At 41.0% G+C, this 72,089-nt stretch overlaps 2 protein-coding genes and 1 long non-coding RNA gene across 3 annotated transcripts; all 3 read left to right on the top strand.

Moving 5' to 3' along the window:
- Window positions 1-18,614: 18,614 nt before the first annotated feature.
- On the top strand, window positions 18,615-28,114 carry LOC131217089 (peroxidase 18-like). Its single transcript, XM_058211835.1, has 4 exons — window positions 18,615-18,974; window positions 22,489-22,668; window positions 23,620-23,785; window positions 27,204-28,114. The coding sequence occupies exons 1-4, from the start codon at window positions 18,630-18,632 to the stop codon at window positions 27,617-27,619; spliced, it is 1,107 nt and encodes a 368-aa protein (XP_058067818.1). The 5' UTR covers window positions 18,615-18,629; the 3' UTR covers window positions 27,620-28,114.
- Window positions 28,115-31,357: 3,243 nt separating this feature from the next.
- On the top strand, window positions 31,358-34,061 carry LOC131257554 (short-chain dehydrogenase reductase 3b-like). Its single transcript, XM_058258347.1, has 2 exons — window positions 31,358-31,482; window positions 33,177-34,061. Exons 1-2 carry the CDS (start codon window positions 31,454-31,456, stop codon window positions 33,982-33,984), a joined length of 837 nt encoding a protein of 278 aa, XP_058114330.1. The 5' UTR covers window positions 31,358-31,453; the 3' UTR covers window positions 33,985-34,061.
- A 13,114-nt stretch (window positions 34,062-47,175) lies between these two features.
- LOC131217088 (uncharacterized) lies at window positions 47,176-55,788 on the top strand. Its single transcript, XR_009157199.1, has 3 exons — window positions 47,176-47,616; window positions 48,109-48,185; window positions 55,329-55,788. It is a non-coding gene; the product is annotated as an uncharacterized LOC131217088 (long non-coding RNA).
- The last annotated feature ends 16,301 nt before the right edge of the window (window positions 55,789-72,089 follow it).

The following is a 72,089-nucleotide window of genomic DNA, read 5'->3' as shown; positions in this document are numbered from 1 at the left end:
ATTGGCGGAGCTATCTCATGGAGTTTATGAAGGCCGTAGGGTCCTTTTTGAAGCTCATGTAGATCCGCGACTATTTTACGAATTTCTCTTGTTGGAGCACCTGAAAGGGGCCGGTTGGTGTCCCTTGTTTGAGGGTGAATATCGCGCTAATGTGAGTACTGTACAAGCTTTTTATGCCCTCATTCAGGAACCGTCGCTAGAGCCTTTGCAGTTCAAGATCCCTTGCGGGAGAGATCGGGAGGCCACGATCAATGTCGCTTTGATATCCCGACTCCTGAATGTGCCACTTAGTGAGGTGCATGTCAGTGAGAAGAATCTAAGTAGTGAGCGCGAGAGGGATCGCCGCAGGCGGTTCCTGTGTGGTCGTCTGGTCGAATGGCAGCCTAAAAGAAGCCTTCTAGCTACCAACATGACGGACGACTTCTGCTTGCTTCACCACATGTGCACATTCAATGTTTATCAAAGGTGGAGCAACCGCAGCGAGTGTACGCGCCTGATGGTAGATTTCCTATATCAGGTGGGGTAAGGAGAGAGCTTTGTGTGCCATTGTACATCTTGCGTCAGATTGTCCTTATCGCTCGTTCGAATAGGAGGACCGAATCGCTCCCATTTGGCTGACTCATTTATAAGCTTGCACATGAGTTTGGCTTCAGGCTTGGGGCGGAAAAGCCGGTACCTGTTCGCTACATTAATGAGACGACCCTTAATCAGATGGACATTGGGCCTCGTCGACGACAGGCCTCAGAAAGTGAGGATGAGACTGAGAACGATGAGGAAGAGAGTTATGGCAAAGGTGGAGTAGAGATAGAAGAAGAAGAAGAGCAGGATGAGGAAGAAGTGGAGGCCCAGGACATGAGTGAGAGTTCTCCTCCTGCGGCACCAGAGTAGGGAGCAGATCAGGCCACTAGGGATGCCCAGATAGCTCAGCTTGAGGAAGGTCAGGCTGTTTTATGCCAGGATATTATGTATCTTCGAGGCCTCGTGAAGCATAAATTCAAAAAGATGTCTCGAACTCTGAAGTCTATCCTGTGTTATCTGTAAGATAAGGGTGCCCCACCTCCATCTCCTGATTCTGACGAGTAGTTGCAGTTGTAGTCGTCCTTTGCTCTGTTTGTTGTTTGTTATTGTGTGTAGCCGTTGTAGGCGTAGTAGTTTAGAAGTTGTTTGTTGTTTGAAGCCTTAGATGTTTTAGCTCACATGCTTTCTCTGTCGCGATCCATGTAATGCTGCACTTCTTATATTGCGATAATTTTGTTAAATGAAATGCATGTTGTTTATCTTTGAAGTTGTGATGTAAATGCTGTGTGGGTGGATTATGTGGATGTTGAATCTCACAGGTTGCATCCTCTTTTGAATGTAGGGTATACCTCCTAAGGGTTTGAAGACTTCGACCCGTCTCTTTTTGGGCGAGTCGCTTGTCGGGGTTTCTCCCCTAGGTGATAGCCAGACGGATCTGCAGTTGGGCCCGTCTCATTTTGGTGCTGGGCCAGACTCTCAGCCAGCTACTGGCCCCGCTGCTGGGCCGACTCCTGTGATTCCACCATGGCTCCTCCAGTCACGCCTTTGGTTCCTGAGCCAACCGTGCATCTGCGTCGACGCCATATGCATCTTCATCCACTCCGCCTCTTGATAGGTTTGAGCAGATGATGCTGTTGATGCAGCAGTACCAGCAGCAGCAGTAGCAGTTTCTGTCTTCCATGGCTGGCATCTTTACTCAGTCGATGGGGGCGACTCCACCTGCTTCACCTATGCACCCATCTGGGAATGCTAGTGCTAGCGGCACATTCGAGCGATTCCAGCGGCTACGACCTCCCACATTTGCGGGTTCTCATAGACCCGAGGAGGCCAAGTACTGGATTGACCGCATCTTTAAGATACTGAGACCGCTTCACTGTTCAGAGGTTGAGCAGGTCGAGCTTGCCTCCTTCATGTTTTAGAAGGAGGCCAGTTTATGGTGGGACAGTGTTCTCCGCACTGTTGCGAAGGGGTTTGTGTGGACGTGGTAGGCGTTTGAGGCACGCTTCCACGAGAAGTATTTTTCGGTCACTTACCGACACGAGAAGGAGAGTGAGTTCCTTCGCCTTCGTCAGGGAGGGATGTCGGTGACTGAGTATGAGAACCGGTTTACTAAGCTGGGTCGGTATGCTCCTTTGCTTCTAGGTGATCAGCCGATGCGGATGGGGCATTTTTCTGAGGGGTTGAGGCCTGAGATCCGATCGAAGATGTGCTGTGCTAACATATCTTCTTATGTGGAGTTGGTGAGCATGTCCCTGCGAGCTGAGTAGGACTGGGACAGGTCGTCCCGTATGCGAGCACGTATAGTTCCCAGACCACGACCTGACTTTCCGAGTGCACCATTTCTCGGCAAGAGGCTGTGGGCAGATTCTCCTCCTAGGCGTCCAGCGCCGCCCGCTAGGCAGGTGCGATCTGACTTTCGTTGTTCGTACTGTGGGAAGGTTGGGTATTCGGATCTCAATTGCTTTTCGCGAATGCGGGATATTGGATTTACTCCACCGCAGAGGATCAACCGTCCGATGCTTCAGGTTATATCACCTCTACTTCTTCGGTCAGCGTTAGCTCACCCATCCTTCAGACCTTCTGTGCCTCGCTTCAACCACCTTAGCGGCCCATGGTTTCTTCGCCGAATCGCTAGCAGCAGGCTCGAGTTCACGCGCTTTTAGCTGAAGCGCCTGTGGCTGACTTGGTACCGAGATCCTTTGAGGTTACAGCTTACATCCAAGGTATTCCCGTTTCTTTGTTGGTGGATACAGGGTCCACTACCTCTCTTATATCGTATGCGGCAGTTAGACGCTTAAGTTTGGGCACTGTTACTATGAAGGGAGTGACGCTCACTACCGCTACAGGGATCTCCTCTGATATGAACAAGCATTGTATGGGTTGTTTGATTGATCTAGGGAGCAGATCGATTCTTGTTGATCTTTTTGTCGCACCTCTATACCATTACGATGTTATTTGGGTATGGATTGGCATACGAAGATGCGAGCAGAGATTGATTATGAAGCTAGGTTGGTGATAATTCATGAACCTGAGGGCGAGATAGTTACTTTCCCAGTTCAGGTCAGTTACCCTTTTCGTCTTAGTTATTATACTTCTCTGTTGGAGAGTATTGCTGGTTCAGCGTTTGAAAGTATGCCAGAAGTTCGAGAGTTTGAAGATGTGTTTGAGTCAATTCCTGGATTACCCCCTTAGCGCGAGATTGATTTTACTATCGATCTCATGCCTGGTGCGACACCCATTTCTTTGCCCACCTATCACATGCCTTTGAGTGAAATGGAGGAATTGAGGAAGCAGATAGATGGCTTGTTGAATTTGGGTTTTATTCGACCTAGTGTGTCTCCTTGGGGAGCACCTGTTCTGTTTGTTAAGAAGAAGGATGGTTCTTTGCGATTATGTACAGATTATCGCAGGTTGAATCAGGTGACTGTGAAGAATAAGTATCCTTTGCCTAGGATCGATGATCTATTTGATCAGTTGAAGGGCGCACGGTACTTTTCGAAGGTTGATCTGCAGTCAGGGTATCATCAGTTGCGCGTCAAGAATGAGGATGTGCAGAAGACCGCTTTCAGGACTAGTTTCAGCCATTATGAGTTTCTTGTGATGTCGTTCGGTCTTACGAACGCATCGGCCGTGTTCATGGATCTGATGAACAGGGTGTTTCGGGCATTTTTGTTCCGATTCGTCATTGTCTTTATCAATGACATTTTGATATACTTTGCGAGTCAGGAAGAGCACAAGGAGCACTTAAGAGCGGTTTTGGATACTCTCAGGAAGAATCAGCTTTTTGTGCAGTTCAAGAAATGTGATTTCTGGAAGGAGGAAGTCAAGTTCCTAAGACATGTGGTGTCCAAGGAAGGGATAGCTGTCGACCTCGCTAAGGTAGCTGCAGTTCAGGACTGGAAGTATCCTGATTCGGTTACTGAGGTGAGAATCTTTCTAGGTCTAGCAGGCTACTATCGACGTTTCATACGCGACTTCTCGAAGATAGCCAGACCGTTGTCTCAGTTGACACGGAAAGACTTGAAGTTTGCTTGGAATGAGAAGGCAGAGATAGCTTTTCAGGAGTTGAAGGACAAGTTGACGTCCGCCCCTGTGCTAGTATTGCCAGAGCAAGGGGTTAGGTATACGATATATACTGACGCCTCTCGCGTTGGTCTAGGTTGTGTCCTTATGCAGAAAGACAGGGTGATTGCATATGCCTCGAGACAGTTGAGGAAACATGAAGAGAATTATCCTACACACGACCTGGAATTGGCAGCTGTTATTTTCGCATTAAAGCTCTGGAGACATTACCTCTATGGAGAGGAGTTCGAGCTCTTTTGCGACCACAAAAGCCTTAAGTATATTTTCACGCAGCGTGACTTAAATATGAGGCAACGCCGATAGATGAAAACATGGAAAGACTTTAAGTTCGATGTCTCTTACCATCCTGGCAAGGCGAACCTTGTGGTAGACGCGTTGAGTCGCAAGAAGGCTATAGAGTTTGCGGAGTTTGTGCGAGACTTTGAGCAGAAACTTACGGTGGAAGAGCCCTATGAGGTTATCGCACACATTCGTGTACAGCCCCTCATTGACGAGATGATCATTGCCGCTCAGGCAGATAATGAGCTTTTGGCGAAGATGAGAGAGTGGGTTGGTACAGATGAGGACTCCGAGTGGAGTGTTGGTTCAGATGGGAGCCTACGATTTCGTGGCCGGTTATGTGTCCCCGACATTCCTGACTTGAGACGGGAGGTTCTCGAGTCAGCCCATAATTCTAAGCTTGCGATGCATCCAGGTAGCACGAAGATGTATCAAGATATGAGAAGATCCTATTGGTGGGACAACATGAAGGTTCACATTGCTGAGTTTGTATCTCGTTGTCTAACGTGCCAGCAGGTTAAGACAGAGCATTGCCGACCTCTTGGACTGCTTCAGCCCATGCCCATAGCAGAATGGAAGTGGGACTTCATCTCTATGGATTTTATTTCAGGGCTACAGAGAACGAGGATGAGACATGACTCTATTTGGGTGATCGTCGACCAATTGACGAAGTCGGCTCATTTCTTACCGATCAGAGTCACAAACTCTGCAGACGAGTTGACTAGGTTGTACATCAAGGAGATTGTAAGTCTGCACGGAGTTCCCTTGGAGATTGTGTCTGACAGAGACACGCTATTCACATCTATCTTCTGGACTCGTATCCAGGAAGCGATGGGTGTGAAATTGAAGTTCAGCACCATGTTTCATCCGCAGATAGATGGGCAGACAGAACGTGTGAATCAGATTCTGGAAGACATGTTGCGAGCTTGTGTTTTGGATTTCAAGGACAGTTGGGATGATTGTCTCCCTTATGCAGAGTTCGTGTATAACAATAGCTTCCAGGCGAGTATCGGCATGGATCCCTATGAGGCGTTGTATGGTCGCCCGTGTAGAGCACCGTATTGCTGGGTAGAAGTTGGCGAGCGTAGTTTGATTGGCCCAGAGTTGGTGCAGGCGACTTCAGAGAAAGTTGACATTATTCGACGTCGACTTCTGACAGCTCAGAGCAGGCAGAAGAGTTACGCTGATACGAGGTGGCGACCGCTTGAGTTTGAGGTTAGAGACCATGTATTTCTTAAGGTTTCCCCTATGAAGGGAGTTCTGCGGTTTGGTAAGAAGGGAAAGCTCACGCCGAGATTTATTGGTCCATTTCAAATACTGGATCGAGTGGGAGCGGTAGCATACCACTTTGCCTTGTCTACACCTCTTGCGGGCGTGCATAACGTATTTCATGTTTCTATGCTAAAGAAGTACGTTCCTGATCCTTCGCATATTATCAGTTGGGAGTAGGTGCAGTTGAACGAGGATGCCACATATGTACTGCGACCGACGCGTATCCTAGACAGGAAGGAGCAGGTATTGCGTAGCAAGGTCATCCCTCTTGTGAAAGTACTATGGACGCATCATAGTGAAGAAGAGGTTACTTGGAAAACTGAAGCTGAGGTCAGAAAGAGCTACCCTCAGATCCTTGAGGAGTATGAGAAGGTACGAATTTCGAGGACAAATTTTTTTTTTAAGGGGGGTACATTGTATTGACCCGGAAAATTTCGTGCTAAGACCTGAGTACTACCTCAAATTCTTTAGAAGTTATATGTGGGTTCATTAGCGCTAAACTCGATTGCTTGTGAAATTATCATCAATCACTTTAAATTTGATCTACAGGACTCAAAACCTGTAGAATCGTTAGTGCTATGTTACTCTGAAATCTAAGATTCAACGCTAAATCTAGTTGCTCTCGAAAATTTTTAGAATCTTTGGATCAGACCTGGACCACGCGTCGAAAGTCCGATAGCGATGATCTTAGACAGTTATGGTCACCTTGTTGGGCTTGACCATCACCTCAGAAATCAAGTCTAGATGATGTCCTGAGTCAATTTAATTGAGGCCGGAGTACAGAGTGTGAGAATGGTGAGAATTAAAGATCATTTATGAATTCTGAGTTGTGTCGCTTGCGCGACGATTTTAAGCAATCTGATCATTGGATTCTTACCCAATTTCACCCTCGGATCAGGGTAGATGGCCCAGGCATGTCATAGTGCTTGTGGACCTGATCGAGTTTCGGTGACCGTTGAATGGAGATTGGTCCGCCACGGCTGATCTGTAAATCCGATCGGTACGAAAACTCAGTCTGACCTAGATCCATGGTCAGTGAGCTTAAGTCCGATCGCACGTGGAAAGAGGACCACCGGAAGTGCTCCGTTGGATCGAGAGAGGCCTGATTTTGTTATAACCTAAGTATACCTTGGCCCTAGGGCTATTTTCATCAATATTAGGCCCATATAAAGACCTTAAAACCCTCACTCTCTATTCCATACGAATTTTCTAAACCCTAGCTAAGAGAGAGAGAGGAAAAGAGAGAGTAAGTGAGAGAGAAGTTGGTGAATCCTCTTGAGATTCTTTCTTGTTTCCCAACATCCCTAAACCGTCACTTCTGAATCATTATTCCGACGATTCTAAGTTCATTCTTGGGTAAGTTAATCAAACCCTAATCTGTTTTAGAGCTTAGAATAGTCTATGTGTTGATGTAGCTCATTTCTATTCATGCCTTAGGTTATCTAGTCGCCGTTGACAAAGACTTATCGTCTGAATCAGTTCGTTGCGCTTTTTCTGGTTTAAGATGCGAACTATATTCGTATAGGTTATGGTTTTCAAGGCTTTCAATGTCAGATAATGATTTATTATTGTTGTGGGTGTAATTTCACATGCCAAATGCGATGTTTATATTGCGTTCCTGATATATATGAGTTATGTTGAGATTTGTGTATTCTATGTGTATGTAGAAAGTATCGTATACGTATAAAATACGAACATGTGTTTGCCATGATTATTTGTCGTGTACTTGTGCTAGTTGTATGTGTGTAAACTCCTTGGCAAAAGGAATTGTCCAAATGTGCATTATCACCAACATATGTCATATATGTTGGAATATGTAGTCTAAGTGTTTGTAGAAATGTTTGAATGGTCTAATGTGTAATATATTATCCTATTTACGGGCGTTGAGAAGAGATTCTTAACTCTCTTACTGGTGTGTATGATTTCCTACAGTCTATTTACACTCTTTGTTATTTAAGTTCAAGCACTACTTATGTTGAAATCCATGTTAAGTTGATATTCTTCAAATGCTCACATACTGTATGAGTTGAATTGTTGTTCCATTACTGTTCTAAATTGTTACTATGAATATCTGTGATAATTGAATCTGTTTGGGACTATGAGATAGTCCAGGAAATTGGTAATCGATCGTGAGCTCGTGGCCGAGGCTGCTTTCGCCACGTAGGACGTATTTGACGAACCCGAGTCGTATTAGGGTTGTCGGCAGTGGTTTGGCCACACGGAGTGTTTGCGCACTCTATGTCGTTCAACTCAACATGCGCTCGTACTAGTCGAGTTCGTCAAGTAACCCGATTGTCCCGATGTATGTTAACCATGTATGAACGCTATTGTTTGAATCTAGGGTACCAAACTTACTGATGAAATTCCGTTAACCGTTGTACCTTGATCCGCTAAGACTTATGAGCCGGACATGGTGGTATGGGATACCGTGGTCGAGCTGTCGGCCTACGCTGAGGTGACGAACCTCCCCATAGTGACTAGTGAGCACACCAGACTCGTGAGCCGATTATGGTGGTATGGGACACTATATTCGCGCTGTCGGTCTACATTGATTGGTGACGAGCCATTTGTAGTGACCTCGAGCATACCTTAATACTGCATTAAGGCGACGAGCCTTAGAGTAGTAGCTAAGGTATGATAGGCGTGCATTGATTGGTGAGGAGCCCTTTGCAACGACCTAGAACCATATTATCGTATGAGATGGCCTAGGACTGACGACCCTAGAATGGATCACTGTGTGGAAGTTGATATGAGGAAGGAACCTTAGCTTCCCAAATCCTGCTGTATGAAAAGGACTAATAACAACTTGGTAATCATGTTCATGCATCGCATTGCATGTGCATAGGAGTTGTTGGCAATGCGGGAGGTTGTCATGCGTAACGTAAGATGAAGACGCTGAGGGAGTGCAGGCGAGGACATGCATCATTTATACATACATCCTTGCATTAACAAGAGTACTTTAGACGTATTTAATTGTATTGCCTTATCATTACTGCTTGATTGAATTGATATCATGTTAACTTTTACTGTATAGTTCTACTGAGTTGATCACTCACTCCCACATTCTAGGAAGGTATTTCAACACCAACCAGACTCTGTCTTAGATGCAAATGATGACGCGACCCCTGAGGCAGAGCAGGAGTTCGAGGATGATGAGGACGCATTTTCTATTATGCAGTTCTCAGGCGAGTTCATGTGAGTCATGTCCTGATCGACGGGGATTCTGGGTTTTCTTTTGGGAATAGATGAATTTCATTTTGATACTTGTATTTTGAATATAAACACTTGTAATTATAACCTAGCAAGGCATACATATCACAGGGACTTACACATGTACACATATATTTCTTTAAGTCTTCCGCTTGCTTTTTTCACTTATCTCTGGATTATGTTGCAGTTTGGCTTACTCTATTCCATGTTTTATGCACTCATACAGACAACATACATCCATCATTAATTATATTGCATAAGTGACGTTTTGAAACTCGGGAGCTGAGTCATGCTTGACCCTCGAATTTCAGGGCGTTACACAAGACGAAAAGAGATCATGAATATAAAATGATCAAGTAAAGCGCCCTTGAATTATACAAAAGTTGGCGGGGTGTAGGAAAATTCTAAATCCCATAAATAGATTTCCCAAGATCTTATTTGCAAAGATATGGTCCTTACAACACTGTATCTATGTATAGCCACCCCACACACCAATCAGGAGCTGCCTCGAGCGTCTTTACGCTGAGCCGACCTTGAGGCTGCCTTGAGTGAACTTGGTTCGGTGAGATCCGGTCTCAGTTGTAATGCTTGTGTGGCACCCTCTCGTTGCCTATTTAAAGCAACTTATTATGAAGGTTTAAAAGGACTGAGAGAGCCATGGAGAGAGTACAGGAGACAGGAGGAGAGAAAGACAGAGGAGAGAGGAGAAACCCTGCCAGAGGGCTCGATCAAGGAAAGTGGGCCCCCGTTCAAATCTGCTCAATCGGCCACTGACCTTCATTAGTTTAGAAGCAGCATGTGCCCAACTCTCTATCCTCTCTGAAGTATTTTTTTCGCCAGATTTTTCTATCTAAAGTTAAAGCCAAATAAGTTATTGAAGTTAACGAGTAGGGTTGAGATTCAAGACATCTAGCCATCCCTTTTCTGTGTTTGATTTATCATTTTTCCTTTTATATCTCGAATTAAGTTGTATCCCATTCTGCACATTCCCTACACACCAACATATGCACCCACTCATACTTTTATTATGCTTTCATTTCTTCAATATTTCACCTACCTAAACCTTAAAAAGTCCACGAAGTATGGCTTAACTTTGTGTGCTTTTTTTACTTTGCTGTTGCTTGGTTTTTTTTTTTGCCTACCCTAACCCTAAGGCCTAGTGTAGTATTACTTAATTTTGTCATATTGAAAGTTAAATCAAATTCTTTAAAAAAAAAAAAAAAAAACATACAATTCTATAAAATAGATATTGTGCTCTGTACAAGTGAAAAAGGGTGCCTAACTCTTTTCTTTTCCGTAACCGAGGCTATTTATCCAAAATCTAAAGCTATAGACCAACCGTAGAAGTTATTTGAGTTGGGGAATCTTACAATTCTCCGACCATTAAGCAATTTTATGGTGTTTAGCTGATCATAAATACCAAGCATTTTTTTAGCTAGTAACAACTCTAAGTCAAACATATTTTTACCTCGGAGTCAATCCCACATCTAATCAAATCAAAGTAAAAAATGGATAGATAAAAATTCTTTAAGAAAAATGTGAGCATCATTCCACCATACAACTTCGTGCGCGGGAGGGCATTCACATACATGCATAACAGTCTGCCACGCAGTCAGGGATCTCACCCACTTCAGTGGATCCGGGGGTCCATCGAAGTGGTGCCCAAATTAAACACACTTGTGGGTCATAATGCTCTGTGAGTGTACACACAGCATGTTCATAATGCCCGGATCTCTGACACGTGTTCCACACCTATCGTGAGAGGCTCTGGTTGATCCAACGTCTCACCACCTTGGGGCCACATGTAGCAGTGCCCATAATAAGAATAATCCATAATCTTAGATGGTTATTATCTTAAATACGCTTCATTGATAATCCAAACATTTATTTTTTGACTGGAATGCAAGCTGACAGTGGGTGAGGTATTTCTAAAGGAAAAAAAGAAAGAAAGAAAAAATACCAGATTATATATTTCAACCATCTAAGTGTTGAAATAATAGATTTTAGGAATTTTTACCTTAAAATTCCTAAAAGAATTGGACTTTAACTAATGGTGCCGCTGGTAATGGATATTATGGGCAGTTGTTTATAAGAGGAAAAATTACATTACTGTCCTCCGATAACTTTCTGTTTACAGCAAAGTGGAAAAATGAAAGTTGTAAGGCCGGCGTGGTATGTGTGTTACATCCAACCTATCTAATAGATGCACGCCAACATTGTTATTAGATGAATATAAGATATGGTGGATTCAATTACAAAGTGGGCCAATCCATAGAAAAATAATGTAGCCCATTCCAAATATCTCAATTTAAGTGTGGTCCTTTTGATGATCTTAATTGACGTGATGTTTTCTTAGTGTTATCACCATAGTGTGGTGTGTACATTTAACGGGTTGGATGTTATACACATATCTTGTGGTCTCCACGAGTCTTGAGTTTCACTACTTTTTAAAGAAAAATAAAATTAAATGATGGCATTTTTATTTTTATTATTTTTATTTTTTTAAAATTTCATGCCTAAAAAAGTACCTCCATGTAATTTCTAATCGTGGAGGCATTATTTGGTAAAATATAAATTCCTCAAATATTTTATAGTAAAAATCTCTAGAAATTTTTATTTGTTTAATATGCACCATTAAAAGTAAGACCCGTCATATATATATATATATATATATATATATATATATGGGAAAAGGTACTATGCGCTCGACCTCACGATAAGCTCCCGTGAGGTCAAGCTGTGTGGGCCCCACCGTGATGCGTGTCGACCATCAACACCATGCATTTGATGGGTCCCCTCTAAATTATGGGATATCCTAAAAATCAGCCGTATACGGAACTCAGGTGGGCCATACCATCTAAAATCATGTGAAGACACCGTTAAAACATATAAAAGCACTTGGTGGGGCCCACCTGAGTTTAATTTTAATGCTGCTGAAACTTGGACTGAACCCTCATCCAAGTGGGACACACATAATGGATGGGCTGGATTTGCAAACCACATCTCGATAGACCCAAAAAACTGATTATGAATGTTTTAATGGTGCACGGCCCCTCCCCACTTCTGTATGTGGTATGACCCACACAAGTCACGGATTGACTTGATTTTTGAGACCTAGGCCTACGATGGAATGGTGCATCTGACTGATGGGGTAGATGTTCCAAACACATCACGGTGGGGCCCACACAGCTCGACCTCATGGGACGGACTCGTGAGGTCGAGCGCATAGTACCTTTTCCCTATATATATATATATATATATATATATATATATATATATATATATATATATATATATATATATATATATATATATATATAATATGGATTATTAGAAAATGACCAAGATTAAAAGGCTACACTCTTGAAATATCCTATTGCAATAGGATGGGATATAGTCAAGTAAACTACATATTCAAATATTTGAAGGAGGAGCTTTTTTTTTTTTTTCCTCATTTCTAAGGATAATTGAGAACACTGAAATTGCATGACTTGTCTACCATAGCACGTGCGAAAGCATAGCGGAGCTTAAAAATTACTATTAAGTTTTAGAATGAGGTGAATAAGACCACTTAAAATTTTCTCGATTAAAATCTAATTAACTAATTAAATTAATTTATCAATTAACACTTAGGCTTCCAAGCCAAAGTGGGTTTAATCACGTAAACTACAATAGATGCAACATTATAAGTAACTAGTTTATAAAAATAGTGATCTTGTGTGTGAGATGTAATTAATTAGATGCTTAACATTTAATCCATTCAAGCATTCATATGATTTAATTAATTAAACTCATAAGCATAAATAAAAATCTACACAAATAATAATCACAAACACAAGCATATATGGTGGTTTAGCTACTTGCTTACTCTACTTTTGGAAGACTCATTCTTCTCGAGTGTACTAGATTTCACTATCAGAGATTTTAAATATGATTCATTTTTAACCTTTACAATCTTATACAAGGACCTAGACACATGTACACTCTTGTGTCGAAAGAACACGTTTACACCCATGTCAATGGCTCCCACAGATACTAAGTTGGTTTTTTAATCGACTAACCAACAATTATTACTAATAGTCCTAATTCAAGGTCCTACATACACTCCCACCGGAGTCTCCTTATGTATACTAATACGTACATACTCGTGTCTAGTGAATGTAGTTGTAATTCAAAGTCCTACGTACATTCCAGCTGGAGGCTCTCATGGAGACTAATACGTACGCACCCATGTCCGGTGAATTCTACCTTACACAAGATCTTAGGTACTATACAAGAAACTATTCAAGTTCAGTTTACAAACTCTACACTCAATCTTACATAAGGAAAAAGTGTTGATGGATTCTACAATTGACAACTTTGCTTATTGGATTGAGCTTCGTTGATGCTCCTTACTTGAGATGCTTGATCGAAGTTCTCTCATGATTCAATCGGCTTTTCAATTGCTCCCTCATTCATTGATGCCAATGGTTCGACTCCACGATCAAACACTTTATATACGATACTCTAATGAGGTGACCAAGGTGATGAGAGAATGGTGGAATCTTGTTCACACCCCAAGTATAGGGTTGTGATGTAGTAATAAACTCGGTAAGACTGAGGTCGAATCCAAAGGGACTGAAACCTGTATGTAATCTGAAAATAATTCGAACTAGAACTAGACTAAGATGAAATCTAAATTAAATGAATATGAGGGAATAATGGTGAAATATTAATCTAAAACTTGTAAATTTAAAGGTGAAAAACTAGGGTGCCAAGGATCCACTTGTAGCAATTGGGACGCTACCTAGTAATGATTCAAGGACACAATTGGAATTAGAGTCATATCTTATCTAGTCGGTAAGAAGAGATTTGTCAGATCTCTGAACTTCTTATGGGTCTAATCATCAATAGATAAGAATGACGAAGATTTGGAAGTAATTCCGTCACCTAATCATGCCCAGGAGACTATGACAAATAACAACAATTTACCAATCTCACAGCCAATCATAAGAGAATTGTGAAAGTTAGGAAGGGTTCCATCACCCAATCATGCCCATGAGACGATGGTAAACAACATGGTTCCCAAGTTCACAATCTCAATACATAAAAAGAGAATATCTCAAGTTATCGTAGATCTATTGTAATTTGAGTCACAACAAACCATTAAAACTAAAAACATTCCTTATCATCGAACTAGCATCCGTGAGAGTTCAATAAACATAAATTAAAGCAAAGCTAGCACCCCAATCACGCTACAAGCTTCACCTATTAGCCCTATCTAAGAGACTTAGCTAACCATAGATCTGATTAACTAATTCTCAAAAGAAAAGGAAAAAACAAAAAGAAGAAAAGGAAGAAGGGAAACTTCAGATGAAGAAGCCGGCTCACGTCCTCGCCTCCACGGCGGCCCAGATGATGCTCCATGTCCGAAGGATGATTCTCACTCTTCCTTCTCTTTCTTTTTATAGCAGGGGACTGTTGGTGGAGGGTTGTCGGTGGAGAACCGACTCCATACGTACGCAGCCAGGTGGTGCGGAACTTCCGGTCGCGTGCAAAAGGATTCCGCACAGAGAAATCAGACTTGTAGCCCCTGTTTTTCTCACTTTTCGTCAAAAAAAATAACGTCACCTGGGACGTTTTTGAAAGAACTTTCTGATGGACGGTATGGATTAGCGTTTTGATCAACACCGAGATCATACAACAGATTGGAACGTCCGGTTCTTTCCAGTCTCTGTTACGTGCGTAACAGATACGGAAACTCTGATTCTGCGTTAACTGTGGGACCCACATGACATGGTGTTCGAAGAATCAGTTCTGTACATTGAAATACCCTCGAAAAACCAGTCGAGAATGGATGGTTTTGTATTGGATTCGGTGTGGCCCACGGGACTTGTGCTTCTACCGTTCGTCCTACGTTTGGACGGTTGAGATCTGATAACCGCTGTCTCTTAAAATTCCATCCTTTAGGTTTTGGTAAAACAGACCTTGGGGTTATAATGGACGGTCCGGATCGTACCTTTAGATCATCATGGTGGCCCACAACCGTCTGTCCGCAACTCCCTGTTCTGGGTTTTGCAGCAGAAGAAATGGGAAGGAGAGACCTTCCGTTTTCGGATTCTTGCGAGTTTGACCGACTCTCTTGGTTAGGTACAATGCCAGTGCACCTTTGTTCGTGCACGCTTATAATCCACTGTGGGGTCCACAGTGATGTTTATGACGAATCTGCATTGTCCATCCTTTTTTTTCCCCAGTTAAGGGGTTGAGACCAAAAGTGAAGCACATCCAGCTATCATGCGGGTCCCAAATCAGGGATATGGGGTCTGATCTGTCTGTTGGGCCATTTTTAGAGGGATCCAATGATTGAAATTTGACATGTACGGTTAATTTATGGACCCCAGGCTATGTATGAAGTTTCGATCTGAACAGATGGTGGAAACCCTGTGATCTTGCATTTTGGATGATTTTCAGGCCCGTTTAACGTGAGTGGCTTGATTTTTCCATCAATCTTGGTCCCTTGGCATCCCGTCTATTGCCTTGGTGATTCCTAAGTGTTAAATCTATGCTTTTAGCATCCTTTTCAGTCCAGGCTCCTAAATACACCTTGCATCACAAACACGATTAAATTAGGCCATTAAACAGTACAATGTTCGTAAATCCAAGCAATAATTGGGGTTTGGTACGCAATATTTGACTCTCAACAAATTTCCTACAATTAAAGGGATAATTGTTTTCCACGGGGGATTCATTATATATACATTTGGGTCTAATCTGCAGAAAAATATGGAGATCAAATTCATTTTCATAAACGATGTTGGAACTTTTATTAGAGTGATAAAGCTCAAGAAGAAGACTTAAATCTGATTGATTTATTAAATCTCATTGATTTAAAGGCATATAATGAAATATATGAGTGAGGAATCACCTAGGCTTATCTTGTTCAAAAAACTCATAAAAATGCCCAAATGCCTGAATGTCCTTTATATAGATTTCGGTTTGCAACGACTATAAAACGGCCAGATTAGCGGCTCTATTGATTGATCGAGCGATGCATTCAATCGATCGATCAAACTCCCATTCGATGGGATCGAAGGTCCTTCAATAGGATCAAGAAACTCCAAAAATTAGACAGATAGTCGTTGGACGTTTTTGGCTACTTTTGATCGATCAAGCCCTGAGCTTTGATCGATCGAGGCTTCGCTCGAGATCCATCGACAACATATCAATGGGATTGAGGATCCCTCAAAAACTGTTGTTTGGGCTCTTTATTTTATAGCAATTATGCACCTTTAAAAAGCCTAACTTATCATATTCATTAAGGATCTAAGACTTGGTTTAAATGAGTTAAATATTTTACCTATGGAATAAATCATACAAAGGTTGGTTGTTTTGGAATCTAAAGGATCTAAAGTTAAGTTTACCAAGACACTTCAGGATTTACCCATTCTCTTTAGCCTTGGTGCTTCAAGTTTTTGAGTCTTCGGTCTTCAATGTCTTTCTATGGAGGCTTAATTGACTCAAGAAACCCTAAATCACGTCATTAACAAAACATAGATAAAAACTTATCCTCTATCCTCTTATCTTCTTGTTTCTGACAATTGTTAACACCTCCCTTCTAATTTGAATTATAAACCTGATTTAGAAATTCCTTGTAGATTCCCCACGTTTATTAGCATTATGATGTTTGAAAAATGACCATTTTACCCCTATTTTTATAGGTAACTAGTTAAGGATGCTGTGGCCTACCTTAGTGCATGTATGTCATCCAACTTGTTTGATAGGGTCAATTGATCATGGAAACTAAAAACCGCAAAATCAGGGGTATCCAACCATCAGGTGGCCTACTCCATAGGTTCCACTTGAATGATTGCACAAGTCAGATCTTTCTTGGCATCCTACATTTTATTGTGGGAAAATTTTATTAGACGAGTTGGATGCCATTTATACATAACGGTGGGCTCCACGTATGGCAAAATGAACTCTAAAGATGAGGCTACATTTGTCATTTGGTGCAAATTCTTCTACAATTTATCGAAAGGGAGATGATTGGAATAATCTAAGATAGCGGGGAGTTGTTTACAATTCTTCCATTTTCTCTAACTACATGAGATGGTACAACGATTTATGACGTGGATGAACATCTTCATGCACATGAGATCCACCCCATCTGATCCGTGCGTCACCTTATGTTAGGCCTTGATCTTGAACATCAAATTGATGGAAATCTTAAGTGGGGTGTAACATAGGAAATAATGTAAAAACAACCTAGAGTCTCTAAATTCATGTGATGCAGTCCACTTGAGTTTAACAACTGCATGATTTTTTTTCAGAGTACCTTTGATGTAGAATGTGTCACAGGTACAATCCTAGTGTTGTTGGGCCAAAAGGTGGATCATAAATTTATCATAACTTTTGATTTGGGTATATGGGACGCATAACCTATCAATCTTTACTGAAACGGGCCGTCTGACGTGAACCAATTCACGAAGTGGGTCGCATCTGTCTGTTTCATCAGAAAATGCACGGTTTCAGCTCAAAAATGAATTTTTAGAGAAATTATTATTTTAAATAATTTCAATTTTTTAAATTTTTAGATGTTTAGATTTTATTCCTCTTTAGAAATAACTTGTAATTATGTTAGGACTTTTCTAATAAAAGTTTATTTGAAAATTTTATTTTTAGAAATTAAGCTTTAAAAGAGTTTTATTAAAATTATGATTTTTATTAGAGTTAAATTTTTACTAATTTTGATAATTATGAATTTTGATTTTTTTATTTATTATATTAATAATATAGATATGCATTGCAAACAATTATCCATTAATGAGAATTTGATTTCTGGGATTACGTTTATTTTCCATCTTTTTTGGTGGATTCCACAATTGGCCTCCTCATATGAGTGAATTGGATGCCATAAATAAGCAACAACCGTCCATACACAACTAAGGTTGGGCGTCCCATCTTTATTCGTGGCCTACCAAAGTTTTGGGCCAACCAGTTTTTGGTTTTCAAGGTGAACATGATGGATGGCGTTGATCTCATGCAAGTTCTCCTGCGATAGGTGGCATTGCCCCGTACGTGTGACTACGCATTGTCAGGCTAGCGTACGGTTCTTTTTCTAAAACCAATCCAAGGTGTGGTCCATCATATAAACAGTCTGGATCATTGAAAAATGACACCACATCGAAAGATAAACACATAAGGATGTACTCTAGCAAGACCCTGTCACTTAAATAAATGCAGCTTTTATGAGAAATAGGTTGGCTTGAGTGCTGAGCTGGTGGCACCATTAATTGTGGACGCGGTTTGGCTAGTGATGCTGCCACTGGCCAGGTGGCTAGTGGTCGGTGCGCTCTGTGGACCCACCATGCCGTCCATCCATTTTTACACATCATTTTAATACTTTATTACAGATAAAAGAAATCAGGTGGACCACACCATGGGAAAACAGTAGTGATTAAATGTCTACCATTAAAAACCTCTAGGGCCTACTGTAATGTTTATTTGACATCTAACCTGTAGATTAGGTCATACATACCTGGATGGAGGTAAAAATCAAATATCAGCTTGATCCAAAACTTTTGTAGCCCCAAGAGGTTTTTAATGGTGAGAGTTCAATAAACACTGTGTGGCCCACTTGAGATTTTTATTTACCTCAGTTTTTGATCCATATCTTAAAATTATCTGGAAAAATGGATGGACGGAATGGATGAGACACATACATCATGTTGGGGTCCACAGAGCTCCGAACCCTTGCCATTGGCTAGTTCATTGCACCCTTCTCTTTCATGGGAGGTAGAGAGAGATATAAACAAGACAATGTGAGGGAGGCAGAGAAAGAGACTCCATTCCATCAATCTCTCAACATCACATCTCTTTCAAATCTCATTCCTATGGTGTCCAAACAAGCCCCAACAAACCATCTTTGTAACCCGAGGAGATTTTCTCTCTTCGTTTTCCTTCTCTTAGTCCTACCTATTCCTACTACTTCCAATCTCTCCTTGGATTTCTACTCATATTCGTGCCCAGATCTTGAAATGCTAGTGAAAAATGCAGTGAGGTCTGAGTCGTCCTTCGATCCTACTCTCCCTGGCAAGCTGCTTCGATTACTCTTCCACGATTGCATGGTGGAGGTGAGAGAGAAATAGCTGGTATATGCACCGTCTTTGTGCCTAGCAGGCATAGTCTAAGAGCTCTGTGGGGCCCACTCTATTTTTTGTGTCACATCCATTCGGTCCATCAGGTGAATAACTTGAGATTAGATCCCGGGAGTAAAAATCATTCTGACCCACTGATTAGATAGGCCACACCATAGGGAATAATTGGGAGGGGATGCCAACCGTTGGTTTGTGTATGAGGCCTCTGATTGTTTTGTATATTCCATTGAACCTATTCATCGAGCGAGCCTCACAAGGATGGAGGGACACTTCAAAAAATGGGGGTGATACATAACACAGGTTGGCCACACCGTGTGATCTTAGAGGTTTTAAGCATGGGATTGCATTGTTCCCCATGATGTGGCCCATAGGGGTTTTAGATCACGATTATTATTAATGCATAAAGTGGAAATGAGAGGGCGCACCTGATGGATGGAGTGGATTTACCCCACACAATGCATTGGGCCCCACAGAACTTCTTTGTACCTGTTGCCTACAACGGTTGTTGTAAAGGGTTACGGTCCTTCGCTGAGCCCAGCCAACGGGCCTCAAGACCCGTTGTCCGGTTTCAACGAATCGCGGATCACGCGTGCCAACTTTATACATGTGTGAGATATCGGAGGGTTCAACATGCTGATGCCGTGACTAAATGGATTGGGCTGTTAAAAACATCAATCAATAGCCTAATTCAAAGTAGGTATGGCCCACCATATGAGTGCATTGGCCTGAATTTTGTTCTGGGGCATCTGCAGAGTGGGTCCTGCCTGATGAACGGCTTGGATGCCTTATGCATGTGCCACACCAACACATGTGAGCTGCATTTCTCTCTTGTTATACACCTTTTTCTCATTACAAATAGGGGTACAAGAACCGAGCTAGCTATGTTAGCTCTCTCGACTCAGACTCGAAAAAGCTTGATTCGACTTGGTTTGAAGCTGAGTTCGAGCCGAGTCGAGCTGATTTTTTGAGCTCGAAAATGAGTTCGAGCTAGCCTTAGCTCAACTCGACTTGGATCGAACTCGGATCGAACCAGTTCGATGACTCGGTTACTTTGATATTGATGTTGTTCACCAAGCATTTGATGAAATGACTCAACGAAGTGTGGTTGGTGGCAAGGAAGGTATGTATATGAAACAAATGCCTTTTTTTTTTTCTTGATTTTTATGTTACTTATAAGGTGTTTGATAAAATACTCGAACTGGCCCGAGCTGCTGACTGAATTGAGCCGGGCTGGCTAGTCAGGCTCGAGGACTGAGCCGAGCCAAGTTCGAGCTGAGGTCAGCTAGTGGCTGAGCTGAGTCGAGCTGAGGCTAACTCGACTTGGTTCAACTCGATGTACACCCCTAATTACAATGGTAAAAAACCTAAGCAAAAAATATAGAGAGTTCCTTATTTTCAATTTTTACAAATACCTTCCCTTTGTTTTGCAAATTGGTTGCAGACTCTCCCGGATATATATATATATATATATATATATATATATATATATATATATATATATATATATATATATATATATATATATATATATATATATATAACTTCCCGTGAAGTCGAGTTGTGTGGGCCCCACCGTGATGCGCGTTGAACATCAACACCGTGCATTTGATGGATCCCCTTTAGATTATGGGATATTCCAAAAATCAGCTGTATACGGAACTCAGGTGGGCCATACCATCTAAAATCATGTGAAGACATGCCTAAAACATATAAAATCACTTGGTGGGGCCTACCTAAAATTTTTATGCGTCTGAAACTTGGTTTGACCCTGCATGCAAGTGGGAAACACATAATGGATGGACTGAATTTGTGAACCACATCTCAGTGGACCCAACAAATGATTATGAATGTTTTAATGGGAGGGTAACCCCTCTCAAGTTTTGTATGTGGTGTAGCCCACCCAAGTCATGGATTGACTTGATTTTTAAGCTCGTGGCCCATCATGGAATGGTGCATCTGACTGATGGGGTAGATGTTCGGCACGCATCATGGTGGGGCCCACATAGCTCGACCTCGTGGGAAGTTCCCATGAGCTCGACCGCATAGAACCATTATATATATATATATATTATAGCCTCATCCACAACTTCTGTGATGGGCACGGAATCTGAACGGTCCATGGAATCTTTGCACACATGAGCACCTTTGGACACATGTCATGGGCACGGAATCTGAACGGTCCACGTGATGCGGCACCCCTTGAAACCTTATGAGTCTAACTTTCAGCCCGATACAAAACTCTAGTGGGCCATGACAAAAGGAAAAAATTTTCTCCGTTGATTTGCATTTCTCTTTGCTATGGCTCACTAGAGTTTTGGTTTAGTCTGGAAATTGGGCCCATGTAGTTTCAAGGGGTGCCGCATCACGTGGACCGTTTAGATTCCGTGGCCATGACACATGTACAAAGGTGATCACGGGTGCTCACCTAAGAAGGTGAGCAGGTGAGTATTCCTCACTCTATATAATAATAATAATAATAATAATAATAAGAGAGAACCCAGTGCACAAAACACATGAAATAAAAGAATGCTCGATTTACCATTTACCATGATGAGTGGTATAAATGGGTAATTATTTAATACCATAATATATTCATGAAAGCCACTCTTGTGATGTTGGCGGCTTCATTAAAATGGAGTAAAGAAAAGAGTTACGTGGAAGCAGTGGAGATCATCTTGATGTATCTGATCCATGCCCTCGTACCATTTTATTTACTCATCCATGAGCCAAAAAGTGAGGCAAATACAGGGCGCTTGTGAGCCACATCAGAGGTTATAGTGAGAATTGAATGCCTACTGTTGAAAACTTTTCAAAAGTAACAAAAGTTTTGGATCAAACTTATATTTGTGTTTTTAGTTTATCTATGTCTTTCTAATCCTGTTTGATAATAAATACACATCACTGTTGGCCCTACACAAATCTTTTTTTGAACGGTCTAGATCATTATCCCCCTTTTCTAATGGTGTGGCCCACTTGAGCTTACAATCTTGCTCATTTTTGGGCTAATGAGGTAGTAAAACTGGGATGCATAAATTTTAGGTGTGATAGTTCAATCCAATCCAATCTCATCTCAATTCTCGAGGCATATTTATTCCCCAATTTTTTTCTCCTTCCAAACAGTTATTAAAAGTAATCATTACCCATTTAAGCAGGCAAATTGACCTAAAGTGTAATTATTTAGGAGCTCCGAGAATGCTTGGGTGGAAATTACTCTCTAAAAAAATGGCATTTTTCATTAATTGGGAGTTAACATTTCAATGGTAAAGATTTTCCAAGAATCTATTTTCACATAAAAAAGAATCATACCCCTTCGATGAAAATGTCACTTCCTCCCCTTATATTTTTCAAGCTCTGAGACACGATTTACATCCCCTTATTTTACATACACCCTTTCATGGACGCATTAACTTGTATGGTGTGAAGAATTTAATATATAAATATCAGCTCGAATAAAGAAAAAAAAAGTGATAAAATATCTTCTTATTTACAGGGTTGTGATGGATCGGTGTTGATTGATGGAGATGGGACCGAAAGAAGCGATCCGGCCAACACATCCTTAGGTGGACTTGGGGTCGTTGGATCTATTAAAAAACTAATTGATGTGTTTTGCCCAGACACTGTTTCATGTGCTGATGTCCTTGTTTTAGTTGCTAGAGATGCTGTAGAAATGGTAAGCCTTTTTCCTTTTTGTTTTGGTTTCTTAGAAAAACAAACAAATTCCAAAATTCTCTTTTAACTTTGAGTGCACAAAAGCTATCCTTTTATCCATTTGAATATTTGCTAAAAAACCCAGGTGTATCAAGTTATTTGCAAAAAAACATCATTGTTTCGGGGCTTTTTTCATGACTATATCGCTGCTAATTTTCACTATTAGTAATTACATCATCGAAAAGATGTTTTTTGTAAGTATTTTTATCATGTAGATATTACTTAGAGATGTACAAGCTGCGTGGAGTTTTTAGGCATGCAAAATTGAGGTGGGCGTTTTCTAGTAATTTTTCCTTTGGAGATTTAACGAAGAGACCCTACGTTTTGGCACAATTACAGTTTCCCTCGTTTCAGTGTAATTCATTGGCTTTTCTGCATACAGTTAAAATGGTCCCCAAAGTTATATCAAGACACCATCATCGAATGTATTCATAACGGTTACTTTTTAAAGCTTTAAGCATAAAGAAACATGTTTTGATTGGACAATCTTAACCATCGGATTGATGAAGTATAAATGTGCAGTTGGAAAGGATATCTGCAACAGATAACCATCTAGATGGGTAGGATCTTCCAATCCAAATCGTCCTCTGAATAGTGATTCATCCAAGTTATGACCTACCAAATGGAAGGTTCAGATCATGGCCGTTTTGCAACGTGTTCAATTGGAGTGCAGATCAGCGGGGAAAGAAAATTGGGAAACAGGAAGGCTGAAATCCACATTGATTTGGACGATACTTAACCATCCAGTTGAAGGTTAGCACTTCAGATTCAACAGGGAAAAAAATCAGATGGTTAAGATTGTCCAATCAGTGTGGTTTTCTGATCACACTCCATCCTCAACAGGCCAATGAGATGGACGGTCTGGATTGACCTATTGATGAAGAAAGTAGTTGCATTTACTTATTTTATGTAGGCTGGAGGACCTGCGGTTGAAGTTCCAATGGGGAGGAGAGATGGGAGGGTCTCTTTGGTTTCAAACGTGCGAAGTAACATGGTTGACACGAGTTTCACCATTGATGAGATGATTCGACTCTTCGCCTCAAAAGGGTTATCTCTTGAAGATCTTGTTGCTCTCTCTGGTAAGAAGAGTCATTATCATTATCATGTTCTATGAATTATTACTTTGGGAATTTACATGTGGGGTCCAGTGGTTCCACTTTATGATGGACGACTGGATCTGATGAAGTCCACCATGAATTGAACGTGGCCCTAATATTTATCCTGATCGTGTGATCACAGCATTCGATATGGACCTGCGAAATGGACGGTAGGGATATTTTTAGTTTTTTACACTGACTGTCCATTTTGCAATGAAGTTAGTTGTACTGATGTGATTATCCAATCATGATTTTTTGGGTCATGTGGAATCTTCTTTTAATGGAATGGTGGGCAACACCTGTTTTATGTGTCCAAGCTCTTTGGGACCCACCATGTTGTGTATATGAAATCTACTTGGAGGATAAGGTGCACTCTTTGGTACTAGATCTTCAGGTAAAAATTCAACCAGAACCATAACTCAGGTGGTCCACACCACAGGGAACAACATGGATGAAACACACAAAAGTTTGTATGTTGGGTCATTATGGTGTGGGTATGTTTCATCAAAGCCTTTTTTTCATGTATAAATTACATGGCTAAAGAGAAGATACAAAAAAGCATCATAATCCAAAACTCAGGCAGGCCACCACGCATAAGCTTAGGGGTTCTGGGTGCAATTTACACCCATTAGTGTGGCCTATTTGAGGTTGTATGGACTGGAGTTTTTCTTGTGAACATAAGGGATATCACACACTGATCTATAGCTTAAGTGGTAGATTGAGTGAAGATAACCTCCTTTCAACACTCAGGTTTCAGTATCAATTTCCAAGTGGGGTGTGGCTAAAAACTATACCATATGTACTAACAAAGCTAATGATAATAATAATTAATAATAATAAAATAAGGGGTACCGCCCAATTGACAGAGTACATTTCACAAATCCCACATGGTGTCCCCCCAAAGAGCCTGGGTGTTTCATATGCTGTGTAAAATGAGTGTTGTAGATGATTTTGGTCCTTATCCAATCATCTTAGTCGAACATAGGTAGGTGGCGCAGAGAGGGACATGATCAGGTCGGTTACCATCTTCCTCAGGGGATAATTACTCCGAATCCACGGAGCTCTTTGGACTCCTTATAGACGCCCTCTATTCCTGCTAGACTTTGGGCACTGCTTCTGCAACTCAAAAGATCGAATAGTTATACCTGAAGTAAAATTTACTATTTATAGTAAAAACGAAACTCAATGAGACTTTTGACCATCTATTTGATGGAATCTCCCAAATCTGGCGTGGGCAACCCAACGAAGCAGATTCATTGGCCCAAGTAGGTCCTCTTACCCAAAAATCATATATCATTTCTACCTCCTATCGAGCCTTCTTTGGCCCATCTTTGCTCTACATCAGCGGGCCAACTTGGGAAGAAATAATCAATACAATTTTATTTTTTATTTAAAAGATGGGTCAAGTTAAGTGTTAACCCAAGCCCAACTCAAATCTTAAGAAGAGTCAGCCTAGGGATTGACCCAGTCCAAGATCCAATCTGAGTTAAACCAACTCAAGCTGAACCCAAGCCGTTGAAGTTTCAATCCTAACCCAACTTGGATTGGGTTGGGCTGAGTCTGGTTGAATTAGGTTAGTGGTACAATCTCAACACGGATGGTTAAAAAGACAGGCATTTTCAAATGACCAAAATACCCTTTTCTTAAGTGTAAAACCATTCACATGTCCTTTAATAATTCAAACTTTAAACCACTACAAATTAATGGTATGGAGAATTTTGCCCTAGATAGATATATGGGTTTTGATAGGGTTTAGTGGCAAGTTTCCACCACTAAATTGCATCCATATAATGATTTGATCCGTTCCATATATAAGTTATGGTCTTATAGCCATGCTTCATTCATGATCCTAACCTTTAATTTTTGGATTTGAATATGAGGCATTATATATTCATCATATTCAGTCACCCGTTTGACAAATGCTTCTTATGATCATGGCTTGGCTGCATAGAATCCAAAAGATGAATGTGCTAATGTAGAGTGGCTCGTGGACACTTTCATGGCAAAGATGGACCAGAGAAGGCCTGATTGGAGGCGGAAATGATCTAGACTATCAGAGCCTTAAAACAGTTGTATCTCACAAACTGAGATGAGTTTTTTAACAAATTATATATGATTTTGGGGTAGGAGAACCTACCAAAGCTAACTAACCTTGATATGCGTTTGCCCACGCCGAATTTGGGAGATTCCATTCAACAGTTAAAAGCCTCATTTAATTTCATTTTTACTATAAATAGTAAGTTTTAATTTGAGTTTAACTTTTGTTCCTTTGAGTTGTAGAAGTCATGCCCAACATGAAAATGGCTTTAAAAAGTTAGGAGAACAATGTGGTTGAGCTAAATTGGATGCTTATTATTTTTAGCCGAAAACTATGAAGTCTAGTAGAAATAGAGTTTGTCTATAAATAGTAGGCTTACTATTTATAGCAAGTCACATTTTTAGGGTGTTTGAGTTGGAGTTTAAGTCTAAAATTTCATTCTATGTTTGAGTTCCTTATTTAGAGTGTAATTTCATTTTATTTTTTTTTTCCGTCAATTAAGTTATTTCGAATTAATTAGCAATTATTCCCGCTTTTAACCCTCGTGGATTCAAGGAAGCTCTGTAAGGAGTTCATAGAGCTATGTTGATACGGAGTAGATATCCCCTTAGGAAAATGGTGATTGACCTCATCACGTCCCTCCCTATGTCAAATGCAGGGATGATCTTCTTTGCTAAGTGAAAGAAGCTTTTTTTTTTTTTTTTGCAAGTATCTCATGTAGCTTGTATTATTGTCGATATGCATTATTATCTTTGTTGGCTGTATTAGCCAGAACTATTCTTGGCTTTACAAAGCCTATAATTTAGACTCACTGGACACGTGAGAAGAGAAAGAAACTTTTGCTATATATTTTTTAAATTGCTTACAAGCTCACTGAGTTGATTCCAAACGGACTACAAGCACTTCTTATATAGACTTTTCCCACCAATGTGAAAAGACACAAATGCCCTCATTAACTACATTAATTCTATCAGTTTCAAACGTTTGGAAACCCACCAGCCACAACAAGTGGAAAATGTCGAAATAGCCGCAACGTGTGGCTGTTTCAAATGCCATGAAAACGGTAGCATCTGAACCGTCCATTTGGTTTGGACGTTTCAACAATCTTCACCATACATCTATATGTATTTCTATCAGTATTTGGTCTAAATGATCCCCATCAAGTAGCTTGCGATTTAAAATTAACATGTGAGATCCAAGCTGCTTTGGAGATGCGCTGGTCCAGTTCACTCATCAGGTGGGCCAGACACCATAAAAACAATGGACGGTTATAAGAAAAATCCACACTAGACCATGACCCTATTCATTTTCCGAATTCTGGTCGCCATTTTATTGAATGGCCTAAATCCTTACTTTGTGCAGGAGCTCATACAATTGGGTCTGCGCATTGTAGCGCATTTAGCGATCGATTCAAAGAGGATTCAAATGGGAAGCTGACCCCTATCGACAGATCACTGGACAAAGCTTATGCAGACCAGCTTACAAATCAATGCCCTGCTGATGCGAGCACGTCTATAACCGTTAGCAATGACCCTGAAACACCACAGGTGTTTGATAATCAGTTCTACAGGAATTTGTTAGCTGGTAAAGGGCTCTTTCAATCTGATTCGGTGTTGTTTACTGATGGAAGGACAAAAGAGATGGTTGAAGAGTTCTCTGAGAGCCAGGAGATCTTCTTCGAGAGGTGGGCAGCGTCCTTCATCAAGCTTACGACCGTTGGTGTGAAAACTGGCAATGAAGGGGAGATACGTCGAGTGTGCAATTTGACAAATGGGTAATTCTTGTATGTGTCTCGTACATAGCATTGTTTCATGTGCGATGTGTTTTTTTTTCATGGAGAATGACTCACAAACAACTTATTGCTGATGAGAAAATAGTGCAACTAGTTGAATGTAGGGCTGGTGTAGGATGGGGATCAAGCATGTTCCTAATGCGCATGGATCGGAAGAAATCCAAAGAGAAATCGACAAAAATTCAGCATAGTTTGACCAATCATCCTTTGTGGTTGACAGGTCGAAATTCTGTCTGAAATTTCAAATTGTGTATTGGCTGATTTCTGCCCGTTTAAACAGGTCAAGTTACTATTCCGGATTGCTTGTTGGGTGATTTTTGCCAGTTTAGACAGGTCAAAATAATATTCGACAGGTCGACAAGTCAAAAAATCATAGAATTTTCAGTTTAAATTTTTGAACAGTTATGAGTTGTTTCGACTTGTCGACTTGACCAGTCGACGACAAGTCGATAGATGACGAAAATTACACATTTTTTAGAAATACTTTTTTATTTGATTAGGACTCTTATTTACAATTTTAGGGTTTATTTAGGGTTATTTAAGGTATGGAAAACTCAATTTTGTAATCATTCATTCAATAAATTAATTCCTTAGAAATTTTCTTCTTTCTTTTCACGGATTCGAGAAAGCTTTTGTGGATTTAAAAGAGCCTTGTGAATTTAAGATAGTTACCGATCAAGGAAGACGGTGATCGACCTCATCACGTCCTCCCCCACGTCAAGTGCCCACCATTGTATACCTATTAAACCCATCTTTGAAAAGGGTCACCCCAAAATAAAAATGAGAGGCCCCATAAATTGATCACTACTCATCCAATCAGGGGGTTTTTGTAGCAAAGCATCCGTGACTTTGTCCACACCCGGATCCATAGCTCAACTGGCAGACTGAGTGGAGATATCTCATTTCAACGCTTAAGGTCTTGGTATCGATCCCTAGTGGGGTTGGCTAACATGGAGTGTGTGTACTGACGTGGGTGTGTGCCAACGAGCTAACCTTTTGAAAAAAATAATAATAAATAAATAAAAATCCATGACTTTGTCCCTTCAAAAATGGCATCCTCCACATGAACAAGGATAAATCATTTGATGTGAAAGAAACACCTTTAGAAGGGTCGAATCCCAGTGACTGGTTCCCCAATATTGGCCAGGAGTCAACCTTTGAATGCCTTCTTTACAATCTTTTAAATACATATTTACCGTAAATGCACTCTCACTTACAAAATATTAGTTGGAACCTTAGAGAAGGAAGGGATATAACGACAGAACATCAAGAGTGTAGATTTAAAAAACAAATCTACTAAACTTGGAAATCCACAATCTGTCCTTAATAATCGAGTAGTTACACTTAGCCACTGGACAACTGTCCAAAATACTCCAAATTTACTTGAGGCCTACTTGATGGGTGGATTGGATCTCGGGGCATCCATCATATAACTTACCATATGAGTTGGATGTCATACATACACCACAATGAGCTTACACCCAACTACATGCATGATTGTCTCATCTCTAACTAGTTTTGGCTATGAGACAATCTACTAAACTAATGGAATAAGTTTGGATCTTTGGTTGGTTTAGAGTGAGTAAGAACAAAGGAGACGTACAAAGCTGCGCTAATCATCATGGGATTAAACTTATGAGCCATTCTATTAAACTTTAGAAAAGTGATTGAGTAGAAGGCTAACACATAAGATGAAAGTTTCAACCAGTTCATTTGGTTTCATGCACGAGAGGTCTACCATTAAAGTTATTTTCCTATTGAGAAAATTGATAGAAAAATATGGGAAGAGAAGGAAGGATCTTTGCATCATCTTATTGACTTAATGAAATCATGTGATAGAATTCCTAGATAATTAATTTGATTAGAGTTGGGAAAGAAAGAAGTGTTAAGAGAATATTTTGACATAATTAATAATGCATACGAGGGAGCGGTAACAAATGTCAGGAACACTATTAGAGAGACAAGTAAGCTTACACCAAAGGTCAGTATTGAAACTATACTTTTTCACATTGATTATGGATGAGTTAACGAAGTACTTGCGGGAAGAGATCCCGTGATGTGATGACATAATTTCTATAGACAAAATGAGAGAGATCTTAAGCACAAAGTTAGATTTATGGAGGAATACTTTAAAATACAAAAGATTTAAAATTAGGCTAACTAAACAAAGCATATGGAGTCAATTAAAAAAAAAACTCTATTAGATGATTTTAGCTGCCTAATTAGCTGTCCTAAACTAATTGTTAATATGCATCCATCAAATGGCCTCTCTCTCTCTCTCTCTCTCTCTCTCTCTCTCTCTCTATGGTGCAATAAAAGGAAGTCCATTGATCATACCGTTAAGATTGTTTGATGACGATTTTTTTTTGGCCGACGCCCATCAATGATGGTAAGTGCTAATGCATGGTCTAGATCTCCACAAGGTGGGCTTCAGGTTAACATTTTCCTTACTGAGAAAAGACCCCAACCCATCTTAGAGGGCTTCTAAAGTTAGGACCCCGGCCCAATTCTGGCCGGCCAGTCACCGCATGAAGCCGAAGGGTTCAAAATAAAATCATAGGCCGGGCATACCCGCATCAGCATCACCGAATATCTTTTCTTGGCCTTAGCTACGACCCCCAGAAACGGAAGGGGATTGCCTGGTGGCATGACTCTGTGCGACCCACTCGTTATTTATATGTTTTATCCAATCCGTTCATCTGTATTTTCAAATCATTTTAGGGGAAAATGACAAAAATGAGGAAGATCCAATGCTCAAATGGACCACACCATAGGAAACAGTGGGGATAATGACACTCGCCGCTGAAACCTTAGTAGGGCCCACCGTGATGTTTATTTTCCATCCAACCTATTCATAAGGTCACATATATCTGGAAGAAGGGAAAACACAAATATCAGCTTGATCGGAAACTTCAGTGGCCTCCAAGAAGTTTTCCACGGTATGCATTCATTTCTCACTATTTCCTTTGTTGTGATCCACTTTGACTTTGGTTATGCCTCATTTTTATTCATCCATTAAAATAATCTATATAAAACGGATGGACGGCGTGGATAAAAGACAGTCATCACAGTGGGCCCCACAGAGCCTTGCCACCAGAGATGTCCCTGGTGGCGGGTGCTGCAGGCGGGCGCGGATTGGAGACTGACAAGGTCAGTAGCCAAATCGCTACTGAAGTGACGTCACCTATCTCTGTGGACCCCGCCATGATACGTGTGTTGTATCCATACCGTCCAACCATTTTTAGAGATCGTTTTATGTCATTACAAAAAGAATGATATAGATATAAATTCAAGTGGACCCACCATAGAAAATAGTGGGAACAGTGACATCCACCGTTCAAAACTTCTTAAGGGCCACTATAGTTTCTGATGAAGCTGATATTTTTTTTTCACTTCATCTATCTATATGTTAACTTATGAAAAGGATGGATCTCAAAAATACATCACTGTGGGCCCTATAAATGTTTCAACGGTGGGTGTGATGGCTCCCACGGTTTTCTGTGGTGGGTCCACTTGAATTTTGGATTATTTCATTCTGTTTTCAATGCCATAAAACGATCTCTAAAAATGGTTGGACGGTATAGATACAACACATGCATCGTGATGGGGTCCACAGAGCTTGGTGACGTCACTTCAGTAGCGATTTGGCCACTGACCTTTCAGTATCCAATCCGCACCCGCTGCAGGCGGACCGATTCCGAAGCGTTGAAACCGAGATGAATTGTCGGATTCACCTCGAAATCAGCGATGAGGAAACGAATCCCTCCCATCTATAAAGAAAACTCCACCACCACCTAAATCCATTAGACTAAGGAGTACGATGGCAACCTCCACCCTCACCGAGAACAGGTGATTTTTCCACTTTCTTGTAATGGTAAACACCCTTAGCTAAACTTCCTTGTGGATGAAACGTATCATCCCGTTGAGAAGTCTCAGCATGCCACCCTAGCTTTGATTCTTTAAGTGGTGGTGAGATCAAGTGAGGCCAACTTCTTATGGTGATAAGAATCACCCACAGTGAAATTATGCTATGGGTGTTTCAGCTGTACACGAGTCGAATTAGCTCGGTCAGCTTGCTTGACTTATCTGGGCTCGAAATTGGATTCGGACCGTGTCAAGCTGGTTTTTGGAGTTAGAAAAAATTTCGATTTGACTTCGATCTTGTCCGAGCTCAGCTTGACTCGGATCGAATGAGCGCGATGACTCTGGTTATTTTGATATCGATGATGCTCGCCAAGTGTTTAATGAAATGACTTAATGAAGTATTGTTTCGGGTGCATATATTTTCCGTGGGATCGGTTAGTGGTGAGGAAGGAATGTATACGAAATAAATTACTAAAAAACAAAAAACTTTTCATGGGTAAAATTGCCCTCAAATCATGATTTTAATATTGCCTACCGAGTATTTGATGAAATACCAGTAAACTTTTATTATTGTTTTGCATTATGTAAAAATTGAAGATGTACTCCGTGTGTTTGAGAAAATTTTGCACAAGCTCGAATTCTGACTGAGCCAAGCTGAGCTGGCCAATCAGGCTTGAAGACTGAGCCGAGCCAAGTTTGAGCTAAGGTTAGCTTCTAGCCGAGCCGACCAAGCTGTGCCAGGCTTGACGCGGTTCGATTCGTATACGGCTCATTTCTGACCGATTTGTTCAGACACATGGCTATACGAGTGGGATAGCTGTGTGCTGTTGGTGAATCCAAATAGTTCATCTAGTGGACCCTACAGATGGTGGCCCAGGTTACAGAAAGTCACACCTGTCGAATGATTTCTAGCAATCCGATCAATCGACATCTTCAATTTGAATGCAGGCCATCAGCCAAATTTTCATTATTTCCTCGTCTGTGTGAAGGCCACGCGATTTTCCCATCAGACAGGCTCTCCTACCGTGGACCATCTACAGTAAGGTCTGCCAGTTATGTGGTAACTGGCTCCATCAACCGCACAACCATCCACGTCTTTTCATTTCCATTCCAACCAACGGATGAGTAGACTCGGATCCGGTAGTCATCCTCCTGTATTGAAATCTCACTATTGGTCGGTGTTGTGGGCCGTACCATGATGTATGTGTTCTATCCAATCCGTCTATCCATTTTTCCAGATCATTTTATAGCATGAGTCCAAACCTGAGGAAGATCGAAATATCAGTGGACCACACCATAGGAAACAGTGTCAATTGAACGCCCATCATTAAAATTGTCATAAGGCCCACCTTAATGTTTATCTACCATCTAACCTGTTGATTACGTCACACATACCTGGATGAAGGGAAAACACAAATATCAGCTTGATCTAAAACTATTGTGGCCCCCCAGAAGTTTTTAATGGTGGACATTCAATCATCATTGTCTGCCGTGGTTCAGTCCATCTGAGATTTGGATCTGCCTCATTTTTGGACTCATGCCCTAAAATGAGCTGCAAAAATGGATGGACGGTAAGGATAAAACACATACATCACGGTGGGGCCCAAACGTAGGTACTAAAGGGGTCACTCGGGTCAGGAGTAGATATATAGCCATGAAAAATCATTTAAACTCTTCAGGTTAGAAGGCAAAGTAGCCATAATCACCGGCGGAGCGAGTGGAATCGGCGAAGCAACAGCACGACTCTTCGCAGAACATGGGGCCCTAGTTGTGATCGCGGACGTCCAAGATGAACTCGGCCACAAACTCACAACATCTATCGGCCTCAACCATGCCACGTACATGCACTGCGACGTCACTGATGAAGAACAGGTAAAAGCAACCGTCGATCATACCCTGGCCACGTACGGACGTCTGGACATCATGTTCAGCAACGCTGGCATCGGTGGCTCACGTGATTGCCGAAGCATACTCGATATGAACATGCCTTACTTCGACAAGATCTACGCCGTCAACGTGCGAGGCATGGCAGCAGCAATCAAGCATGCGGCCCGCGTAATGGTGGACCAGAACACGGGCGGAAGTATAATATGCACCGCGAGCGTGACTTCGATTCTAGGGGGGGTGGCAGTGCATGATTACACAATATCGAAGCATGCGGTCGTGGGGTTGGTGCGATCGACGGCTGCTGAGCTCGGGAAGTATGGGATTCGGGTTAATTGCATTTCGCCATTTGGGGTGGCGACGCCTATGTTGTGCAGTGCGTTTAGTAAGCTTGTTGCCGAAGGTAGTGGTTGTATTACTACGGATGTGGAACGGATTTGCGACTCTGTGTCTAATCTACATGGAGTGACACTGAAAGCGAGAGATATAGCTGATGCGGCGTTGTTCCTTGGATCGGATGCGTCGGCTTTCATTAGCGGGCATAATCTTGTTATCGACGGTGGATTTACTGTTGTTAATCATGCACTAAGGATCTACAAATAACTATGTTCTTAGTGTAATTGTCTTTTTTTATTACGAAACATCATCCTTTTTTGGAATAATTAGATAGAACCACCAAAAGAAGTTTGTTAAGATGCTTTTAATTGACAATCATGCATTAATATGCATTAATAGTCTTCTTTGCTTCTTCTTTTTTAAGAATAGGCTTGTTTGTTTAATAAATATGCATGATTTGATGTTTAGAGGGAATTTTAGGGAAGATTTTCTGAAGGAATTGGATTTTACCAAAGTAGTGCCTGTAGCAAGTGATATTGCTATTTTTTCCATATCAAAGTGGAAAATCGAAAGTTGTGGGGCCCATGTGGTATGTATCACATCCAATCCGTCTAATATATGCATGTTGAGATGTGGAGCCACATTTGGACAGGGCCACTCGACTTGACCAGTCGAAGCCCATGGTTGACCAGTCGAGGGTCCCCTTGACCAGTCGAGATTACACAGATTTGTTTGTGGATTTGATGCAAACTGCGTAAATTTGAGGCAGTTTCGCAAGGGTGCGAAAAGGAAGTTGCCTAAACTATAAATAGGGGTCCCTAGGGTTATTGTAGGGTTATGAGAAGTATTCTAAGGTGTATGCAAAGGGTTTTTTCTATACATTAAATGGGAAGAGGTTAGTATATTGCTTGTAATCTTGTTTTTCTTCATTGTGAAAGTTTGCACCCATGGTTTTTTTATCCTTGTTGGGATTTTTCTACGTATATCTTGTCTTGTGGTTTGTTTGGAATGCTTTGATTCTTTTATATTATACTTCTTTTTGTTTATTATTTGTAAGTGAGACCGGAGATTGGATCTCGCTTCACTGCGTTGTTGGCGTGCTGCGTAACAATGCACACCAATAATGCTATTAAACGAACCAAAAATTTAGCTAGTCTAATCATAAGGTGGGCCAATACATAAAAATAATATACATCATTCAAAATATCTCAATGCAAGTGTAGCTTATTAGATGATCTGATTAAGCTGATATTTTCTTCATGTTATCACCATGGTGCAGTGCGTTAGTTTAAGAGATTGGGTGTTAGACACATAATGATGTTGGTAAGAGTGTGAAAAAGTGAAGAGGAAGATCACCGTCTTTCTCAAGTAAGCAAAACTTTGAATTCACAATGTAATTTTTAAATACTCCACATGAAATAATAAGGGAAAACTCAAATATTTTATTAAATAATTACACCACTAATAAATAAAATAAAATATTAATTCAAAATTACCCACAATAGTAAAATTCTAATCATAGTTGAAATTATTCAAAATAGTAAAACTTATCTAAATCATAATTTATCAAAATTAGAAAGTTTAGATAAATGTTGTTAGATGATTCTTAATATGATTACAAGTAATTTATTAAAAAAGATATAAAAAAACACTTATCCTAAAAAAATAAAATAAAAATAAAAATAAAAAATACTATAAATAAGAAATTACTAAAAATAGTACTTTTATTTCTAAAATTTTGTTTTTAAATTAGAAGCATGTGTTTTCTAATGAAAAAGACAAATGCAACCCATTTTGCAAGTTGATGGATCCCAAATAACCTGTAAAGATTAATTGATAAGTCGTGTATTAAGTACGACTGGATCGGGATACGATACGACGAACTACTTCTACTTCTGTTTGGTCTTCTTATAGTTCAACCATGCCAGGATTGTATCCGTTCCACATCATACATCACATACCATGTGGGCTTACAAGTCTTGAATTTCATCAATTTTTTAAGAAAACGAATTAAATAAGGGCATTTTTATAATTTCAGGCCGTGGGTAAAATATACCCTTCTCAGGAATTTTGCGGTAAAACACTTATTTTTAAAAGCTAAGTGAGAGGCTGCATGCATTTCTTTCAATGTTCACTTTAATAATGGACCAGATGATCCTAACCATGTGGACCGTTCACATTCAACATGCACTAGTTGGACGATCATATATGTGCTCTGGATCACCTGATTAGTACAGTTTTGGCAATGTCCACCATCCACAATGGCCCCCCGGCTGGAACCGAACACATGCCATTTGTACGGTCGAAATTGAGGCAGGCCAAGTACCCATGGTGTTCATTAGGTTACCTTGTTAACCACAATTTCAATTGAATTTCTTAATCATTTTCTTTTCAACATCCATTTGATGGCCACAAATTGGATGGTGAGGATTGCTCAATCAGTATGACTTTTGGGCTACATTCAATCAATAAAGGAACCACAATTTGGGTGGCCTGGATCGATTTAGGTGTATAATTATAAGGTCCTGTGCCTCAGAAAATGTACAGCTTCTAACGTCACATAATTCCAGACATGTAGAGCCCATCTTTCCATGATCCAGACCGTTAATTCGACAAGACCACCGTGGATGAAGAATACATTTCAAAAATCTCCATGTATGAATTTCATGGGCTCTTAATCACCACCCTAGAAATAAACTGTTAATAGAACTATACAGGAACTGCCTGCAGAGAATGGCCAAAGGTTAAAACTTTTCTACGATATTCTAATCAGCGAGATAATTGGAGATCTCCGTATGAAAAAGGTTACATTCGATCAACGGTCGAGATCACCCATAAAATATGAGCCCCATGTACCAAGCCATACCATCTTTAAATGTGCAACAAAAAAAAAAAAAAAAAGGAATCCGAACTTTGCTATTTCTCGATGGACCGTCGAAGGATCTTCTTTCATGTAGTAGAGTATCTTTTTCGCCGCAAAGCATGTGATAAAAGGACCAGATTTGCTACCATACATCTCAGACAAATTGTAATATGATGCGTCGGGATTATATCCGTTGGATTTGGGCTTATTTTAATGAAAAAAACCGTTTGCCTGATAGGGTTCTATTGGATGGGGATGCCCAAAAAAATATAATAAAAGTAATCTTTAAATAGCATGATTGGACAAAAGTTATCACGACCGTCCATACTCAAGCAAAAGATCTGTTTTATTGAAGTATTGACATAATCTAATTCAAGAGCATCTATTTCTTATCCATCCAGCATAAAGTGGGACTGTTAATATAAACAATTCAGATCATAAGAAGATAATCCAAATTCAAATCTTAAAGTCCCAACGTATCTAGTTTCAACACGTCGGGATGCATTCTAGCAAACCTTAAAAAGAATTAGAAGCGAAGACAAAAGAAGAGAACGGACGACATCTTGCGTGGATGTGGGGCCCACCACGTGGTCGCATACCAACCGTCAATGGGCTGTCTGACCTTTTCGTCAATGGTTGCGGCGTTCACCTCTTTTTCGGAGATTCTGGTGATCATAACTCGGACTGCGAGCCCGGGTCTAATTCGATCAGACCCGAATCTCCTCAAACACCTGTTATACGCAGTGCGTAAAACACTCCAGATTTCTGGAGTCCACCATATTTTATATATAAATCCACTCCGTCCATCAGGCTTCATTCTCAATCCTAGAAATTAGTAAAATAAATCAGCCAGATCCAACCTTCGGATGGGCCACACTACAGGAAGCAATGTAGATGGGATGCCAATCGTAGGTTTGAGTGTAGAGCCACCATGGTGTGTTTCTTTCATCAAAGCCGCTAATCAGATTTAACTTACCAGGATGAATTTAATATACAAAAATCATCCTGATTGAAATTTAAATCGAGCCATAACGTCTGAACTTAAAAGTTTTAGAAGCAATTTTTCAAAGTTCCCATTTTTATGAGACATGGGAGCTTTTTATGTGGCTGATATTATTTTACGAACGTGTCAAATAAACTTTCTTACCTGATGGATGGATGGGATTTACATACAAAATATAAAATATGGTAGGACCCACTGAATTTAGGTGTTTAACACGCTGGGTATGGCATGGATTCCATGTAGGCTTGGTACATTCTTGCTATTAAATAAAGGGTTTTTTCGGCCGGACGCAGATTTCCTGCGAAAGCCTTCTAGAGGAAGTTTAGGATGCTCGGTGGGGCCCACTAAGATGGGTTTTATAAATCCATTCCGTACATCCGTTCTGCGAGATCATTTTAGGAGGTTCGACCAAAACTCAGGTGGATACAAAACTCAAGTGGGACACACTAGAGGGAAATTTGGGGAAAGAAATTCCCACCGTTGAAACCTTCCTGGGCTCTACCTTGATGTTTATATGCTATCCAAACCGTTTATAAGGTCATTTCCAATGGGATGAAGTTAAAATGCCAAAAGATACCCTGAAACAAAACTTTTATGGTCGTAAGAATGCTTCAATGGTTCTCACTGAATGCCTACTGTTTCCTCTAGTGTGGCTCACTTAGAGTTTTATATCCACCTAAATTTTGGTCGGACAACCTAAAATGATCTCGTAAAATGGATGGACAGAATGGATTTCTCGCAAACATCTTGGTGGATCCCACCATTATCCTTGCAGGAACTTCCTAAGAAAGTCTGTCGCGTGTTTTGGCCTAAATAGGCTGCCTACTGTGACTCTGTTGGTGGCAACAGTATTCATTCAAAACCCAAGTTTTCTAGCCATTAAACTTACAAAAATATACTATACTAGAGTTGCCCTTATATGGCCCGCCCTTGCCAAGGTAGGGGAGTTTCTAATTTTTTATTTTTAATGGATGAGCCTATTGAAAACAAGGATTTGGCTTTATCTAAATCATACAGTCATGAACTCATAAGTAGGGTTTCTTCTATTTTTTATTTAAAGTTTTCTATGGCTCATAACTATATTAACATTGTTTATTAATTTTGAACAGTTTCCTTTGATATAGTCCATTTGTAATGAGTTTGCCTTCAAACTTGAAAGGATGACATGAAATTGAAATCCCTTACATGTGGATGGGTTGGATTTACTTCACAACAACCCACTGGGCCCCACAAAAAATGTGAATGGGTTCAAAAGTACAAGGCCCTATTTGGCCATTTCCTTCTTCCTTGGGTTTTTTTTTTTTTTTTTCATGGAGGAGATGATGGTGCTTTTTACTTCCATTCTTTCTTCATTTATTCTTATTTTCTTGGTTTCCTTTATAATTATTTTTTGAGTTTTTTATTTGATATAAATGGTGGGACTTTGTAAAAAGGAAGAGGATGTGGAAGAATATTGTAATGGATGAATTTTTATAATGAAGAGATGTTGTAATGGATAAATTTTGTAATAGAAAAATGTTGTAATGCATTTATTTTATAATGTAAGAATGTTGTAATGGATGATGTGTAAACGTTGGAATTATTGAATGTTTTAATGGATGATCGTTGTAATGGATGAATTTTTTCAATGGAAAAGTATTGAGGTGGAAGTGTGTTGTAATGGATGAATGTTGTGTGGTGGATCATCGATATTTATTGTGGATCACCCAAATTCACTGTGTATCATCGATATTTTTACTGTGGATCGCCGATATTCAGTGTAGATCGTTGGTATTCATTGTGAATCATTAATTTAAAAGTAGACCGCTGATATTCACTGTGGATCATTGATATTAAGAGTAGACCATTGATATTTTCACTGTGGATCGCAAATATTCACTATAGATCGCGCAATTCCATGAAAACAGTTATAATTCCCTTGTTACATTTGGGTTATCCTGTGCTTATTGGAAAGATAATCTGATGAACTTTCAAATAATATTTAAATCATCTCATTTTGACACCAATTGATTATCCAAAAGTGGGCTCAAAGTTCATCATTTACTGTGAATCGTAGATATTCATTATAGTCATCAATCTAACGAAAATGACAATAACTCTCTTGTTACATGTATGATTTAAGTGATCTTGTACTCGTTGGAAAGGTAATTAGATGAATTTTAAATGACTTTATAATCATGTTATTTGAATACCATTTAATTATCCGTAAGTGGGCCCAAAGTTCATCATTCATTGTCGACTGCATATATTTAATGTGGGTCACTAATCCCACAAAAACGGTCATAACTCCCTTGTTGCATTTTCAATTTAAGTAATTTTATGCCCGTTCAAAAGATAATTTGATGAACTTCCAAATGGATTTAGAATAATCTCATTTGGATACTATTTTGATTACCTAAAAGTGGGCTCAAAGTTCATCATTCACCGTAAACTACAGATATTTAGTGTGGGTCACTAATCCGACGAAAGTGGTCATAACTCCATCATTACATGTACGCTTTGAGTGATCTTATACTCGTTAAAAAGAGAATTTGATGAACTTTTAAATATCTTTAGAATCATCTTATTTGAACACCATTTGATTGTCCAAAACTAGGCCCAAAATTCATATACGACTCAAAAAATGAAAAAATTTATGCATGGGTATTGTAATTTCTGTTTCATTAATATAATTATTCTTTTTATAATGAATGGACCGTATATATTTTTAAAGGACCGATTATTATAGACCGCTGATATTAACAGTGTAATTCATTGAGGACCACGGATATTAACAATGGAATTCACTATGGACTGCGAATATTCAATAAAGACTGATGATATTCATTGTGGACTACCAATTGTCGAGAAAGCTTCACCTTCATGTGGTCCCAAGAAGTGAATAAAAAACGAAGATGAAATAGCCAAATGGCCTTGTACGGCGTGAGCTCTACGTTTTGAACCCAACAACATCTCATGTAGGGCCCACTATGTCATCTTGAAGCAAATTTATCTCGTATACATATAGGGGGTTTTAATTTCATGTCATTGGTATAAATTTGAAGGCAAAACTCATTATAAATGGATCACATAAAAGAAATAGTTTAGAATTAATACACGATGGTAGCATAGTTGTGGGTCAAAAAAAACTTCAAACAGAAAATAGAAAAAAAAAAAAAAAAAAACCCTACCATAGGTTCAGGGTTATCCAATTAAAATGAACAGATCAAATTAGTTAAGAGGTGAGTTGAATTTCAATTTTTGGTAGGGCCCACGTCCCTTTTAACAAAAACCATTTTTCCTTTCGAGACGAGAATCTTCCGTACGAGGTGTAGCTATGGCAAATGGGCATTTTTGTCCTCCAAAAATGAAAAAGTGGTTCCAGGGCTACAAAAACTTAAGTTATGAAAGGATAAGCTCCTGGCACGACCATGTCACAATATGGGGTTATTTAGACCAAAAACTCATTAAAGAAATGCAAGGCTATTCGTATGAGAAAAACTTTGATACTCTATTACAACTCCATGGATGATATGTAAGTTGTCAAATATTGCATATGTGACATACTATTAATTCAAATTAAACTATCCAAGTTATGGTTTTAGTTCAGATTTATCCTAAATAGAAATGAAACATGTTTCAATTACCTTACTATTAGAATGATCGATATTTATTGAATGGTTAAAATATAAAATATCCAATGGTGTTAATTTAATGAACATTAGTCCATGAATTAAATGTTATCAATGTTTAACAAATATAATTTTAGAAATGCAACTTAGCTAATGTGGGTTACACTATTTAGTCCATTTAATTTAATTTAATTTTACCACACATAACATATGTAAGTACATGTGTATCAAGCCTTATACGCAGCCAGCATTGCTATGGTTCACCGATACTCACTATGGATCTTTGGTACTCACTATGGATTGTTGGTCCCATGCATATAGTCCAAAGGGCTAGGTCTTCATTATACTAACCCTATGGGAGAGTGTTTTCAATTAATGGGATCGACTAGAAGGTCTATGGGTCGATATATGCAGTGGGATAGTTGGCCCTAGCGATGATTTACGTATGGATATGATCGGTCTATCATTTAAATGCATCGATCGATACTTATGATTAGAAGTCAATTTGACGGTCACCGATGGTCGATCGGGGCCGCGGCTAAACGGATATGTCCAAGGTATTAACTTAAGTTATTTTCTTAATTTTAATAATGATCTAACGGTCCAAAAGCTACAACTTTGGCAAAGACTGGATAAAGAAAAATCACTTATGTTCCTGACAGTTTCTAAGGGAATTTACTCATCTCATGCACTGGCCTTGCGAATCCAATTTGAGTGATTTGAGATGCGATGGTCGGCTCGATGTCCCGTAATGAACGTCAAGCCCACTAAGACGAAAGTCTTTCCATAGTCTCGGGTTTAGTGGCCCACTAACAAGCGATTTAGAGCTTGCTCAGATAATCATGGCATTTCTGGAATGAAAAGGTTTACGAAATTTCTTATGCGTGATGATTAGGATTTGGATTAGTTAAGTTCAACGTGTGACCTATTCGCAACTAGTCGAAATGGCGATTCGATCTTTATCACCCTAAACCGTTGGTTCTTAGGCTAAAAGAGTAATTGAGTCAGTTTGGTTTATTAATTAAGATCTGACCCCTAAATAGTAACTTGTCTTGATTAATCAGTGATACGTTAGCTAGATTTGGGGCCCCTTATGAATAAATCATGAGGTTAGACTCGATGTTTAAGTGATCGGTTGGATTTATTAGCTTCCTATGGTTAATTAACTGAATTCGTGTGGTTTTTTATAGGTAATACCCGTGTATAGGCTAGCAAAGGGTTAGTAAGTGACAACATAAGCTAATTATAGTGAAAAAATTTCAAGGATTTTTGAAATCTAAATAGAAAAATTCTGGGATATTACACATAGCTAAGACCTCTGTACCCAAACCTCACGGAGGGGTTAAGAAGAGAAGTTAATAATATTTATACTTACACCGTTCGTAATACCTCATGCAACCTACTTGTGTTCATATATTGATCAGAGCCGCTAGTAGTCAAAGTAGGCTCTAGAATCTATAGTTGGTTAGAATCATTGGAATTGCCTAGAAATTATGAAAATCGAAGAATTCTTGACTCGAGTGACCATTGGATAGATCTGCGTCATGAATTCTGGATAAGGGCCTCAATTACAAAAAAGGAATAGGTTAGGCATCATTTTATTGCCTATGTGAAACACAGTCTCTACTTTTCCGCATTGTACGGTAGAAGAGGGATTTTCTTATATAAATAAGAAAAAGAAAAAGCACAAAATTTTCTAGTTACTCCTTTAGATCAGGTTTTTTGATACAGAATATCCTCAAAAGAGGCAACTGTAGAGCATACTTTATATGATTTCAGATAAGAATCTAGTACCTCAGCTGATCAAAGCAAAGGAGTTGGAATATGCAGATTGAAAAAGAATAAATCAAGAATATAACGTTGGCTTAGAAGTTGAAATAGAATCAAAGAGGTCGAAAGATTATAACAGATCGCGAGAATAGAGAGTCGAAGTATCTATTGTTGTCTCTGTTTCAGAATCACAGATAGTTAGATAGGCTATCACTCTCTATCTTAAAACTCTCTTTAGGTTCTCGCCCCTGGCTCCCTGGAGCTTTCTCTCGTCGCTCTTTGAACGTCCTGCTCCTCCCTGGATTCCTAAGGAAAGCACCTCCATTTATAGGCATTTTCGGAGAGCCCTAAGGATAAGATTTGAGGAGGGGGTCGGCTCTTGCGAGCCATGGCTTCGTCACAGAAACTAGGCTCGTGCAACCCGAACCAAAATGTTTGTCATGGTCCAACTCATCACCCAAACCTCAGGCTCATCTTAAAGATAGGCTTGTGTAAACTGAACCAAAATGTGAATAGAGGATTGGTACAACTCATCAGCCGAATTGTGAATTAGTTCTGAAAGCTAGGTTCTTGTAAACCGAATCAAAATGTGTGTAAACCGAACCAAAGTAATTGATTGGTCCAATGCACGAGCCAAGCCAGAGTTGGAGTGCACTGGAGCGCGTTGATTGGGCCAATAAAAACTGAGTGTATAACGGTTTTTTCCCAAAGATGGCAGTGGCACCACCATCTTTGCGCAAAGACGGCTCTGGCACCACTATCTTTGGGCAAAAAGCCGGTGCTCAGCACGATGTTGGGCTAACCCTGGCTCAATCCAAACTATTGGTTGCCTTCCTATGACAATTTTAGCCTTGTGTACCGACTTGGATCGAGGGCCGACCAAAGTTACCAAGCCATGTGGTTGTGTTTTGATTGTGGGGTGTCTACATAATCCTTTACCAATAAATATATAAAAGAAAAGAAAAGAGAGCAAAAACTCAACTTTTAGAAGATGAGTTTTTCTTCTTTTTGCTTGGGAAGAAACTAATAAAATGAGACGAAAGTTATAAGAAAGAAAAGAAAAAACAAAAACCTTTATTTTTAGAAGATGTGTTATTCTTCTTTCTTAAAAGATTACACAATGAGGAGTCTTTTGTCGAAAGCTGAATTTTGGAACCACTTTTGAAAAATTAAATAATGTTTAAATGAGATTATTCTAATCCTATTTGAAAGATTATCGAATTATATTTCGAATGAGCCAAAGATCTCACTGATCCAACTAGCAATTGATGTAGAGCGGGTCGCGGACAGTTACATGGCTAAGATGGATCAGAAAAGGCCCGGTCGACGACAGAAGTGATCCAGACCATCGAACATTAAATCGGGCGTATCTTGCAATCCGGAATGAGTTATCTGACGTAAAATATATGATTTTGGAGTAAAACGAGCTACTGAAGCCAACCAACCCTGCTATGCCGGGTTGCGTAGCCCGGAATTGCGAAAAACCCCTGGATCGATGGTCGTTTCCCTGTTTTAATTTCGTTTTTACTATAAATAGTAAGTTTTAGTTTGATTATAACTCTTCATCCGTCAGGCTTTAGGAGTTGCACCCAACGTGAAAAGAGCTTAGAATAATTAGGAGAACGGGTTGGTGAAGCCAAATAGGACACTTACTATTTTTGGCCGAAAACCTTGCGCACTAGTAGACATCACGACCGTTTATAAATAGTAAGTTTACTATTTATAGTAAGTCGCGGATTCTAAGAGTTTGAGTTGTAGTTTGATTCTAATTTCTTTCCCATTGCTTGGTACCCCTATTTAAAGGGTTGTAAACTCGTTTTTATTCATCAATTAATCAATTTCGAATTTATTAGAATTTATTTCTATTTTCTGCTTTCTTTCCTCGTGGATTCGAGAAGTCTCTGTGAGGAGTCCAGAGAAGCTCCGTGGATTCGGAGTAGTTATCCTCATCACGTTCATCCCTGCGTCAGCAACAAGGAAGTTATGACATTTTTTTAACAACATTGATCCATGTTTTGTTACAGCATTGATTGTTATTGTGACAAATGTGTGATCATTGTTATAATAAAGGAGCGATCGTTACTGTTACATATGAGTGATCACTATTGTTACACATGAGCGATCGTCGTTGTAACAAATGAATGACCGTTATTGTTCTAGTATGCACAATCTCACAAAAATGCTCGTAACTCTCTCATTATATGTCGAATCAATGTGATTTTGGACTCTTTAGAATGATAATGTGACACACTTTCAAATAAGAGTGAAATTATCTCATTTGAACATCCTGTGACCTTTTAAAAGTAAGCCCAAAGTTCATTGATCTTACGTGCACTTTTATTTCTAAAAGTAAAATTTTGAATATATATTTTTTTATTCTACTTCCGTTTCTTGACAAAAATCGTTTAAAGAAAAAAGAAGAGTCCATCTCCTGAAAGAAAAATTTTTATAATATTTTTTAATCTCATTTTCTCTAATTTTTTCTCAAATAAAATCACAATCCAATTTTCTCATATAATAGTTTCTGCCAAACAAAGTTGTTAGAAAGCATGAAAGATCATTACTAGTAAAAGAAATAGTCGGAAGCAGTGATAAACAAAGGTACGGAAAGAAAGTCAAGAGGCATTTTCATTCCAGAAAAATTAAAAAACACTTTCTTAGAAAAAAAGAATAAAATTTTAAAAACACAATGGGTCTCTTCGCACAAGCCCGGATTGCGCCCAGACGACGTACGTCTCTAGCCCCAAACGGGCGGTTCTGTGAGCGGGCTCACTGTTATGTATCTGATTCCATTCATTCCCTCCTGTCATTTTAAGGCATGTGCATATAAATGAAACAGATCGAATGCTCAGGTGTACCACACAATAATAAGCCTACCAGAAAGCATTAATTGCCAGTTGCATTAAATGCAAGAATTATATATGGTGAAGTCCACTTGAGCATTAGATATGCTTATTTTTGTGCTTATACATTTTAATACGAAAAAAGAAATACACAGCATGGATAACAGATACATCACGGTAGGCCCACCCACATAACTTGCTTGTTCGTGGCTAGAGAAGGCGGAGCAGGACGCAATCCGCATCCTCTCGGCAAGAAAAAGCTCAAATGATTTTGTTTTCATTAGAAAAAGAGGGCTTTTGTTGCATGCATGTAATACACACTCCCTAACCTAATATTAACCACCAATTCAGACCAATTACCACCTACTGCACGTGTTCCCATGAGATCCTTGGGTGAAAAGATGAGCCACCCATGTAATGGAAGCGGATTGGCCGGTGTACCTCGAGGCAGCTATAGCTGCTGCATTGATGTTAGCGAGTTCAGTGGATCTAATCATGAGAAATGTGTTATATCAAAGCTGTTCATACATTTGGTTAGCTCGTCTTAAGGCTTGAAGCGATCGATAAGACAGGTCTAACTATCAAGTCGACCACATTTCAAAAAAAAGTGGAAGATTGAATGTCTACCATTGAAATCTTTTTTGGAGTTAGTAAGTTTTGGATCAATATGAAATTTATTTTTCCTCTTCATTCAGGTATCTGTGACCTTATGAAGGGATTGGATGTAAAATAAACGTTATAGTAGGCCCTACAAATTGTTTAACGGTGAAAAATCATTATCTCCACTGCTATCTCTAGTGTGGTCAAGATGATCATTGGATATGATTCATTTTTTGGATAATGCTCTAAAATGAACTCTAAAAATAGCTGAACGGTGTAGATATAATAAATACATCATTGTGGGGTCATGTAACTTTGATCTCCTTTGAACCGTTCGTACAATTCGGAGCTCGAGGAGCGTCGGTGCTCGTCTTCGCACGACACGTACCTTACAAATCCGCTTTCCGTCTTCGCACGACACGTACCTTACAAATCCGCTTTCCGTCTTCGCACGATACGTACCTACAAAAGCTATATAGCTGGTGTGTGGTACACCAGCCAATCCGCTTCCCCGTGTAATGTTTCGATGAGCTACACCATGGCAAGCAATCTCCAGCCGTTGATAAATGGAAAAAAATACAAAGCATTGTGGATATGCGGCTGATCTTTGCAAACGGTGTACTGTGGGGCAACGTATTGGAATGGTTGATATTGCACGCACATGTTGAAAGTTATAACCTAGGTGGACGGTAACCTGTGGTCCAGCCGGTTGGACTAAAAAGATCCATTTTGCTGGTCATCTGTTCTTTTTGAAGACGCGGACGGTCACTTTAACGGTGGGGACCACCTTATGCACGGCTCAGATGGTCCAAACACTCAAGTATGTTGGCACGTGCGCTTCTTGTAAAGATACGTGTGAAGAGCGGTGCGTATGAGGCCAGCTCCCTAATAGCGGCACCTGGATTAAAAGGTATGCATGCCTCTCGCACGCACATGAGAGAGCTGATAAGGAATTTCTTCGAGGTGGAGGACAGAAGAGTTCATCCAAACAGCCTTTGAGATTTTTCTCAGAAGAGCGACAGCAGCTGGCGTTTGGAGGAGGAAAAGCAGCGAGAAATCCTAGGGTTTTATCCGCTTCAAAAAGTGCTTTCAGTCCGGCATTGCGAGCTATAAATGCCACGATTTTTGCGTGGAAAAACCTCTGAGATCGGCATTTGATGGTGAAAACGATCGCACGCGTTTCGATTTCTTGAAGGGAATCGACGGCAGGTATGAATGAATGCTCTCTATCTCCGTTTTTTTCCTGATTTTCCTGCATTTTGTAGATTAGAAAATAGAGATAGGGCTATTAGAGATGTGGTTCGCGGGACTATCCTAGAATGTAGTCTCCCACATCCTCCATTGCAAACGGAGCGACTGCACTCTGGTAATCGGATCCGTTCACTGGTGGCCTCTTCCATGGATGTACCACAATACACAGTCACATCCAACCGGGTAATCCTAACCGTCGGTATTCTTGTTTTGGTCCCGAGTTTGTAAGCCATGGTGGAGTTTATCGGATAGTGAAATTGGTGGGAAATGAATGGATGGGATCACTGTGGGTAGGGCCCAGTAGAGGTGGTCCTCAGGACTACCAATTCAAGGATTCCTGCGAGTCACCCAGCCCCTTTCGTGTTTCCAAGGAAAAGAACCTCTCTCTCTCTCTCTCTCTCTCTCTCTCTCTCTCTCTCATTTCTCCCATTTCGATGTCTCTTTCGCTAGATTGGAGGTTGAATCCTGACCGTTGGATTGAGAATTCTGAAACGGACTGCTTCAGATAGAGGGTCTTTAAACTCCAGGTGCTCTACTGTTTCTTCTCTCTTTTTTATTTTTTAATCTTCTGTGAATTCCGAAGGCTAGTCGTGGGTATCGCTCTAAAAGGATCGGGTCGTGCACATGATCCAGGCCGTTTACCAAGTGGGCCAGACCATGGATGTACTGTGGCTTTAAAATCCGGCTGATCCGGAAATCAGGTATGCTGGGAATGTAGACGGTTTGACAGACTCTCAGGGTTTCAACACCGGGGCAAGGGTTCGAGTACGCATAGGTGGTGAAATTCCAGTGTCTGCGTGTATAAAATAAATAAATAGAAGATTGATCTCTTACAAGTGCAGTCCACCGAATGAATGGACTGCCTATTTTCAGCCTACATGAAACCAGGCAAGGTACACCAAATCAGCAGTCCAGATCTCGCACATTGCTCGTTTGGCAAGGGATTAGAATTTTAAATTCTTCTGCCTCCAAGGTGGGCCTCACCAACAGCTCTCCTACGGAGTTAGCGAGTATTTCAAACTAAACCGTCCAAATTATAGGCCTCATTTTAGACGGTTAAAATGAAAAACATCCAATGCTCTTATTTAAAGAAACCAGGGTCTCCACAATTTAGTTGGTTTTAATTTGATAGAACGTATGCCATGTGTATAATTTCTAAGTGCCTGTGTATCAAACGTCATACGCAACCAGAGTATCAAATAACTCCCCACAAGCTGAACCAGGGGCATAGATATCTGTCTTTCGCAGTATTTCCGTTTTCTCCGCTCTCGCGTGCTCACGCGCCTGAGATGAAAGTTGAGCATCGCGGCTCCCACACCGGCATTGCACACATGCCTAAGATCTGAAGCATGATATTTAAAGCATGCACTTATCAGGCCGTCCATGCTTCTACACGAAAGATAGACGTGTAGGCAAAGATGACCAGTTATTTTCTCGTTGTGGCCTAACTGATGAGTGGGCCTGTCGTGTTTCTAGTCTATGTTATGATCATAGTTCTACCTACATGTTGAAAGGTTCAGATCACTCACTTGTGTGATATATAGACACGTGTGATGTGAAGCCCTTTGTTCATTACACGCGCCTCCTACTCTCTTTCTGTGTTGGTCCTGACACTCCGTCAGACATTCCGTGTTTGGCTGCTACTGGTGCTGTTGTTTATCGTCTCGAGCCTCTCTTCCAAGAGGAAGAGACAAAAGTACCTATTCATTTATCTGGATAGCAGCTACTTTAGGGCTAGTGTACGGTGATACTTAATCACCATTTAGAAATGGCTTATATATGGCGAAATCCGCACCGTTAAAAGTCTCACGGATCTGACAATCCTATCCATCAAGTTGGTGAGTATTAAATGGACGGCAAAGAATGGTTACCTTTCTCCTGCCTATTTGCATGTTACGGCCCAGCACCAGATGACTAAAGTCACGTGGCCGGTTATTCGTCAATCTGAGCTGTCCAACTAGTGGGCCTCGTTATGGATGGGTGATGTATGGGAAATAAGAGTTATTGTCGGACCGTAGCAATCAGTTATCTTTACTCTCCAGCACTTGATGCTGACCATTATCTGTTTTTCTTTCTTGCCGTCCTTTGACTACCACCGTCCATTTGAAGCCCACTGGTCAGATGGATAGGGTCATCTGATCTATGCATATATGATATATGAATCGTTTTCTATCCATGGTGGTCCCACTGGATGGGCAATCTTGATTGAAAGGTAATCCTGCCACGTGTAATATAGCCACGTGGCTGTACCATGTTCTACTTCTATGCATCGGCTTTATCCACACGGTCCATCCATTTTTCTATGTCATTTCAGGATATGAACCCAAAAATGAGGCAAATCCAAAGGTCAAGTGGACCACACTGTAGGAAGCAGTGGGTGACCGTTGAAACCTTCCTAGCGCGCACCATGATGTTTAATTTCCATCCGATCCGTTCATAAGGTCAGGTACACGTGGACGAAGGTAAAACACAGATATCAGATCGATCCAAAACTTCTGTGGACCAATGAAGTTTTCAACGGTACTTGTTTAATCCCCACCGTGTGGTCTACTTTAGTCTTAGATCTGCCTTATTGTTGGATCCTTTTCCTAAAATGATATGTCAAAATGGATGGACGGTGTGGATGAAACCCATGAATCACGGTGGCCTCTCAAGGCCCCTGTCCATACCTAGCTTGAAACGGGCGGAGTAGTACCCAGTCCGCGCTCTTCACGGAAACACCGTGGCTGTCAGCAATGCCGGCTTTATTTTCTTTCCTAACCTTCGATTTGTTGGCTACCTCTTGAAAGTGATCCACCGGCATCCATGGCTCAAGGAATTGGAGCCCACTTATTTCAGATGGGACCCAATAAAGCTGGGTGGCTCCGATTGGCTGAAGCGAGGGGACCTTTGTAAGGTAGGTCCCACTATCCACGCCCGATGAGATCCCGCGGTCTGGACCCGGATTATGTGGTGATGCCAACGCCACCGCTTGATGTGTTGGGCACTGTGGGGCCAACGTGATGTATGTGTTTTATATCCACGCCGTACGCATGGATACACCAACAGTGCGAATCCAGGACGCACGTGTCGAAGCACTGATGAGATATTATTTCCACGTGGTACGACGTACGTGAAACGCGCGTGCAAGCTCTCCAAACCGAAAACCTGAGAAGCTTGTACAACGCATGACCGCTGATTGATTGATAGTACGCTACTAGCCATTTCATCTTTTCGTTCGGACGCCAACGGCTTATTTCAACCAGCCACCTGTCCATTGGCTACGATCTCCTCGTATGATGTACCCATAGTGGGGCCCACTATTTGGACGTCTGGATTGATGCAGACGGTCGACCGTGCTCTTAGAGTACGGCTAGCACGAACATTACTATTGTTTGAAGAGAGGCGAGTGTTGTCTGGCTCGAACGCAGCGGGACCCGATTGTTCTCCATGCGGGCCGTTCATTGGTAGTCCTTGCGTACTATCAATGGCCAGGAACCGCAGCTGGTCCAGTCATCAGGTGGGCCATTCTTGTTTTGAGTGGCTCAATTGTTATGCCCTTCGTTTCTTCAAAAACATGCCGTCCGCGCGATGGTGTATCGTCTTGAATTTCAGGCCAGGACATAGGTTGTGCAGCCCAGCAGATGAACGGCTCGGATCGCCCACGTGCTCCTTAACCACGCATGATTATATCATGCTCCAATGATGACTCTAAGCCGTTGAAAGTTTTCTTTCTGTCAATGTTCTCTGTTCGTTAACCTATGTTGAGCGTCGGAAAAATCATAGAGTTGGGCACGGGATGAATTGACTAGGCAAACTCGTTCAGACCCAACTCTATAGGCAAACTCATTCAGACTGATCTGAACTGAGTAGGTGAGTCTATCTAATTTGAGTAGACCTTGCCCAATCCGAACTAAATCGAGACGAGTGCAAGTCACCTAGTAACTTAACTCAATTCGGCCTTAAATCCAACATAGTACTAACTTGACTTGATCTGAAATCCGATTGGACTCGAAATCCGGTAGAATGTGTATATATATATAAATCCAGTCGAGTGCAAGTCACCTAATAACTTAATGCAATTCGACCTAATATTCGACTTAGTACTAACTTGACTTGATCTGAAATCTGATTCGACTCAGATTTGGATACAGTGTGTGTATGTATATATAACTAAATATATTTTAACCTATTCGTCGCCCCAAACCTGACCCCTCCCACATCCTCTCCCGAGCCACCCATCACCATCAAGTCACCCTCCTCTCTCTCTCTCTCTCTCTCTCTCTCTCTCTCTCCCTCCCGCACTCAATGGTCCCGACTGAACAACCACTAGCTCGGCCACTCATCTCAACTAAGCAGCTCGTCCACTCCCATCCAGCCCACCTGCTCGTCGTCGACCATTAACAGTTACCCAACTATCCAAATCAACTAATTAAGTTAATATTTTATTTGAGAAGTTTTTTATTTCATGATTTTTCATTTATTCTTGTGAAATACATCATGCTAAGGTATTCGAATTTGGGAGTTTTGCAATATTGAGATTGGGTAGAGTTGAATGGAGAAATTGGAATGAGTTATGTGCTTTTATTTGGCCTATGCTATCTCAAGTGCGTTTGGGTTGGCTATGGTACGTCTAGGCTTGCTTGGCTTGAGTTATTTTTAAACTCTAAAACCTTATGAAAAGGGTCAACTCGACTCAACTTAGTTCTTGTGATTGGGTTGGACTCGGTGTGAGTTAGTATAGGCCAGACCCGGACTCAGATCAAGTCAGGCATCCTAGACTCACTATCGAGTTAGGTCTAAATTCAGGTCAAGACTATTTCAATGCCAAGTTGGGTCGGGTCTGTTGGACTATTCGGTTAAATTAAATAGATTATTAAAAATAAAAAATAAAAGAAAATGAGATAGAATACTTATAAAGTTGTGTCGAGGTAAGATGTGGGTCACTTGGCTTGAAATTGAATATATTTTCCTTGGATAACGTTTTTGAGTACAACATGTTGAGCAATTGACCTCTAGGATGTAATGATTATGTCCAAGTTTTAGCGGTGCATTTATTATACTCGGGATCAAACCACTTTCAATTTAACTTGAAACTAATAAGTTAACATAAAGACGAACTCAACAACTAGAAACTCGTAGAACAGAAAATGAACAGAGTTTTTTCATTAAATAGTTTGTTCACTAGATATCAGAAAGATTTTTCATATATGTCTTTTTAAAGTAGAACGGAAGCCATTACCTAGACTATGTGGTGTGTTAAGCACCATTTCAATCGAAAGGATATGGTACGATTAGATTTACTCAACAGGTGCGACCAATCTCACAAGTATCCGTACAGCTTGGATTAGCGGGACGGTCAATGACCTATGTTAGAGTTACTAGCATGACTCCGACTAGACCAAATTCATAAAAACCTACGGACCCTCCCCCCACAACCCCCTATGCTCTCTGCCCCTAAAAAAAACTTTCATGCACAAATTCTACATATGGCTCAAATTTGTTATCATAAAAAGATGTGCCCCGGTCACGCAACTCCCTGAGTAAACTTTGTGGGGGCACGCTTTAATGCATGCGTCTCATCCGCGCCATCCATCATTTTACTGGCTCATTTTTAGGACATGAACAGGTACATCAAAAGCTCAAGTGGACCACACCATAAGGAAACAGTGGGAACTGAATACCTACCCTTCAAAGTTTTTTGAAGGGCTTGAATAAGCTGATATTTGTGTTTTCCTGTCATCCATCTCTACGTGACCTTTTTAACAGGTTGGATGACAAATGACCCAATGGTGGACGTTATTATACCTAATTTTTCTGTGGTGTGGTTCACTTGAACTTTGAACATGCTTCAATTCGAAACTCATTCATTAAAATGAGCTGCTAAAACCGATAGACGGCTTTGATATGGACATGTGCATCATGGTGGGCACACACAGTTTACTAAGTACGCAAACCGGCGTATTCGTGCTTGTGATCCTGAGCTGTACCTGTCCAAAGAGAACTCAGCCACGGCACATGCGTCTTTCTGAGATTTGGATACGTAAAATCCGGATTTCCGGAGTACTCTTCTGTCTTTGTTAAAATTACTAAAATGCCCCTTTTACGAAAGAGAAAAGCTTGTGTGGTGGATGATACGCTGGTACTTATTCCTAACTTAGATGTTGCTTGCATGGCAAGCAAATAATTCAAATTAAACGGTTTAAATTTTGTTCTTAACTTGGATGTGTGATGAACCAAAAATTAGGCTTATCCGTTCATCTTATCGTCAGATTGATGGGAATTTTTATTGGACGGTTAAAAATGAAAAAAAAAAAATCCAATGGTTTTATTTCGACAAACAACTGCTATGTTTTGTTCAAACATTAAGTGTAACTTTACCACCATGATGTTGGTGTGTCATCCACTCCGTCTATCAGTTTGGCGGGCTCATTTTAATTGATGGTTCTAAAAATCAAGCAGATCCAAAATTCAAGTAGGCCACACAGCAGGAAACAGCAATGTGGGACGCCTGGAACTTTCCTTGGCCCACTTTGATATTTATACGCCATCCAACCCGTTCGTAAGTTAGGTGGGCCCAAAGATGGGCACCTTTTGTCGTCTTGATCACTAAGGCCCCACAGCGCTCTTGGGATCTGGATCAGCGCTTTTGGGATCTGGATCACGTGATCCCGGCCCAAGGGCATTTTCGTAATTGTGATGCTTAACGTAGCAGGCAAAGCCCATCTGCTGCTTCTACAAATCTAGCCTTTCTGGTTCTCGGTATGATGCCGTGACCGTACATCATTTCCTTGATTGCCAATGCAGATTGCAGACGCAGTCTTTCCCATCACTTTTCCTCAGATTAGCCAGTAGATACAAAAGAGGTCCATCAAAGCTTCGAATGCAGCTGTGTTGGACGTGACGGTTCACCACCATCTCTTTTTTTTCCCCCAACGGATTTTGATCTCCTTCCATCTTAGTTCCAGCCGTTCATATGATTTATGACGGTATGGATTGAAGTGCATGTGCGCGATCATGTCTATATGAGTCACCACTACTTTGAACAACGTCATAGACTACCACTATTTTCTTCCACAATGCCGAGGAAAAGAGAGCGGGAAAGGGTCGGTACACCTCGGGAGTAACCAAAAGCTGTGCTCCTCGGCATACGTGGGCCCATCATGGATTTGCCACAGCCAAAGATTACAGTTTTCGGAAATGTGTGTAGGCGGCAGCATCGATTTTTTTTTTTTTGTTTTTTTTTATAAAGTTTTTCACTTGTTTGAATGGTTTGGATTGTCCGAATGGGTTGTTTTCTGGCGATGGCTTCAACCATGGCAGTGCATCCCTTCCTGACAGACCGGCTCTGATTACTCCCGTTGAGCACAGTTACGGGTGCTCCCGCGGTGTACAGCCTACCTGTTCTAATGGGAAAAGGCTATTTACACCCTCTCATTGCTATTCGCACTCTTTTTTCTTACTTTGCCGTAAAGCAGTACGAAACTGTACCATTGTATTACCATAAGTCGAAAAAAATACTGCTACCGTGAATGAGTAGTGGGTGCAGATATCAATTCTCTTTCTCTAAGCCAATGGAAACAAAATTACCAAAATGCCCCTACAACGTCTTTTGAGTGGATAAATTGCCTATGAAACGGCTGCTATTTTGCTCACTTGCCCCTTTTTTCTTGATTTTCTGGTGTCGGTAGAGAGCTATTCTCAGCTGGAGAAGGGGAGGAATATGGTGGAGGTGGTGGTAGCTTGTAATTCATGGGCTGCCATGAAAATCTCTCTCAAGAGCATTCTACTCTTCTTCAATGGCTTTTCTGAGAAATGGGTTGGTGGTAGAAGGCGCATACACCGAATCATGGTGTATCATCTCCATCTTTTTTCTTAGTATGTAGTGAAGTGGTGCTGGTGTTATCAAGTGATATTGGCGGGGACGGCTCAATCTCTCTCTTTCAAAGGAAAAAAAAAATGTCTACTGCATTTATATATATACTACAGGTTTTTTTTTCTTTGACTTCTCTTTTTCTCTTGTAATTTCGACGGTTGGGATCTTGTTACTTGGCCTTTGTTTTGGTGTATATCTCTAGCAACACCATTCTTTCTAGCAAAATGAGGGAAAAACAAGATTAAATGCAACGACCCAGATTGCATTATTGTGTGTATTTTATCTAATTTTAGTGATTTTTAATCTTGCGTAATGAGTGGTAGGAATTTTGGTATTTTCCCTCATATATGGGTTTTATACACTGAAACATTGTGTATAGTACCTATATCTAGCGTTCAATCAATCCACATCTTGTAACAGTCCAATCAAATACCTTGGTTTTGGGCTTTATAGATAAAGTTAGATGCAATGCTTACAAGAAAGTTGACCGTTTGATGTTGGGATCCGAACCCATCTACGTTGATTGGACGGTCCTCTATCAGCCATGCCAACGTGGCTCGCAAGTGACATAAAGGGAAACGGATTGGCCGGGTGGCTGGTGCTCGGTGCTCTGTGGGCCCCACCATGACGTATGTGTTTCATCCATTCCGTTCATCCATTTTTACAGATCATTTTAGGTCTTGATCCCAAAAATTTGAGGGATATAAATCTAAGTGGGACCACACCACAGGAAAACAAAAGTGATTGGATATCCACCATTAAAATCCTCCTAAGCCCCACTGTATTGTTTATTTCACATCCAATCTGTTGATTAGGTCATACAGACCCAGATGAAGGGAAAAAACAAAGATCGGCTTGATCCAAAACTTTTATGGCCCCCAAAAAGTTTTTAATGGTCCATGTTCATTCAACACTGTTTCCTGTAATGTGGTCCACTTGAGATTGGGATATACCTCATTTTTGGTCGCATGCCATAAAATGATCTAGAAACATATATGGAGGGCATGGATGAAAGACATAGCACACATTGGCTGGTGGCAGGGGGAGTAGCCAGTCCGTTTACGACATAAAGGGTCCTCGTGGTACGGCCGAAACCAGGGCCATGCATCACGTGGGGCTGAACAAGAAATGTCCTGGTGGAAAATGGGATCGTCGCGAGGACACTATGAGAAAGTGGATAGTTAGTGGACGAGGCACAGAGCCGGTACCAACCGAGAGCCACGTCGGTGGGCTTTCATGAAATCCACCACGTCCATCAGGTAGGCTGCCTCATCTTAGCCATTGAATCCCAAAGTCATGATAGGTAAAAACTCAGGTAGGGCTCGGGATGGAATGCCCACCGTTAGTTGTGTGGGTCCTACCCTGGTGTTTATATGCAATTCAATCGATTCATTTGATTTTGTCTCATTAGCCAAAGTAGCAGTATTTCAATACTTGGGTGGGCCATATCAGGTGAAGTTAGAGGTTTTGGGTATAGTTCTCTTGGAGTGGACCGTATTTGTGTTGAATCTACGTGAATTTTGGGATCAATGGCCAGGGAAGGATTTCAGGATTTTGTGCCTGATAGATGGGATGGATTTCATTTACTTAAGCATGTTTGGATTAGCAATTATCCCAATAAATGCATGTAAAAGCGTCATTATTATGATATGGAGCCGTCTACGAAAGATAGATTATTATATGTAAATCGAACATAATTCATATTGGTGACGCACTATCAGAAGATATGGGCAAAATCCTTTGGAATCCTCATCAGTGATGGAGGTTATGCGGCGGAGGGAGTCAAGTGTTCGATGTTTCTAGTGTCTCGAGGTAGTACTGCATTCAGTGCAAAGATGAGGATAAACTCTCCGTCTATCACGTTCATCTCTCTCTAGTCTCTCTACTCCATCGTCCTAAATCTTTTCCATAGTCCTTTCATTTCCTTATTTACTGTTGTTATTGATAGAATCCAGTTGGACCTGCAACTTCACCGGTGGATTATGAACACCTGCACTTAATCAAAAGACAACGAGCAATGGGGGTGCTGGCTGTGGCCATGGACCTTCCGATGCCAAAGTCAAGTAGATGAGTTTCGAGTAAATACAGTTGGAGTTGAGATTTTTGTGTGTACCTTTTCCATATAGCAGTGTGGTGTATTTATAGAATTTGTATTTGAGTGGATTGTTAGACACTGGAGGGACTTGTATTAGAGTTAGAATCTACTCTTGAGAATATTTTTGATTTTACCTCAATTGACGTGATTTTTAGCTCCGATATCGTTGGATTGATCCTACTCATATACGGCGCAAGATTCTCTCCGGATATTTCTATTCCGTGATCGAGGTTGGTGTCGAAGGTCGAGGTCGGTATTTGAGGTCAAGGTCGGTCGATAAGTCTTATTATCGAGCTTGGTTGACTGGTTCGGTTCGACTATCTGGTTTCCTTGCTCAACTCAGCTCATCTCGTGGCAAACACATCGATAGTTTGGGGACTTTGCTTTGCCGGTTCTTTGCCACGTGTCTCACATGGCTAGTTAGCTCAATTTTTTCCACAACAGTTGCCCCCTACTTTTGAGTTCCATGTTCATGAGCTTGGGACGTAAGATGATTTAAACTGATGTATGAGCGCAAGATTTTGAGCTTTCAACTGTGAGTGGTCAGCTCGATCTATTCGTCTTCCTCGATTTTACCGCCTAGTGGTGAAGTAAGGAATCGAATAAGACGACGAATGTCATGGGGATCAAGGAAGATATTATGACAATATCACCGTATGAGTAGTCGTGCATAGAGTGGCAAGCATCGTTTCTCCTTTTTGATGACTCACCAGTGAACACCTATCTCTGCTCCATAAATATCGCTCTCGGGCAAACCCCCCGTTGTCACGTGGCAAAAATCGTGCGTTGAGGCATCTATTTATAGTCTTGTGAGTAGTGCTAGCATTAAAGGCTTTCCCTCCCAGGATACTTATAAAATGGATTTCCCCCTCATTGTTCACCCATTAGTCTTAACAGAGTTTGAGCTGTGTCAACCTGTTCTTTTCTTCTTTTGTCCCAGATACTTGACTTTTTCCTGTACGTCTCCTCTGCATTTCTCCTTCTTCTCCTTTTCTAGCTTTTATCTTTTTTGGCTACCATGTCTTCCGAAGATTTTTCGAGGGGCACTTTTATTTTAGGAGTCTTCCATGGGGAATCCGTACATGATAGTACGAACTCCAAGTTAGCTGCATCCTCGAGGGAGTCATCACTGGTGATGGCACCTCATGATGATGAGGCTCTTCCGCCCCAGGTGGATGTGGATTCCTCATCTTCTCATGGAGTGGCCTTATCAGCCAATTTCTTTGTTTCCCGCTGCGTCTGAAGGATTTGTGTGCACTCCAGTCAGAGTTCGGGATCCTTGATTTGGCGGGGTTACGGCTGCCTCGAGTTAGGGAACTTTTGGGTCAGCCTCCTGTGGGGGAGGTAGCCCTTTATCCGATTTTGTTTTCCTAAGGCTTGCAGCTACCTTTCCATCCAATGGTGAGGGAGGTGTTGCATTGCCTAATGCTTGCCTAAGGACAGTTTAACCCTAATGTGTGACGAGTTGTCTTTGGGTGCTACATATTGTGGCGCTAGATCGGCCACCCTGAGCTCTTATACTTGTACCAGACTAAGAGGACAACAGCTGGTACTATTTTTCCTCCTGACCAGGTAAGGGTTAGATCATTATTACTAACAACCCCTTTTCTAATAAGAGCTAGAAGGACATGTGGTTCCTCACTACAGGGGAGTGGGGGGGCCCTGCGTCGGAGCTGGGCAGGTTACAGGCTCGAGTTCCCAACGAATTTGCCGTCACAGTTTGGCTTCTGAGTTGTGGCTTCTGTATTTGTAGTATGTTTTTGACTCCTTTTATACTTTTTAATTTATTTGATCCCTCTTTTTGCAACTCTCCCTCGGTCTCGGCCCGATCTCTTGGAGGCCTTCCTTCGCCAGGTTAGGATTGCCTGAGAGCATCCCGAAGCCCAATGGGATTGCGGGAGGCTGATTACTCCGACTATCTTGGAGTAGGTCGGCTTGTTGGTGGTCGGGCCGTCAGGTATATGTTCGTCTTGTTAAGGCTTTTGTGGATGTACTTTCACTTTGTTTTCCCGATATCCTCCCCCCTTTTATTTGTCTTACAGGGATGGCAGATCGTCCTCGGGCCAAGAGGTTGAAGCTCGCCTCTGCAGTGAAGATGGAGCGACTAAAGGCAGCTACTAGGAAGGTCGCTCCTTCAGCCCTTGCTTGGGGTGTGTCTAGGGTCCAAGCCCCACCCCCCCGGTCGCGGAGGTAGACGTTGTAGTAGGAGTTACCATGAAGGAAGCTCTTGTGGTGCTTCAGGAAGCTGCCCCTATTGCAGTTACACTGAGCACTCCTCCCCCAAGCACACCCTTAAGAGAGGTAGTAGATTTGGAATTGCCTCCCATTTGTGTTGAAGTGGGCCAGGTTACGGAGATCGATGCAAATCAAGGTAATGTTGTCGATATCCATTCCCATTCTTTCTTCTTGTTAAACTTATTTCTTTTGTTTGCGTCTGCTAATCTTTGTTTATTTTCTATTTGCGAAGCGCCATTGGGGTCCTCGCCACCTGCCACCTTTTGACCAACCTGAGGACCTGCATGGAAGAAGCAATTCGAAGGCTCGAGTCTGCTAGGGTCGAGCTCTAAGCTAAGCTGTGGAGCTAGAAGTAGTTGTCGACAAAGAGGTCAGCGACCCATGGTTAGGTTGAGGCCCTCCGTAAGGCTTTGAGGGTCTCCAAGGAGGACCAAGCCACCAACGCCGCTTTGCTGGCCACAGAGCAGTGGGAGAAGGCCAGTCTAGCGATCCATGTGGTTGCAGTGGAGTCCTGCCTTGCCGAGGCTAGAAGTCGGATAGTCAACGTGGAGGCCAAGCTGGAAGAGGCTGAGGCATCAATTCTTGTGAGGGAAACGGCTGCCGTGAAGGCTTTCAAGGCATCTGAGGAGCACACATCTGAGCTGGATGAGATATTTAATGCTGGTTTCCAGCAATGTTGAGAAAACGTCTAGCACGAGTACCCTGACCTTGGCTTAGGGTGCCTCGATGATGATGCCCCTGAAGCCTCCAAAGCTACTGTTCTCGGGATTGAGGAGCTTGCCTTGTGATAGACCCCTTATTTTTGTAGATGTATATCTTTTTTTTCTTTTTTTCTTTTTTTTTTTTGTAGTAGTAGTAGTTATGTACACTCTCCCTTATAAACAAAGAGAATTCTTTTATCCAACTTCGTGTTTTTATGTATTGATGGCCGTGCATGATTACATAGTAGATAAGGCAGTGGACCATGTAGACTTCAATCGTGAAGTTAGTAAAAGGGTCAGTAGAAAAAGACTTATTCCTTCATAAAGGAGAATTCTTACATGTAGCAATTAGTCAATGGTTAAGCTTGTTCCTGAGGTGAGCAATCTACACGTTGTAGATTTTTGCCGAGTTTGCTCTTATTGGTAGTAGATTTTATGGTGCTCGACATACCATGGATGGGGTAAGAGCTGACCATTCATATCTTCTAGTTGACATGTCCCTGGGCAGACTATACTGGCTACCTTGTATGACCCTTCGCAATTTGGTCCCAAGTCTCTTGAGCCGGGTTCTTTAGTATTTTGGAAAATTTCTCGGATGACTAAATCCCCTACTTGGAATCTACGCACTTTGACCCTTGTGTTGTAATGCCGAGTAGCCCTGTGTTGATAAGCGGCGACCCTTAGCTGTGCATTTTCCCTTAGTTCTTCAATCAGATCTAAACCCAAAGTTAGTTGCGCGACATTTTCTCCTATGTTGAACAACTTAGTCCATCCTGAGGGCATCCCGATCTCAACTAGGACCACTGCTTATGCACCAAAGGCTAGAGAGAATGGGATCTCCTCAATCATTTTATAGGCCGTGGTTTAGTATGCCCAATCGATATGTGACAGCTCGTCAGCCCAGGCTCCTTTGAACTTTTCGAGCTTGGTTTTTAAGTGGTTCTTTATGATTTTATTAATAGCTTCCATTGGTCCATTAGCCTGGGGGTGCCGAGGTGAAGCAAAGGCATTGCCGATGCCAGCTTTTCACAGTACTCGGAAACGAGCATTGTCGAATTGACTGCCGTTATCAGTAACGATGGTGTGGGGGATATTGAATCTGCAAATGATATTCTTCTAGATGAAGTCTTTCGCTCGGTGATCTTATCTAAAGGCTCAGACTCGACCAACTTGGTGAAGTAATCGACAGTAACGATGAAAAATTTATTTTGTCCCCTGCCCATTGGCAGAGGTCCTATGATGTCGACCTCCCACTGCATGAAGGGCTAGGGCCCACTCGTTGGGGTCATTTGCTTGGGTGGTTGTCACGGTATTGCAATAAAGTGTTGGCACTTGTCACACTTCCTTGTGTATTGCTTTGTGTCTTCATGGATGGTCAGCCAATAATATCCTTGTCGAATCACCTTGTGGGCTAGGGTTCTTCCGCCCGAATGATTTCTGCACACCCCTTCATGGACTTCTCTTATGACATACTCGGCTTCATCATGTCATAAGTATCTTACAAACAGTAATGAGAACTCTCTTTTGTATAAGACATCTCCCAAAATTGTGTGCCGAGTTGACCGATTTTTTATTTTGCTGGCCTCTAGCTTGTCATCGGGCAGCTCAGCCTGTCGTAGGTAACGCACGATCGGGTTCATCCAACTCAGTGATTGGTTTATCGGGAGGGTCTCCTTTTGGTCGGACTGGCTAATACTGAGCTTAGATAAGAATTTGATCAGCACGGTCCTGGCGAGGTCGTCGTCGACTACCTCAGCTAACTTAGCTTGGGTGTCTACTTTGGAATTTTCTGACCTGGAGACTAGGATGACCTCGTACTTGTCGAATTCTTTGAGTAAGTCGTGTGCCTTTTGCGGATAGGCGATCATTTTTTCTCATCTAACCTAATATTCCGTAGTGACTCGATTAACTATAAGCTAGGAGTCACTATGGATTTTCAATGCTCATATTCCCATTGCCTTAGCTAATATAAACCCGACTAGGAGTGCTTTGTACTCTGCTTTATTGTTAGAAACTGGGAACCTAAACCTTAGGGCGTACTCTATATTGGGCTAATCGGGCGCGATGATGATCAATCCTGCCCCACTTCACCGGGAGTTTGACGACCCGTCCACATGAATGGTCCATTCTTGTAGGTTGACATCCTGCTCGTCTTTTGTTGCTTGTGGAGGAACGGGGTAGGTAAACTTAGCAATGAAGTTGGTGACAGCTTAACCCTTGATCACTGTTCTTAATCCTTATACGACATCAAATTCATTGAGCTCGATTGCCCACTTCACTAGCCGCCCTGATGCCTAAGGTTTTTGCAAAACTTGGCGGACTGGTCAATCAGTTGGAACCACAATAGTGTGAGCCTAGAAGTATGGTTGGAGGCGTCAAGATGATATGATCAGTGTTAACGGTAATTTTTCTATGTCCGAGTATCGTGTCTCGGCTTGGACCATAACTTTGCTCACGTAATAAACTGGTAGCTGTTTTTTTACCTCGTGTATTAGGGCCAAGCTGACCGCTGTGGTCGACATTGCCAGGTACAGTAGTAGTGACTCTCTTGGCTTTGGTTTGGAGAGTAGCGGAGGGGATCCCACATACTCATTGAGTTGTTGGAATGCTTGCTCACACTCATTCGTCCAAGTCGGCTTTGTGTTTCCCTTCAATTGTTTGAAGAATGGTAAGCATTTGTCCGTGACCCTAAAGACAAACCTCTTTAAAGCTGCTCCCTTGGCTGTGAGGCATTGAATCTCTTTTGTCTTTCCTATGGATCTCATCTATAGGGGGACTTGGATCTTGTCATGGTTGGCCTCTATCCATCTCTGGTTGACTAGGAAACCTAGGAACTTCATTGAGCTGATGCCAAAGGCGCACTTGTTCGAATTTAGATTTATCCAATATTTCTTTAAGATCACGAGCATTTCCTTCAGATCTGTCACATGGTCTCTTGCCTCGGCACTCTTTATGAGTATGTTGTCGATTTAGACTTCCATAGTGTAGCTAATTTGCTTGACGAACATTTTGTTGATCGGACGTGGGTAGGTTGCTACTGCAATTTTTAGTTTGAAGGGCATCACTTGGTAGCAATATAGTCTTTTGTCAGTGATGAATGTGTGTTTTTTGTTTGTTGTATTTGTGCATGGTGATTTGATTATATCTCGAGTACCCATCCATGAAGCTGAGGAGCATATGCCCGGAAGTACTGCCCACCAACTGGTCTATCCTCGGGAGGAGAAAGTTATCTTTTGGATATCCTTATTTAGGTCAGTGTAATTTACACAAACTCACCATTTTTCATTGGCATTTTTTACCAACACGACATTGGCTAGCTAGTCGGGGTAGTAAATCTCCTCGATGAACCCAGCCTCAAGGAGTTTGTCAACTTCCTCGCCGATGGCTGCGTACCTTTTAGGGTCGAACGCTCATTTATTCTGCCATACTTGTTTGTGGTCTAGGTCCATGTATAATCGATGGACCATAACCTCTAGGTCTATGCCGAGCATATCCTGGTGGGACTAAGCAAAGACATCAGCATGTTGTCTTACTAGGTCGGTTATTTCAGCTTGACGTCTTGGCTCGAGCAATGATTCGAGTTGAACAGTGTGGGACAGGTCGGACTCGAAGAGTTGTATTGAGATGAGGTCTTCTACCGGCGATTCTCTTTCGACTGTTTCCCCCCACGGGTCCAAGGAGGTAATTTGCATGGCTTGCTATCATTGTGCTTTTGCTCGAAGCGTCCATGAGTATCATTGTCGGGCCTCATGTTAATTGCCCTTAACCTGACCTACCCCGTGCTCGGTCGAAAATTTCATGACAAGGTGATAAGTGGACACCACAATCCTCGCGGTATTCTATTAAAGTGAGGGGCAGTCTACAAAGAGAAAATCGACCATGGTGGTGGTCTGTTTAGCACCCTCGTCGGCAGTTATAGGTAATAGAATGCTTCCCTCAAAGGTCACATTCTCCACTGTGAAACAAAGCTAGGACATTTATATCGGTCGTAGTCTAGATCTGTTGACCCCATCTTATTAAATGCGGTGGCGAATAGAATGTCGGCCGAGCTACTAGTGTCGACCCTTATCCGATGTATTTTGTGGTTGGGCATAGTCATTGTGACTACCAGGGCATCTTCGTGCGAGTTGTGGAGTCCTTGGGCATCCTCTTCAGTGAAGGTAAGAATGCACGAGTTCAGCCTTGGTTCCTTAACAGATTTGCCAGTTAGGTAAACATGATGCTCTCTTTCGTTGTTGGTCGCGCTTCGAGCATTGGCTCAGCGTGCATGATTTGAATCTTCACCCTTGACTGGTCTGCCAAAGATGGTGCGTATTTTATCAGTCGCTTCATTGTCGTTTATTCTTTGTGTCGCTCTAATTGTCTGGTTTGTTGATCTTGCCTTTTTTTGTTGACGTACTCACGTAGATGTTCCTTTTGAATAGGGGATTCGATCTTTTCTTTTAGGTCAAAACACTCAAATATGTTACGACCATGATCTCGATGAAAATGGTAGTACTTCGTCTTATCTCTCTTCTTGGAGTCGACCTTCATCTTGCCTGACCATCTCAAGATCTTTTGTCTTGCACTTCCATAAGTACCTGGTTCGGTATGGTGTTCAAGGGAATGTACTTGTGAAAACAACTCTCTGAATGTTGGCTGGGTCATTGGTCCTTGTTTTGCCTGTTCTCCTTTTTCCTCTTAGAGTTTGCAACGGGTGGTTTGCCCTCTTCCTTTCACTTCATGTCTCTTATCGAGCCAATTCAGCCTCGAGTATCCCTTCACGCACTAAACAACTCAGCATTTGAATACTTTTAAGCTCAGTTGAGCATGTCAGTGCGAGAGTAGTTGGGGGATTCTTCCCGATCGAGAAAAGAAATTTTCATTTTTTTAGGTCGGCCATCATGGTGGTAAAAGCTATCTGATCGGAGTAGCCGCCCACTTGGACTGCTTCAACGTTAAAGTGCATAATGTGGTCCTTTAAAAGCTTGTCTTCTCTCTATGTTATTGTGAGGAGGTGAGTTATGGGCTTTCTCATGTCCTTTCCACCTATGAACTAAGTAATAAAGACCTCATTGAGCTAGGCGAACAAATTAATGGACTTGGGCTTCAAGTGTCTATACCATTTTTGCGCGGCTCCTGACAATGTCAGGGGGAATGTCCTACACATTATAGGTCCATAAGCATCGTGGAATTTCATCCATGCTCGGAAGGATTCTAAATGCTCGGCTGGATCCCTTGATCCTTAGTTGGGAGTTATCTGCGGCATTTGGAACCTAGACAGTAGCTGAGATCTCATAATGTCATCCGTGAATGGAGGCTCGGTTCCTTCGAGTAGGGCATCCACAGATATAGGGACCTTAGTCCAGTAGGCTTGTTGGATGTCCCTGAGCAGATCTCGGATTTCTTTCAATTTTACCTCCCATGGGACCTCGTTCACTATCGTGACTCCCGGGGCCTTTCCTCGAGCTCACATTCTCTTCTCTAGGCTATCTCGCAGATCTGAATCAGCGGCAGTTCCCAAAGTTTGCATGGGAATGCACCTCCTTCACATTACCTGATCTTTTGTTGCATATGATTCGGGAGGTACAGGCGGGGGGTGAGATTGCCAGGTGGTGTTGTACACGAGTCAAACTGAGATGAGTTTGGCAGAGCTCGGCTCGGCTCAACCAGTAGATTAACCCAGTTCCTCGAGCTTGTGTTGCTAGCTCGCCTCAGTTCGGTCAGCAGCTCGGTCCAGTTCGAGCCTGTTCGGGGTTTTCTTAAATAGGTAGAAGGCATCTTCAATTTCTCACAGAATGTAAACACATTAACAATATTTTACAGGTATTTCATCAAACACCTAGAGTGCAACATCAAAATTAAACAACCGACGTATCCATTCCTTCCTCGCCAACACTTCATTGAGTCATTTCATCTAACACTCAGTGAGCAGCATTCATATCAAAATAACCAAGTCACCGAGCTCATTCGATCTGAGTTGGTTCAAGTTGAGGTTCGATCCGAGTCGAGTCGAGCTCGGGCAAGCTCGAACTCGGCTCTAAATTTTTTCAAGCTCCAAAAACCAGCTCGACTTGGTCTGAATCCAATTTCGAGCCGAGGCGAGTCAAGCTTTTTCGAGTCGAATCGAGCGAGCGAATCGAACTAACTCGACTCATGTACAGCTCTATTGCTCAAACGTTGTCCCTAATTTTATGTTTTGGTCATCAGGGAGAGGGGTGCTACCTTTCTAATATTCTCATGATGTGGCTAATGTTACCAATCAGAGCTTCGACTTGATTCTCCAAAGAGACAAGCCAACTTCCTCTATTCCAGGATCTTTGTGCAATCGTTGGGAAAGGAGGGTCAAGATGGGGGCCTGACCGTGAAGCCTGAGTGTCTTCAAGTTGTTCTTTCGCTATTGGCTCAATGGCAGCAACCAATGCCCTTCTTCTTCCCTTAGCCATCTTGGTGGGAGAAATAGGAGAGTGAGCGAAGTAGGAGAGTGATCAAGCTCGCTGATGTTAGAGGGGAACTTTCAACGGTTTCATTGTCGTTCTCACATACGATGCCAAACTGTTATCGCTCGAATTTGGGTGAACCATCAACTCCACTTGTGGATTATGAACACCTACGCTTAATAAAAAGATAACAAATAATGGGGGCATCAGTTGTGGCCGGGGACCCTCCAATGCCAAAATCAGGTGGATGAGTTTCGAGTAAATGCGGTTGGAGTTGGAATTTTTGTGCGTACTTTTCCCCTAAAATGGGGTGGTATATTTATAGGATTTATGCATATTTGAGTGGATTGCTAGACATGCTAGAGAGACTTGTATGGGAGTTGGAATCTGCTCTTGAGAATATTTATGATTTTTTCTCGATTAGCGTGATTTTTTGCTACGATCTCGTTAGATTGATCCTACTCATATACGACGCAAGATTCTCTCCAAATATTTCTATTCCGTGATCGAGGTTGGTGTCCAAGGTTGAGGTTAAAGTCGGTATCCGAGGTCGAGGCTGTTATCTATGATCAAGGTCGGTATTTGAGGTCGAGGTCGGTCAATGAGTCTTATAACCGGGCTTATTTGACTGGTTCGGTTTAACCATCAGGTTTTCTTGCTCAGTTCAGCTAATCAAATGGCAGGCACATTGGCAGTGTGAGGACTTTGCTTCGTCAGTTCTTTACCACGTGTCTCATATGGCTGGTCAACTTGATTTTTCCCATAACAATTGTACTGCACTAAAACTCAATATTTAAGTATCGGTAACTTAGGTCCTGAATTTGAAGGTTTTAACTAAATAATAAATGAATGTTCCTTTATATTACACTCTTTTTTTAAAAATAATACTTTTTGCAATTCACATTTGCATGGTATGCATCAAACAAAAGTGAGATAAATTGAACTCTTCACTAAGAGTTCTAAAAATTACATAATCCACTATACCGACCACTCAGCTAGGGACATATTATAACATCACTACATTAAAGATTAAGAGTGCTACTAAAGTATAAAATGAATCTATCTCCTTGCAAGACGCCTTGTCCATAGGATCTTCATGCTATTCTTCAAACACAATGAAGCATCATTCTACTCCTACATCATCTGTTTGTGTATTTGAACACCAGAATGATGAGTGGTCATCTCAGTGAGAAATACCCTTAAGATTGAACATCCATCATAATAGTCTGAGTATAGTTCACAACTGAAAATCATACAATCATAACATACATTTTATAAATGCAAATTTTGTTTAAATACATGGATGCATGAAATACACTCATACATGGGGATGCACATCCAGCTAACAATTATGGATAGAACCCATGATGCAAAAGAATTATCCGATGACTTGGATATCACATGCAATAGACAACGGCATCATGACTCAAAAATGACAAAGGACAAACATCGACATCATGATCCGGGAATCACAAGCCATAGATATTTGCATTAACCGATAGAGTCACAAGGGACATGCATCAGCAGCATGACATGGGAATCGCAAAGGACAAACATCGGCACCATGATCCAGGAAGTCCACAAAATGGATGATTGCACAATGGTCCGAAAGCATATGTAAATATATTGGGTCATTTGGTACAATATACAAAGATACGACTGCACAATGACCCAAGATCTCAAGTGTCTTACATTAGGCCATCCGGTAAAGTCCAAATGCCAAGTATGCATGATTAACCAGCCTTTTATTATTCCAATTTACAAACAACCAATTATGTATAACCTTTTTCAACCAGTGGCCTTTTCATATTAATCATTACATGATCAATCAAGTAATCCTTTCCATCGCAAGTCCATTCATGGACACAGCAAATGGTTTAACTCATAAGCCAGTTTAGGCATTAAATCCATTTATGGACACAAACAAATGGTTCATCCCACGAGCCACTTTGGGCACAAATATATCATAAAAATGGTAGATCATTAATAAACTTGGCATAGTTTTTTCACATAACAACGGACCATTAGTTTAAGGTATAGTTTCCAGAATATGTGTCCACACCTTTCAAACTCACATTTTCCAATAATCGTTCACAAACATGGGTTTTCATCTCCCGTCAATTTTTAAATGTGGTAATCCAAACCATATAGTCATATCCTCCAACATACATACAACTCATTCCTCCCACATGCATCATATTCTTCTCCCATTTTTAACCCAAATACACATGCCACATTTGAATTAGAGCGAAAACCAATTTCCAACTCTTAATACAGATGCAAGTATGCCGGAATTCATAACATATAAAATATTCAAATCAAGGGATTTAATCAAGTGATCTTAAGCATATGAGAGTGTGTACATATGTATATTATTCCAATCAAAAGTCTAATTATTATATCTTAACGAACTAGAATGTATATATGTATCAATTAATCAAATTAAGAGTTCCAAACACGTGAATTCAAGATACTAGGGTGCGTACATGTGAATTATTCATATCAAGAACTCTAATCATGAGATCTTAGATATACAAGAGATGATGCACATGTAGATTATATAAACTAAGATGTTCTAATTACAAGGTTATGTAATTTCATCCAAAGCAACAATTTGAAATCGAAACTAAGAAGAAACTAGAATTTTGGTAGATAGCTTAAAGGGTAAACCTCGCCTTTACAGTTGTGTCGCATTGTATGGTGGTTAGAATGCGAATTTGGGTTTTGGGATAATCCTAACATAATTACAAGAATTGTTCGGTTTAGAATTTGAAGATTCAAAATCTAATCTGCACAATGAATAATATTAATATTAATTTTAAAAGTAATAATCAATAATAATAATAATTTGTGAGTTAATAATAAAGATACCAACAATGCTTAATATTATTATAATAAAAATAATAATAGAATAAATACCACTATTAAAAAAATAATAACAACAATAAAACAATAATAATAAGAACTAATAATTATTATTATTATACTAACAATAATAATCATCTTGCACAGCACTCAAGGCCCAGAAGCGGTTTGACTGGTGGACCACACACCACTGACTTGGCTAATATGTTGATGTCACCGAATTTTGTGGGTCCCACCATGAGGTATATGTTATATCCAAATTGTCTGTCCATTTGATGAGCTGGTTGTAAGACTTGAGCCAAAAAATAAGACTGATCCAAAGATCAAGTGGACCACACTGCAAAAAGCAGTGGGGGACTGAACATCCACGGTTGAAACCCTTGTGGGGGTCACAGAAGTTTTGGATCAATATAATATTTATTTTTCCTCTTCATCCATGTCTGTGACCTTGTGAACATATTGTATGGGAAAGAAACGTTATGGTGGGCCCTACGAATATTTTAACTATGAGAATCATTGTCCCCATTGCTACTTGTGGTGTGGTCCACTTGAGCTTTGGATATGACTTATTTTTGGGCTCATGCTCTAAAATAATCTTGCCAAATGGATGAACTGTGTGGATATAATTAATACATCATTGTAGGGCCATGTAACTTCGATCTCCTTTGACCGTTCACCAGGGAATCGGTTTCCCATTTAAAGAATCAAAAGTATACAAATGGTTTGGAGATATTAAGCACACCATTTAAGAATTAGAAAGAAATAACACATTTTCAAATGTGTCACATCATTCTAAAGCTATTAAAACAGGCTAGTGACAGGTCCGCCCCAATCATTCAGTCAAAATTGAAATACGACCCTCCCAACATATGGGGATTCAATTGGATAATAGATTCCCGACAAAAATAAGACTTTAAAAATTATTTATTACTTCATTCGTATCATTTCTAACAGCAGCTTGTTATCCAATTAAAGTCGAGATGAATTCATGCCTAATTCACATTTTCAAAATTACTGCTAAAAAAGATGAGAATAGGCAAACATAATTCATATGACTTCCCACAATCTCCTAAACCTATGAGTAGAAGGAAAACAACAGAACATGCATCAACAAAAAGCATTCTGGGCTTGGGCTTACAACATCTCCAAGCTTGGCCTATTTAACAATCTACCAACGCAAGCCTCACCGGTCATGCAACATCTCATTGTCATTTTGGTGTCTGTGGCCACCATCTTACATTCCTTTGACACCATTGAATTCTTGTAGGGATGATTACTTAGTAAGATTGCCAATGGGTTGGGTTTTTCCTAGGCCAAGTCCAGCCCAACACTTAAGACCCACGGCCAAAGCCCAGGCCTTAAAATTGGTTACGCCCAATTCATCCCAGCCCAACCAGAAAATTGATACAAATCCTTTATCTCACTTGAATCTATCTACCCTATCCGTTGATCAAGTGGGCCACACATGCATAAATATATAGACATTTAAAGAAATGTAACACATATATAACCATTTTTTCCTATGTTTTTAAGTCCGAATTATGATCAAGTGGGTTGAAAGTCCAGCGGGTTGGGTCGGGTTGGTGCTCAACCCTAGCTCAACCCAAGGTTCTTATGCCTCAACCCTAACCCAAACCAACTTAAACCAACCTCCGGTTGGGAATTCTCAACCCAAGCCCAATCTAAGCATGCTCGGTCAGGTTGGTCGAGTGCATGCTAATATTTTCATTATTACATTAGTCTATTATATTTTCAATACAAGTCTTATTTTTTTGTACTTATGATTTTGTTAATTATATATGTAGTTATTTATCATAAAGAACTTCATTTTTTCCAAACAAACAAGTTAAAATATAGGACAACTAGTCCTTGAAAAATCGTGTTGTATAGCATGCAATCTATTTAGGAGAGAAATCAGGCTTATCTTATTAGCTCGAGCCATCGGAAATAACGTGCACCAATGAAACCGGATGGCATTAGAATTTCTTGTACCTTCAACACAAACTCAATTATAATTTATAAGTAACTTATATATGGATTGGCTTCGGGTTGAATCAGGCAACCCGAGACCTCAACCCGAGCTTGACCCAAGTTTTCTCAAGTTTGTGTTTGTCTAGCCCAAACCCAAGACCGAAACCGCTTGAGCCCAACCCAATGTCAGGTCAGTCATAAGTTAGCCGGGTTGAATCCGCCCTACTTTCAGCCCTATAAAGTGGGCTCATAGTCAGGGATCCACCCACCTCAGTGGATTCGGGAATACA

This window comes from Magnolia sinica, chromosome 10 (assembly GCF_029962835.1).
Source record: "Magnolia sinica isolate HGM2019 chromosome 10, MsV1, whole genome shotgun sequence".
NCBI classification, from domain to species: Eukaryota; Viridiplantae; Streptophyta; class Magnoliopsida; order Magnoliales; family Magnoliaceae; genus Magnolia; species Magnolia sinica.
The sequence above is the reverse complement of the archived record's forward strand: the minus strand, read 5'-3'. Positions and strand labels throughout refer to the sequence as shown.

What these genes read in the sequence shown, in the direction of transcription:
- LOC131257554 (XM_058258347.1), top strand. Translation starts at nt 31,454, where the DNA reads ATGGCAACCTCCACCCTCACCGAGAACAG. An exon ending in TCCACCCTCACCGAGAACAG is followed by an intron (nt 31,483 to 33,176) that starts GTGATTTTTCCA and finishes TAAACTCTTCAG; the next exon opens with GTTAGAAGGCAAAGTAGCCA.
- LOC131217089 (XM_058211835.1), top strand. Translation starts at nt 18,630, where the DNA reads ATGGGAGGTAGAGAGAGATATAAACAAGACAATGTGAGGGAGGCAGAG. An exon ending in TCCACGATTGCATGGTGGAG is followed by an intron (nt 18,975 to 22,488) that starts GTGAGAGAGAAA and finishes TCTTATTTACAG; the next exon opens with GGTTGTGATGGATCGGTGTT. An exon ending in CTAGAGATGCTGTAGAAATG is followed by an intron (nt 22,669 to 23,619) that starts GTAAGCCTTTTT and finishes TATTTTATGTAG; the next exon opens with GCTGGAGGACCTGCGGTTGA.